General features: G+C 37.1%; 2 protein-coding genes across 2 annotated transcripts; both read left to right on the plus strand.

Annotated features, from left to right (window-relative positions):
• Positions 1–24,893: 24,893 nt before the first annotated feature.
• LOC127859614 (serine-rich adhesin for platelets-like) lies at positions 24,894–35,779 on the plus strand. Its single transcript, XM_052397116.1, has 8 exons — positions 24,894–30,018; positions 30,217–30,328; positions 31,079–31,202; positions 31,495–31,690; positions 31,976–32,208; positions 32,960–33,179; positions 35,268–35,667; positions 35,767–35,779. The coding sequence occupies exons 1-8, from the start codon at positions 25,170–25,172 to the stop codon at positions 35,777–35,779; spliced, it is 6,147 nt and encodes a 2,048-aa protein (XP_052253076.1). The 5' UTR covers positions 24,894–25,169.
• Positions 35,780–41,343: 5,564 nt separating this feature from the next.
• Positions 41,344–60,490, plus strand: LOC127859615 (fibrillin-2-like). The gene is made up of 25 exons (XM_052397117.1): positions 41,344–41,457; positions 42,117–42,242; positions 42,789–42,923; positions 43,304–43,429; positions 44,256–44,507; positions 44,640–44,753; positions 44,894–45,016; positions 45,346–45,471; positions 45,821–45,946; positions 47,833–48,087; positions 48,404–48,664; positions 49,648–49,764; positions 50,027–50,281; positions 50,506–50,790; positions 51,015–51,044; positions 51,321–51,433; positions 51,753–51,820; positions 52,621–52,775; positions 54,390–54,501; positions 54,985–55,131; positions 55,380–55,591; positions 57,392–57,465; positions 58,074–58,124; positions 58,620–58,642; positions 59,047–60,490. The coding sequence occupies exons 3-24, from the start codon at positions 42,803–42,805 to the stop codon at positions 58,632–58,634; spliced, it is 3,138 nt and encodes a 1,045-aa protein (XP_052253077.1). The 5' UTR covers positions 41,344–41,457; positions 42,117–42,242; positions 42,789–42,802; the 3' UTR covers positions 58,635–58,642; positions 59,047–60,490.
• The last annotated feature ends 8,214 nt before the right edge of the window (positions 60,491–68,704 follow it).

The raw sequence follows: 68,704 nt of genomic DNA on the forward strand, positions 1-68,704 counted from the left end.
TATACATAAATTAACTATTAAAATTTCCTGAAAGTATTTTTTCCGCATTAGTATATTATATCTAATTGACCCTCTGAAAGCAAAATAGTGAATTTCCCCTCTAAACCGGAATTTCCTCTCAGTACCGGGAGTGTCCGGGTTAGAGGGGTTCCACTGTATTTTATGTTTAAAGAAAGTATCATCTGGGCAAAAATCTATTTTTGGCGGAAAGTGTCGTCCCTGTATATCCTGTACGTTTTTTGTGTGTATATCCTGTTTTGTGCATATTCTGCTAAACTCTGCACATTTATTTGGGATTCTTTTTTATATATTTAAGTTTTAATAAGAACATCATTATTAAATAAAAAATAAATAAGTTCCAAAGGAACAGTGTGTTCAGTCCATGTTTTATATTAATTTAACACCTGTGCAAAAACGTAAACATAAACTAAGGTGATGTCGCTCTGCCATATTTATGTATTTTTGCATTATATTGTTTCACTCTTTTTTATATTGTCTTTATCTTTTTAAAACGGCAATACAAATTATTGTTTTCAAAATCCACAATATATCGCTGTTAGCGGACAATAAACAACGTCGATCTCGAAATTAACTTATATCAGACTGAATTTTATCGCATTGTTTATGCAGGTGTCATTGTATCATACGATTTCACATATGTAACAAAACTAAATAAATGTTCGCATGGGCATAACCGCATGTCTCGACTTAAACCAAAAGCCTACGAAATTCTAATCATTGCTGCGTTCGACTAGGAAGTTCTTATTCGGACCTCAGCGGTTCAGGTACCATCATTTAAAGTTTGCTACCAAGCACTCGAAGTTGATAACTTCTTCCTGCATCTTGCCATTCTAATGATCTTCATTGTGATGTCTGAACTGGTGGTGTTCGTGGTGCTCACCATGATCTTTGGCCTCGTCGTGCTGACCTCAATCCTATATGCCCCTGCCCCTTTAAAGTGTTTGTGTGTGAATGTATGCCACTGCTGGAGATTCAGTTGTGTTGGTCTATGAGAGTCTCTTGCAAGATCTTCTGACATAAAATGTTTAACAGGACGGTGGAGAACGCCCACTTATTTCCTGAAGAGGTCACGCATATGTGCACCGTGAAGTACTGCGCCGCTGGCGTTTTTTCATAGAGTTATTGGACGATTTGCACCAGACCTTCGTAGGTTTAGAATCCTCTGAGAGCATGCTTTGGGCCATAATGCCACACGCGGTCGAAAGCTGTATTAAAATCGATAAAATTGTGGAAGAGCTCAATTTGGTGTAGCACCTGTTTCTGATTGCTGACTCTGCAGTTGACGATGAATCCCACTGTGCTTCTCTAGCTTTGAATCCATTCTGTTCTTCCACCAGTCTTCTTTCAGTCGGATGATGATCAAATGTAGCGTTTCTTTGCTGAAGATACTGATTGTGCGGTTATTCTCGAGAAGCTTGAAGTTGCCCCTTTGTAGGTGATATAACCAGAGACTAGGTCCAACCTTTTGGCCATTTCTTTTCGTCCCAGGTCTTCTTGCATATTGTCATAATTGCTGCAGTCTTTGTCTCTCCTCAGTGCTTAATTAGCTCGGGAGCGTCGTTGTTCACAACCGGGGATTTTACAGCCTCAAGACTGAGCAATGTCTCCTTCAACCTTTCCTTTAGTATGGTCAGACCTTCGTCGTCGGCTTCTGGTCTGGGCTCGTTCATAAGGAGACTTGGGTCTGATTGAAGCAGGTAGTTATTTATGTCACTGCAATTGTCTTTTATCTGTTGAGGACTGTGTCACTCTCGGTTAAGATGTTCCCATTAGCGTCTGCTCAAACACTTGCCTAGTGCAGAACGAATCTTCGTGAGGGTCTTGAGAGTGCTATAGGCCTTCTATCTGCTGCCTGTGGTCATCACTTTTTCTTTTTGATACATCTTCTTTTCTTCATCACTTCCCTGTTCGCTGTCTGCGATACAGCAATGGAGTCGATGCATGCTATCGCATAATAATATAATTATTATAAAACACTAAAAACTATATTTCTTTCTAGAATGTTGTTTTCAATAGATTTAATTCGGAACTCGCGCGCTGTGGGTTTTTCCGATTTCTGAGCGCGCGCGGGAAGTACAAACATTGTCATTAATACAGTAATGCCCAGTAACGTCGATATCCGTAGTAGATAATACGTATTTAAACGACAGTAGTGTTTCTTTTATGAAATGTCAACATTCAAGTCTTTTGTTGTTATAACTATTACTATTATTATCAATAATTACACATAACAAATCTTTACACTGACATATGTAAAACGTTTAATACAGTATTAAAGTCTGCATACACCGTTCAGATGTACAGCCGCCTATACGATTGGGTCCAGTAGCTAACATCCTTAAAAGACATGAAAAACAGACTCTGTCAGCTGTTTGGTAATTAAGGAACCTATACAAACGGCTTGACATATGCAATATTTCTTCTGAAAAACATTATTGACGTTCTTGTGTTTTTTTCGGCAGACTGTAGAGTTCCGAATAACAACTATTAAAACAACAAATTATATTATAACAATTATAATACCAATGAAGATTATTGAGATTATGATGGCACTGGCAATAATAAAGATGATGGTGGTTATATAAAAGAATAATAAGCATTATCAGTACCATTATATATATATATAATGAAGATGAATATGCGGCTTTGGCTGTTTAAGATGATTCCAATGACAAAACTATTTAATTCTTGTTGATACAAAACACGGACACGTCACTCGCCAAATTTAAATCTGGTTAAAATATTCAATATGATTTAAAAAGAAAATTACAGATTAATATGATCCGTGAATAATCCCTCTGTCCGTTTTTTCGTTTTTAATTCGACGACATAAAATACGAATTTCAATAAATATTAGTTCATATTTCCAATTCAAAATAACCAACACTAAAACACGATATCTAAAAACCAAAGTGATGTCTTTAGAGTAATTTTGAATTTTCTAATTATAAAACAAAACACGAAACTCATTTCCTTATCAAGATTTCGTTTCAAACTTAACATTACGCAAAAATAAATGTTTAAAAAACTGAAAATAAAGGTGAAGCTCAATTTATCGTTTAATCTTTTATAAAAATTTACTGTCTTTGATGCTCGTTGATGAGTGGCATTTTTCAGAAAATGGTAGTGAAAATCAGTATAGAATTGTTCAAAATCATTATGTGTGAAAAGGTACTCGTGTGTTTTTATTACAATTATTTTTCATTTCGTGGAACTTAAAAGATCAACACAAGCGTGACGCTTTCATTCCCAGATAATGTTTAAACACAATCGCTAACAAACAACGTCATATAATAACGTAAGAATTGTTACAATACTGAGTCGAAAATGAATATTTACTGAAGGCAATCTATACAAACTAAACCATTTCACTGGCATTGGCAAATGTTTAACAACTCAAGAGTTTAAATATTTGCAAAAACATACATACAAACAACATACATCTTGATAATACAAAACTAGCTTGATCCAAAATATGCCCACAAAAGTTTTTTAACATACATTAACAATATTAAAACCTTAATGTTAAAATAACTTAAGCGGTTACGACTTAAGTCCGATGTAATAACAAAATAATCGAAGTAAGGAAACACTATTCCGATCGTCTCCGTACCCCTGTAATAAGGAAACACGATGTCGAAGGTTAAAGCTTTATGTCGGGGCTTGTTCTGGAATGACCGGTTGCCCTACTTAAATCGAGGGCTTTCGATTTTCTTCTTCCACTCGTCGGACACAAAGGATACGAGTTTTGAGTAAAGATTTATCAGTTAAGATTTTACACACGGTGACTGCGCATGAATGACGTGACGTCATTAATGACGAATGAATTGTGAATTCCGCCTTATTTCCGGATAGCTCCACCCATGCTTAAGTACTGTCCGGTAAGCGAAGGGGTTGGTTCCTGGCACATGTGTGTTTGATGGTGGCCATTATATCGGACAGGTTGGGCTCCATGTGCTAAATCGGTTGCTTTCCTACTTCACGAAAATAAAATAATTGAATTTCTACGTAAAAAAATAACACTGGAAAATGCAGCCACAATTAAAAAGTCATTCCAACTTACGCTCGTCTAGTAGATTGTATAGGAGTGCTGGAACACATTCAGGGCGACCACACCGATTATAACATAACTAAAACCAATTCTAACGTGTAACCAATCAATGTTACCTCAGATGAAAGCAAGCCAAATATTGATTGTCCCAGTAAGCATGTGAACTTCACATGATGTCTTATATGCCGTTGAACACCGGTTTTTGAGTACTGTTTAAATTGCTCACGCGTTTATTGGACCAAATAAAAATAACATAGAAACTCCAGGTTAAAATGGCTGACCTCAACTACGAAAATTGTACGACAGTTTAGTTTTATTTGCAACTCAGATTGTTTGTTTGCCAAAGATTCAATGTGTTTGCGAATGGCAAAAAATGTCAACCACAAACCATATAACTGTAGAACGAAACGTAAACATATTTGCACTGATTCTTAAGTGATTAATATTCGTCTTCCTGCTTTGTAAAGTTTTACTCAAATTACCTTTAAAAATGGCAGTCATACATCGAAACGAAAAAAACCTCGTTTGACATAACATAAATTTATTATGTTTTTAAATCTGGGTATAAGTTTGCGCTTTGCAACACTGCGTTATGCAGGCTACAATCTTAATTTGATATAGGAATTATTTAAAATAAACATAATTTTTTATTTCGTACGAAAGCAAGTCGATTTTACATCACCGCACTATGTAATTAAGAAGTTCATATGGTTTTAATTTTCATACCAAAAAGCATGAAACATGTCAATTTTAAATGATTACAACATTCATTTTAAGATATTTATTTTTAAAAATTCTTAACAACATTAAAATAATCATTGGATAACTAACTAACTTTACATATTGATATGCCCATGTATCGCTTTAATGATTCAGATGAATGTATCTTATATGGACCGTGCTCTGTGACCAAGGGGTTTAATGCATGTGCGTTAAGTGTCGTCCCACTTTCCGCTTTTATGATATTTTCTAGGGATGCAAGAGATTAACCGGTTAACCTACCGAAACGACCAGTTAACCGGTTATATTTTTCTGGAAAATGTTAACCTGGAAAAAATATTTGTTTATGTTTTTTTATGGAATAAATCGTACGATTTTACTTTTGCTCGTGACATACTGCCAACTTGCGCTGGCTACTAGTTAGAATAACACGCCGCACCATCGACGGTAATAAATAATGTTTCAACAATCAAATTAATAAAGCAATAAATCAATACCTTTGTGATAACAAAAAGGGGTAACGTTTTGATAACTGACACTATTGTTTTGTTTGACTCGCGAAAATTTAACTAGCGAACAGCGGGGAGTGGGGGCAATTAGCGAAGACATTACGTCTTACGTAATCAATTACTGACACGTTAAATGAACTCGCGATAAAAAAACAGTTTATGTTGATATTTTAACCAATATCCAACACTGATTGCTCGCGAAATTTCCGTGTTTATAAGTAACAATTTGATCAACAATTGCATTCGCAGTTAAAATTGTGTCGAGTTAAAGCGGATCTGCACGATTTTTATATGTGTTAAATTGTAATATAATGATACAAATATGTTACAATAACACAACATAGGCAAGACAAAGAATACAAAATATATTTATATGAGCCGCGCTCTCTGAAAAAAACACGGTTTAGAGTCTCTTCTTTGCAGAAATAAATTTAAGGCGGAAAGTGTCGTCCCTGACTAGCCAGTGAGGACTGCACTGGCTAGTCAGGGACGACACTTTATGCACATGCATTAAACCGTTTTTTTTGCAGAGAGCGCGGCTCATATAAATATATTTTGTATTCTTTTTAAATAAATTACGCAACCGAGGCGTACATTTAACATTAAATTATTTAAGCTTTCCTTGTTGTGCGTAACAAAACTCCAAACGGCGTTAATCCATTAAAAAAAAAGTTAATTAAGTTTAATATTTAAGTTAACTTAAGTTTATTAAGTTTAATTAGGTCAAAATAATTGAAAGACTTCGTTTAAAATTTAGACAATCTATGACAAACGCTAAATAAAGGTTTAACAATTCATTAAATGCATGTTTGGCGACATGAAACGTGTTGTTGTTATTCATTTATTAATAATTAAAATAAAGTTAAACTCGTTTAAACATTTGAATATAAAAAATACATCAGCATCCTTTAGTATTTTATGTCCTTAAGATTATGCATTCCTTATTTTTTTATTTTAAATTGTTAAATGTCAACACTATTAGAGTTGGTAATACACCAAGTAAAACAAATTTGGTAGGTTTGATACTACATTCTAATATTAATAACATACTCCAGTGTGGCAACGACGTCGATTAGCAAAATGCAATGTATGTATACCTTGTAGGTACACAAACAAAGGAGGTTATCAGCACGACAACAGTGTCGGATTCCAGTACATTAGCAACTACAAACACAATTACAACAACATTTGATTTCAATACAGTCACATCTTGTTACACATTTACGGCCACTTCTTCTGATACAATTACAGTAACATCTTCGGACACAATTACGGCCACATCTTATGACAGCGTTACACCCACATCTTCTGATGCCATTACAGTCACATCTTGTTACATAATAACGGTCACTTCTTCTGACAGCATTACACCCACATCTTCTGATACCATTACAGTCACATCTTCTGACACAATTACGGCGACATCTTCTGATACCATTACAGTCACATCTTCTGACACAATTACGGCCACATCTTCTGACAGCATTACACCAACATCTTCTGATACCATTACAGTCACATCTTCTGACACAATTACGGCCACATCTTCTGATACAATTACAGTTACATCTTCTGACACAATTACGGCCACATCATCTGACAGCATTACACCCACATCTTCTGATACCATTACAGTCACATCTTTTGACACAATTACGGCGACATCTTCTGATACCATTACAGTAACATCTTCTGACACAATTACGGCTACATCTTCTGACAGCATTACGCCCACTTCTTCTGATACCATTACTGTCACATCTTCTGACACAATTACGGCGACATCTTCTGATACCATTACAGTCACATCTTCTGACACAATTACGGCCACCTCTTCTGATACAATTACAGTCACATCATCTGACACAATTACGGCCACCTCTTCTGATACAATAACAGTCACATCATCTGACACAATTACGGCCACATCTTCTGATATCATTACAGTAACATCTTCTGACACAATTACGGCAACATCTTCTGACAGCATTACACCCACCTCTTCTGATACCATTACACTCACATCTTCTGACTCAATTACGGCGACATCTTCTGATACCATTACAGTCACATCTTCTGACACAATTACGGTCACATCTTCTGACAGCATTACACCCACATCTTCTGATACCATTACAGTCACATCTTCTGACACAATTACGGCCACATCTTCTGACAGCATTACACCCACCTCTTCTGATACCATTACAGTAACATCTTCTGACACAATTACGGCGACATCGTCTGATACCATTACAGTCACATCTTCTGACACAATTACGGCCACATCTTCAGACACAATTACAGTCACATCATCTGACACAATTACGGTCACATCTTCTGATACAATTACAGTAACATCTTCTGACACAATAACGGCCACATCTTCTAACAGCATTACACCCACATCTTCTGATACCAGTACAGTCACATCTTCTGACACAATTACGGCGACATCTTCTGATACCATTACAGTCACAACTTCTGACACAATAACGACCACCACTTCTGATACAATTACAGTCACATCTTCTGATACAATTACGGCCACATCTTCTGATACAATTACAGTAACATCTTCTGACACAATTACGGCCACATCTTCTGACAGCATTACACCCACATCTTCTGATACCATTACAGTCACATCTTCTGAAACAATTACGACGACATCTTCTGATACCATTACAGTCACATCTTCTGACACAATTACGGCGACATCTTCTGATACCATTACAGTCACATCTTCTGACACAATTACGGCCACATCTTCTGACAGCATTACACCCACATCTTCTGATACCATTACATTCACATCTTCTGACACAATAACGGCCACCTCTTCTGATACAATTACAGTCACAACTTCTGACACAATTACGGCCACATCTTCTGATACCGTTACAGTAACATCTTCTGACACAATTACGGCCACATCTTCTGACAGCATTACACCCACATCTTCTGATACCGTTACAGTAACATCTTCTGACACAATTACGGCAACATCGTCTGACAGCATTACACCCACATCTTCTGATACCATTACAGTCACATCTTCTGACACAATTACGGCCACCTCTTCTGATACAATTACAGTCACATCATCTGACAGCATTACACCCACATCTTCTGATACCATTACAGTCACATCTTCTGAAACAATTACGACGACATCTTCTGATACCATTACAGTCACATCTTCTGACACAATTACGGCGACATCTTCTGATACCATTACAGTCACATCTTCTGACACAATTACGGCCACATCTTCTGACAGCATTACACCCACATCTTCTGATACCATTACAGTCACATCTTCTGACACAATTACGGTGACCTCTTCTGATACCATTACAGTCTCATCTTATGACACAATTACGGCCACATCTTCTGATACAATTCCAGTAACATCTTCTGACACAATTACGGCCACATCTTCTGACAGCATTACACCCACATCTTCTGATACCATTACAGTCACATCTTCTGACTCTATTACGGCGACATCTTCTGATACCATTACAGTCACATCTTCTGACATAATTACGGCCACATCTTCTGACAGCATTACACCCACATCTTCTGATACCATTACAGTCACATCTTCTGACACAATTACGGCGACATCTTCTGATACCATTACAGTCACATCTTCTGACACAATTACGGCCATCTCTTTTGATACAATTACAGTCACATCATCTGACACAATTACGGCCACATCTTCTGATACCATTACATTCACATCTTCTGACAGCCTTACACCCACCTCTTCTGATACCATTACACTCACATCTTCTGACACAATTACGGCGACATCTTCTGATACCATTACAGTCACATCTTCTGACACAATTACGGCCACTTCTTCTGACAGCATTACACCCACATCTTCTGATACCAGTACAGTCATATCTTCTGACACAATTACGGCGACATCTTCTGATACCATTACAGTCACATCTTCTGACACAATTACGGCCACCTCTTCTGATACAATTACAGTCACATCATCTGATACAATTACGGCCACCTCTTCCGATACAGTTACAGTCACATCATCTGACACAAATACAGCCACATCTTCTGATACCATTACAGTAACATCTTCTGACACAATTACGGCCACATCTTCTGACAGCATTACACCCACCTCTTCTGATACCATTACACTCACATCTTCTGACACAATTACGGCGACATCTTCTGATACCATTACAGTTACATCTTCTGACACAATTACGGCCACATCTTCTGACAGCATTACACCGACATCTTCTGATACCATTACAGTCACATCTTCTGACACAATTACGGCGACATCTTCTAATACCATTACAGTAACATCTTCTGACACAATTACGGCTACATCTTCTGACAGCATTACACCCACCTCTTCTGATACCATTACACTCACATCTTCTGACACAATTACGGCGACATCTTCTTATACCATTACAGTCACATCTTCTGATACCAGTACAGTCATATCTTCGGACACAATTACGGCGACATCTTCTGATACCATTACAGTCATATCTTCGGACACAATAACGGCCACCTCTTCTGATACAATTACAGTCACATCATCTGACACAATTACGGCCACATCTTCTGATACAATTACAGTAACATCTTCTGACACAATTACGGCCACATCTTCTGACAGCATTACACCCACATCTTCTGATACCATTACGGTCACACCTTCTGACACAATTACGGCGACATCTTATGATACCATTACAGTCACATCTTCTGACACAATTACGGCCACATCTTCTGAGAGCATTACACCCACATCTTCTGATACCATTACAGTCACATCTTCTGAAACAATTACGGCGACATCTTCTGATACCATTACAGTCGCATCTTCTGAAACAATTACGGCCACCTCTTCTGAAACAATTACAGTCACATCATCTGACACAATTACGGCCACATCTTCTGATACAATTATAGTAGCATCTTCTGACACAATTACGGCCACATCTTCTGACAGCATTACACCCACATCTTCTGATACCATTACAGTCTCATCTTCTGACACAATTACGGCGACATCTTCTGATACCATTACAGTCATATCTTCTGACACAATTACGACCACATCTTCTGACAGCATTGCACCCACATCTTCTGATACCATTAACGTCACATCTTCTGACACAATTATGGCGACATCTTCTGATACCATTACAGTCACATCTTCTGACACAATTACGGCGACATTTTCTGATACCATTACAGTCACATCTTCTGACACAATTACGGCCACATCTTCTGACAGCATTACACCCACATCTTCTGATGCCATTACAGTCACATCCACTGAGACAAATACGGCGACATCTTCTGATACCATTACAGTCACATCTTCTGACACAATTACGGCCACATATTCTGACAGCATTACACCCACATCTTCTGATACCATTACAGTCACATCTTCTGACACGATTACGGCGACCTATTCTGATACCATTACAGTCACATCTTCTGACACAATTACGGCGACCTCTTCTGATACCATTACAGTAACATCTTCTGACACAATTACGGCCACATCTTCTGATACAATTACAGTAACATCTTCTGACACAATTACGGCCACATCTTCTGACAGCATTACACCCACATCTGCTGATACCATTACAGTCACATCTTCTGACACAATAACGGCCACCTCTTCTGATACAATTACAGTCACATCATCCGACACAATAACGGCGACATCTTCTGATACAATTACAGTAACATCTTCTGACACAAATACGGCCACAACTTCTGACAGCATTACACCCACATCTTCTGATACCATTACAGTCACATCTTCTGACACCATAACGGCCACCTTTTCTGATACAATTACAGTCACATCATCCGACACAATTACGGCCACATCTTCTGATACAATTACAGTAACATCTTCTGACACAATTACGGCCACATCTTCTGACAGCATTACACCCACATCTTCTGATACCATTACAGTCACACCTTCTGACACAATTACGGCGACATCTTCTGATACCATTACAGTCACATCTTCTGACACAATTATGGCGACATCTTCTGATACCATTACAGCAACATCTTCTGACACAATTACGGCCACATCTTCTGACAGCATTACACCCACATCATCTGATACCATTACAGTCACATCTTCTGACACAATTACGGCGACATCTTCTGATACCATTACAGTCACATCTTCTGACACAATTCCGGCCACATCTTCTGACAGCATTACACCCACACCTTCTGATACAATTACAGTCACATCTTCTGACACGATTACGGCGACATCTTCTGATACCATTACAGTCACATCTTCTGACACAATTACGGCCACCTCTTCTGATACAATTACAGTCACATCATCTGACACAATTACGGCCACATCTTCTGATACAATAACAGTTACATCTTCTGACACAATTACGGCCACATCTTCTGACAGCATTACACCGACATCTTCTGATACCATTACAGTCACATCTTCTGACACAATTACGGCGACATCTTCTGACACCATTACAGTAACATCTTCTGACACAATTACGGCTACATCTTCTGACAGCAATACACCCACCTCTTCTGATACCATTACACTCACATCTTTTGACACAATTACGGCGACATCTTCTGATACCATTACAGTCACATCTTCTGACACAATTCCGGCCACTTCTTCTGACAGCATTACACCCACCTCTTCTGATACCATTACAGTCACATCTTCTGACACAATTACGGCGACATCTTCTGATACCATTACAGTCACATCTTCTGACACAATTACGGCCATCTCTTCTGATACAATTACAGTCACATCATCCGACACAATTACGGCCACATCTTCTGATACCATTACAGTAACATCTTCTGACACAATTACGGCCACATCTTCTGACAGCATTACACCCACATCTTCTGATACCATTACAGTCACATCTTCTGACACAATTACGGCGACATCTACTGATACAATTACAGTCACATCTTCTGACACAATTACGGCGACATCTTCTGATACCATTACAGTCACATCTTCTGACACAATTACGGCCACATCTTCTTACAGCATTACACCCACATCTTCTGATACCATTACAGTCACATCTTCTGACACAATTACGGCGACCTCTTCTGATACCATTACAGTCACATCTTCTGACACAATTACGGCCACATCTTCTGATACAATTACATTAACATCTTCTGACACAATTACGGCCACATCTTCTGACAGCAATACACCCATATCTTCTGATACCACTTCAGTCACATCTTTTGACACGATTACGGCGACATCTTCTGATACCATTTCAGTCACATCTTCTGACACAATTACGGCCACATCTTCTGACAGCATTACACTCACATCTTCTGATACCATTACAGTCACATCTTCTGACACAATTACGGCGACATCTTCTGATACCATTACAGTCACATCTTCTGACACAATTCCGGCCACTTCTTCTGACAGCATTACACCCACCTCTTCTGATACCATTACAGTCACATCTTCTGACACAATTACGGCGACCTCTTCTGATACCATTACAGTCACATCTTCTGACACAATTACGGCCACATCTTCTGATACAATTACATTAACATCTTCTGACACAATTACGGCCACATCTTCTGACAGCAATACACCCATATCTTCTGATACCACTTCAGTCACATCTTATGACACGATTACGGCGACATCTTCTGATACCATTACAGTCACACCTTCTGACACAATTCCGGCCACATCTTCTGACAGCATGACACCCACACCTTCTGATACCATAACAGTCACATCTTTTGACACGATTACGGCGACTTCTTCAGATACCATTACAGTCACATCTTCTGACACAATTACGGCCACCTCTTCTGATACAATTACAGTCACATCATCTGACACAATTACGGCCACATCTTCTGATACAATTACAGTAACATCTTCTGACACAATTACGGCCACATCTTCTGACAGTATTACACCCACATCTTCTGATACCATTACAGTCACACCTTCTGACACAATTACGGCGACATCTTATGATACCATTACAGTCACATCTTCTGACACAATTACGGCCACATCTTCTGAGAGCATTACACCCACATCTTCTGATACCATTACAGTCACATCTTCTGAAACAATTACGGCGACATCTTCTGATACCATTACAGTCGCATCTTCTGAAACAATTACGGCCACCTCTTCTGAAACAATTACAGTCACATCATCTGACACAATTACGGCCACATCTTCTGATACAATTATAGTAGCATCTTCTGACACAATTACGGCCACATCTTCTGACAGCATTACACCCACATCTTCTGATACCATTACAGTCACATCTTCTGACACAATTACGGCCACATCTTCTGACAGCATTACACCCACCTCTTCTGATACCATTACAGTAACATCTTCTGACACAATTACGGCGACATCGTCTGATACCATTACAGTCACATCTTCTGACACAATTACGGCCACATCTTCAGACACAATTACAGTCACATCATCTGACACAATTACGGTCACATCTTCTGATACAATTACAGTAACATCTTCTGACACAATAACGGCCACATCTTCTAACAGCATTACACCCACATCTTCTGATACCAGTACAGTCACATCTTCTGACACAATTACGGCGACATCTTCTGATACCATTACAGTCACAACTTCTGACACAATAACGACCACCACTTCTGATACAATTACAGTCACATCTTCTGATACAATTACGGCGACATCTTCTGATACAATTACAGTAACATCTTCTGACACAATTACGGCCACATCTTCTGACAGCATTACACCCACATCTTCTGATACCATTACAGTCACATCTTCTGAAACAATTACGACGACATCTTCTGATACCATTACAGTCACATCTTCTGACACAATTACGGCGACATCTTCTGATACCATTACAGTCACATCTTCTGACACAATTACGGCCACATCTTCTGACAGCATTACACCCACATCTTCTGATACCATTACATTCACATCTTCTGACACAATAACGGCCACCTCTTCTGATACAATTACAGTCACAACTTCTGACACAATTACGGCCACATCTTCTGATACCGTTACAGTAACATCTTCTGACACAATTACGGCCACATCTTCTGACAGCATTACACCCACATCTTCTGATACCGTTACAGTAACATCTTCTGACACAATTACGGCAACATCGTCTGACAGCATTACACCCACATCTTCTGATACCATTACAGTCACATCTTCTGACACAATTACGGCCACCTCTTCTGATACAATTACAGTCACATCATCTGACAGCATTACACCCACATCTTCTGATACCATTACAGTCACATCTTCTGAAACAATTACGACGACATCTTCTGATACCATTACAGTCACATCTTCTGACACAATTACGGCGACATCTTCTGATACCATTACAGTCACATCTTCTGACACAATTACGGCCACATCTTCTGACAGCATTACACCCACATCTTCTGATACCATTACAGTCACATCTTCTGACACAATTACGGTGACCTCTTCTGATACCATTACAGTCTCATCTTATGACACAATTACGGCCACATCTTCTGATACAATTCCAGTAACATCTTCTGACACAATTACGGCCACATCTTCTGACAGCATTACACCCACATCTTCTGATACCATTACAGTCACATCTTCTGACTCTATTACGGCGACATCTTCTGATACCATTACAGTCACATCTTCTGACATAATTACGGCCACATCTTCTGACAGCATTACACCCACATCTTCTGATACCATTACAGTCACATCTTCTGACACAATTACGGCGACATCTTCTGATACCATTACAGTCACATCTTCTGACACAATTACGGCCATCTCTTTTGATACAATTACAGTCACATCATCTGACACAATTACGGCCACATCTTCTGATACCATTACATTCACATCTTCTGACAGCTTTACACCCACCTCTTCTGATACCATTACACTCACATCTTCTGACACAATTACGGCGACATCTTCTGATACCATTACAGTCACATCTTCTGACACAATTACGGCCACTTCTTCTGACAGCATTACACCCACATCTTCTGATACCAGTACAGTCATATCTTCTGACACAATTACGGCGACATCTTCTGATACCATTACAGTCACATCTTCTGACACAATTACGGCCACCTCTTCTGATACAATTACAGTCACATCATCTGATACAATTACGGCCACCTCTTCCGATACAGTTACAGTCACATCATCTGACACAAATACAGCCACATCTTCTGATACCATTACAGTAACATCTTCTGACACAATTACGGCCACATCTTCTGACAGCATTACACCCACCTCTTCTGATACCATTACACTCACATCTTCTGACACAATTACGGCGACATCTTCTGATACCATTACAGTTACATCTTCTGACACAATTACGGCCACATCTTCTGACAGCATTACACCGACATCTTCTGATACCATTACAGTCACATCTTCTGACACAATTACGGCGACATCTTCTGATACCATTACAGTAACATCTTCTGACACAATTACGGCTACATCTTCTGACAGCATTACACCCACCTCTTCTGATACCATTACACTCACATCTTCTGACACAATTACGGCGACATCTTCTGATACCATTACAGTCACATCTTCTGATACCAGTACAGTCATATCTTCGGACACAATTACGGCGACATCTTCTGATACCATTACAGTCATATCTTCGGACACAATAACGGCCACCTCTTCTGATACAATTACAGTCACATCATCTGACACAATTACGGCCACATCTTCTGATACAATTACAGTAACATCTTCTGACACAATTACGGCCACATCTTCTGACAGCATTACACCCACATCTTCTGATACCATTACGGTCACACCTTCTGACACAATTACGGCGACATCTTATGATACCATTACAGTCACATCTTCTGACACAATTACGGCCACATCTTCTGAGAGCATTACACCCACATCTTCTGATACCATTACAGTCACATCTTCTGAAACAATTACGGCGACATCTTCTGATACCATTACAGTCGCATCTTCTGAAACAATTACGGCCACCTCTTCTGAAACAATTACAGTCACATCATCTGACACAATTACGGCCACATCTTCTGATACAATTATAGTAGCATCTTCTGACACAATTACGGCCACATCTTCTGACAGCATTACACCCACATCTTCTGATACCATTACAGTCTCATCTTCTGACACAATTACGGCGACATCTTCTGATACCATTACAGTCATATCTTCTGACACAATTACGACCACATCTTCTGACAGCATTGCACCCACATCTTCTGATACCATTAACGTCACATCTTCTGACACAATTATGGCGACATCTTCTGATACCATTACAGTCACATCTTCTGACACAATTACGGCGACATTTTCTGATACCATTACAGTCACATCTTCTGACACAATTACGGCCACATCTTCTGACAGCATTACACCCACATCTTCTGATGCCATTACAGTCACATCCACTGAGACAAATACGGCGACATCTTCTGATACCATTACGGTCACATCTTCTGACACAATTACGGCCACATATTCTGACAGCATTACACCCACATCTTCTGATACCATTACAGTCACATCTTCTGACACGATTACGGCGACCTATTCTGATACCATTACAGTCACATCTTCTGACACAATTACGGCGACCTCTTCTGATACCATTACAGTAACATCTTCTGACACAATTACGGCCACCTCTTCTGATACAATGACAGTCACATCATCTGACACAATTACGGCCACATCTTCTGATACAATTACAGTAACATCTTCTGACACAATTACGGCCACATCTTCTGACAGCATTACACCCACATCTTCTGATACCATTACAGTCACATCTTCTGACACAATAACGGCCACCTCTTCTGATACAATTACAGTCACATCATCCGACACAATAACGGCGACATCTTCTGATACAATTACAGTAACATCTTCTGACACAAATACGGCCACAACTTCTGACAGCATTACACCCACATCTTCTGATACCATTACAGTCACATCTTCTGACACAATAACGGCCACCTCTTCTGATACAATTACAGTCACATCATCCGACACAATTACGGCCACATCTTCTGATACAATTACAGTAACATCTTCTGACACAATTACGGCCACATCTTCTGACAGCATTACACCCACATCTTCTGATACCATTACAGTCACACCTTCTGACACAATTACGGCGACATCTTCTGATACCATTACAGTCACATCTTCTGACACAATTATGGCGACATCTTCTGATACCATTACAGCAACATCTTCTGACACAATTACGGCCACATCTTCTGACAGCATTACACCCACATCATCTGATACCATTACAGTCACATCTTCTGACACAATTACGGCGACATCTTCTGATACTATTACAGTCACATCTTCTGACACAATTCCGGCCACATCTTCTGACAGCATTACACCCACACCTTCTGATACAATTACAGTCACATCTTCTGACACGATTACGGCGACATCTTCTGATACCATTACAGTCACATCTTCTGACACAATTACGGCCACCTCTTCTGATACAATTACAGTCACATCATCTGACACAATTACGGCCACATCTTCTGATACAATAACAGTTACATCTTCTGACACAATTACGGCCACATCTTCTGACAGCATTACACCGACATCTTCTGATACCATTACAGTCACATCTTCTGACACAATTACGGCGACATCTTCTGACACCATTACAGTAACATCTTCTGACACAATTACGGCTACATCTTCTGACAGCATTACACCCACCTCTTCTGATACCATTACACTCACATCTTTTGACACAATTACGGCGACATCTTCTGATACCATTACAGTCACATCTTCTGACACAATTCCGGCCACTTCTTCTGACAGCATTACACCCACCTCTTCTGATACCATTACAGTCACATCTTCTGACACAATTACGGCGACATCTTCTGATACCATTACAGTCACATCTTCTGACACAATTACGGCCATCTCTTCTGATACAATTACAGTCACATCATCCGACACAATTACGGCCACATCTTCTGATACCATTACAGTAACATCTTCTGACACAATTACGGCCACATCTTCTGACAGCATTACACCAACATCTTCTGATACCATTACAGTCACATCTTCTGACACAATTACGGCGACATCTACTGATACAATTACAGTCACATCTTCTGACACAATTACGGCGACATCTTCTGATACCATTACAGTCACATCTTCTGACACAATTACGGCCACATCTTCTTACAGCATTACACCCACATCTTCTGATACCATTACAGTCACATCTTCTGACACAATTACGGCGACCTCTTCTGATACCATTACAGTCACATCTTCTGACACAATTACGGCCACATCTTCTGATACAATTACATTAACATCTTCTGACACAATTACGGCCACATCTTCTGACAGCAATACACCCATATCTTCTGATACCACTTCAGTCACATCTTTTGACACAATTCCGGCCACTTCTTCTGACAGCATTATACCCACCTCTTCTGATACCATTACAGTCACATCTTCTGACACAATTACGGCGACCTCTTCTGATACCATTACAGTCAAATCTTCTGACACAATTACGGCCACATCTTCTGATACAATTACATTAACATCTTCTGACACAATTACGGCCACATCTTCTGACAGCAATACACCCATATCTTCTGATACCACTTCAGTCACATCTTATGACACGATTACGGCGACATCTTCTGATACCATTACAGTCACACCTTCTGACACAATTCCGGCCACATCTTCTGACAGCATGACACCCACACCTTCTGATACCATAACAGTCACATCTTCTGACACGATTACGGCGACTTCTTCAGATACCATTACAGTCACATCTTCTGACACAATTACGGCCACCTCTTCTGATACAATTACAGTCACATCATCTGACACAATTACGGCCACATCTTCTGATACAATTACAGTAACATCTTCTGACACAATTACGGCCACATCTTCTGACAGCATTACACCCACATCTTCTGATACCATTACAGTCACACCTTCTGACACAATTACGGCGACATCTTATGATACCATTACAGTCACATCTTCTGACACAATTACGGCCACATCTTCTGAGAGCATTACACCCACATCTTCTGATACCATTACAGTCACATCTTCTGAAACAATTACGGCGACATCTTCTGATACCATTACAGTCACATCTTCTGAAACAATTACGGCCACCTCTTCTGAAACAATTACAGTCACATCATCTGACACAATTACGGCCACATCTTCTGATACAATTATAGTAGCATCTTCTGACACAATTACGGCCACATCTTCTGACAGCATTACACCCACATCTTCTGATACCATTACAGTCACATCTTCTGACACAATTACGGCCACATCTTCTGACAGCATTACACCCACCTCTTCTGATACCATTACAGTAACATCTTCTGACACAATTACGGCGACATCGTCTGATACCATTACAGTCACATCTTTTGACACAATTACGGCCACATCTTCAGACACAATTACAGTCACATCATCTGACACAATTACGGTCACATCTTCCGATACAATTACAGTAAAATCTTCTGACACAATAACGGCCACATCTTCTAACAGCATTACACCCACATCTTCTGATACCAGTACAGTCACATCTTCTGACACAATTACGGCGACATCTTCTGATACCATTACAGTCACAACTTCTGACACAATAACGACCACCACTTCTGATACAATTACAGTCACATCTTCTGATACAATTACGGCCACATCTTCTGATACAATTACAGTAACATCTTCTGACACAATTACGGCCACATCTTCTGACAGCATTACACCCACATCTTCTGATACCATTACAGTCACATCTTCTGAAACAATTACGACGACATCTTCTGATACCATTACAGTCACATCTTCTGACACAATTACGGCGACATCTTCTGATACCATTACAGTCACATCTTCTGACACAATTACGGCCACATCTTCTGACAGCATTACACCCACATCTTCTGATACCATTACATTCACATCTTCTGACACAATAACGGCCACCTCTTCTGATACAATTACAGTCACAACTTCTGACACAATTACGGCCACATCTTCTGATACCGTTACAGTAACATCTTCTGACACAATTACGGCCACATCTTCTGACAGCATTACACCCACATCTTCTGATACCGTTACAGTAACATCTTCTGACACAATTACGGCAACATCGTCTGACAGCATTACACCCACATCTTCTGATACCATTACAGTCACATCTTCTGACACAATTACGGCCACCTCTTCTGATACAATTACAGTCACATCATCTGACAGCATTACACCCACATCTTCTGATACCATTACAGTCACATCTTCTGAATCAATTACGACGACATCTTCTGATACCATTACAGTCACATCTTCTGACACAATTACGGCGACATCTTCTGATACCATTACAGTCACATCTTCTGACACAATTACGGCCACATCTTCTGACAGCATTACACCCACATCTTCTGATACCATTACAGTCACATCTTCTGACACAATTACGGTGACCTCTTCTGATACCATTACAGTCTCATCTTATGACACAATTACGGCCACATCTTCTGATACAATTCCAGTAACATCTTCTGACACAATTACGGCCACATCTTCTGACAGCATTACACCCACATCTTCTGATACCATTACAGTCACATCTTCTGACTCTATTACGGCGACATCTTCTGATACCATTACAGTCACATCTTCTGACATAATTACGGCCACATCTTCTGACAGCATTACACCCACATCTTCTGATACCATTACAGTCACATCTTCTGACACAATTACGGCGACATCTTCTGATACCATTACAGTCACATCTTCTGACACAATTACGGCCATCTCTTTTGATACAATTACAGTCACATCATCTGACACAATTACGGCCACATCTTCTGATACCATTACATTCACATCTTCTGACAGCCTTACACCCACCTCTTCTGATACCATTACACTCACATCTTCTGACACAATTACGGCGACATCTTCTGATACCATTACAGTCACATCTTCTGACACAATTACGGCCACTTCTTCTGACAGCATTACACCCACATCTTCTGATACCAGTACAGTCATATCTTCTGACACAATTACGGCGACATCTTCTGATACTATTACAGTCACATCTTCTGACACAATTACGGCCACCTCTTCTGATACAATTACAGTCACATCATCTGATACAATTACGGCCACCTCTTCCGATACAGTTACAGTCACATCATCTGACACAAATACAGCCACATCTTCTGATACCATTACAGTAACATCTTCTGACACAATTACGGCCACATCTTCTGACAGCATTACACCCACCTCTTCTGATACCATTACAGTCACATCTTCTGACACAATTACGGCGACATCTTCTGATACCATTACAGTTACATCTTCTGACACAATTACGGCCACATCTTCTGACAGCATTACACCGACATCTTCTGATACCATTACAGTCACATCTTCTGACACAATTACGGCGACATCTTCTGATACCATTACAGTAACATCTTCTGACACAATTACGGCTACATCTTCTGACAGCATTACACCCACCTCTTCTGATACCATTACACTCACATCTTCTGACACAATTACGGCGACATCTTCTGATACCATTACAGTCACATCTTCTGATACCAGTACAGTCATATCTTCGGACACAATTACGGCGACATCTTCTGATACCATTACAGTCATATCTTCGGACACAATAACGGCCACCTCTTCTGATACAATTACAGTCACATCATCTGACACAATTACGGCCACATCTTCTGATACAATTACAGTAACATCTTCTGACACAATTACGGCCACATCTTCTGACAGCATTACACCCACATCTTCTGATACCATTACGGTCACACCTTCTGACACAATTACGGCGACATCTTATGATACCATTACAGTCATATCTTCTGACACAATTACGACCACATCTTCTGACAGCATTGCACCCACATCTTCTGATACCATTAACGTCACATCTTCTGACACAATTATGGCGACATCTTCTGATACCATTACAGTCACATCTTCTGACACAATTACGGCAACATTTTCTGATACCATTACAGTCACATCTTCTGACACAATTACGGCCACATCTTCTGACAGCATTACACCCACATCTTCTGATGCCATTACAGTCACATCCACTGAGACAAATACGGCGACATCTTCTGATACCATTACAGTCACATCGTCTGACACAATTACGGCCACATATTCTGACAGCATTACACCCACATCTTCTGATACCATTACAGTCACATCTTCTGACACGATTACGGCGACCTATTCTGATACCATTACAGTCACATCTTCTGACACAATTACGGCGACCTCTTCTGATACCATTACAGTAACATCTTCTGACACAATTACGGCCACCTCTTCTGATACAATGACAGTCACATCATCTGACACAATTACGGCCACATCTTCTGATACAATTACAGTAACATCTTCTGACACAATTACGGCCACATCTTCTGACAGCCTTACACCCACATCTTCTGATACCATTACAGTCACATCTTCTGACACAATAACGGCCACCTCTTCTGATACAATTACAGTCACATCATCCGACACAATAACGGCGACATCTTCTGATACAATTACAGTAACATCTTCTGACACAAATACGGCCACAACTTCTGACAGCATTACACCCACATCTTCTGATACCATTACAGTCACATCTTCTGACACAATAACGGCCACCTCTTCTGATACAATTACTGTCACATCATCCGACACAATTACGGCCACATCTTCTGATACAATTACAGTAACATCTTCTGACACAATTACGGCCACATCTTCTGACAGCATTACACCCACATCTTCTGATACCATTACAGTCACACCTTCTGACACAATTACGGCGACATCTTCTGATACCATTACAGTCACATCTTCTGACACAATTATGGCGACATCTTCTGATACCATTACAGCAACATCTTCTGACACAATTACGGCCACATCTTCTGACAGCATTACACCCACATCATCTGATACCATTACAGTCACATCTTCTGACACAATTACGGCGACATCTTCTGATACCATTACAGTCACATCTTCTGACACAATTCCGGCCACATCTTCTGACAGCATTACACCCACACCTTCTGATACAATTACAGTCACATCTTCTGACACGATTACGGCGACATCTTCTGATACCATTACAGTCACATCTTCTGACACAATTACGGCCACCTCTTCTGATACAATTACAGTCACATCATCTGACACAATTACGGCCACATCTTCTGATACAATAACAGTTACATCTTCTGACACAATTACGGCCACATCTTCTGACAGCATTACACCGACATCTTCTGATACCATTACAGTCACATCTTCTGACACAATTACGGCGACATCTTCTGACACCATTACAGTAACATCTTCTGACACAATTACGGCTACATCTTCTGACAGCATTACACCCACCTCTTCTGATACCATTACACTCACATCTTTTGACACAATTACGGCGACATCTTCTGATACCATTACAGTCACATCTTCTGACACAATTCCGGCCACTTCTTCTGACAGCATTACACCCACCTCTTCTGATACCATTACAGTCACATCTTCTGACACAATTACGGCGACATCTTCTGATACCATTACAGTCACATCTTCTGACACAATTACGGCCATCTCTTCTGATACAATTACAGTCACATCATCCGACACAATTACGGCCACATCTTCTGATACCATTACAGTAACATCTTCTGACACAATTACGGCCACATCTTCTGACAGCATTACACCAACATCTTCTGATACCATTACAGTCACATCTTCTGACACAATTACGGCGACATCTACTGATACAATTACAGTCACATCTTCTGACACAATTACGGCGACATCTTCTGATACCATTACAGTCACATCTTCTGACACAATTACGGCCACATCTTCTTACAGCATTACACCCACATCTTCTGATACCATTACAGTCACATCTTCTGACACAATTACGGCGACCTCTTCTGATACCATTACAGTCACATCTTCTGACACAATTACGGCCACATCTTCTGATACAATTACATTAACATCTTCTGACACAATTACGGCCACATCTTCTGACAGCAATACACCCATATCTTCTGATACCACTTCAGTCACATCTTTTGACACGATTACGGCGACATCTTCTGATACCATTACAGTCACATCTTCTGACACAATTACGGCCACATCTTCTGACAGCATTACATCCACATCTTCTGATACCATTACAGTCACATCTTCTGACACAATTACGGCGACATCTTCTGATACCATTACAGTCACATCTTCTGACACAATTCCGGCCACTTCTTCTGACAGCATTATACCCACCTCTTCTGATACCATTACAGTCACATCTTCTGACACAATTACGGCGACCTCTTCTGATACCATTACAGTCACATCTTCTGACACAATTACGGCCACATCTTCTGATACAATTACATTAACATCTTCTGACACAATTACGGCCACATCTTCTGACAGCAATACACCCATATCTTCTGATACCACTTCAGTCACATCTTATGACACGATTACGGCGACATCTTCTGATACCATTACAGTCACACCTTCTGACACAATTCCGGCCACATCTTCTGACAGCATGACACCCACACCTTCTGATACCATAACAGTCACATCTTCTGTCACGATTACGGCGACTTCTTCAGATACCATTACAGTCACATCTTCTGACACAATTACGGCCACCTCTTCTGATACAATTACAGTCACATCATCTGACACAATTACGGCCACATCTTCTGATACAATTACAGTAACATCTTCTGACACAATTACGGCCACATCTTCTGACAGCATTACACCCACATCTTCTGATACCATTACAGTCACACCTTCTGACACAATTACGGCGACATCTTATGATACCATTACAGTCACATCTTCTGACACAATTACGGCCACATCTTCTGAGAGCATTACACCCACATCTTCTGATACCATTACAGTCACATCTTCTGAAACAATTACGGCGACATCTTCTGATACCATTACAGTCGCATCTTCTGAAACAATTACGGCCACCTCTTCTGAAACAATTACAGTCACATCATCTGACACAATTACGGCCACATCTTCTGATACAATTATAGTAGCATCTTCTGACACAATTACGGCCACATCTTCTGACAGCATTACACCCACATCTTCTGATACCATTACAGTCACATCTTCTGACACAATTACGGCGACATCTTCTGATACCATTACAGTCACATCTTCTGACACAATTACGGCCACATCTTCTGATACAATTACAGTAACATCTTCTGACACAATTACGGCCACATCTTCTGACATCATTACACCCACATCTTCTGATACCATTACAGTCACATCTTCTGACACAATTACGGCGACATCTTTTGATACCATAACAACAACATCTTCTGACACAATTACGGCCACATCTTCTTACAGCATTACACCCACATCTTTTGATACCATTACAGTCACATCTTATGACACAATTACGGCGACATCTTCCGATACCATTACAGTCACATCTTCTGACACAATTCCGGCCACATCTTCTGACAGCATTACACCCACACCTTCTGACACAATTACGGCCACATCTTCTGATACAATTACAGTAACATCTTCTGACACAATTACGGCCACATCTTCTGACATCATTACACCCACATCTTCTGATACCATTACAGTCACATCTTCTAACACAATTACGGCGACATCTTTTGAAACCATTACAGCAACATCTTCTGACACAATTACGGCCACATCTTCTGACAGCATTACATCCACATCTTCTGATACCATTACAGTCACATCTTATGACACGATTACGGCGACATCTTCTGATACCATTACAGTCACACCTTCTGACACAATTCCGGCCACATCTTCTGACAGCATGACACCCACACCTTCTGATACCATTACAGTCACATCTTCTGACACGATTACGGCGACTTCTTCTGATACCATTACAGTCACATCTTCTGACACAATTACGGCCACCTCTTCTGATACAATTACAGTCACATCATCTGACACAATTACGGCCACATCTTCTGATACAATTACAGTAACATCTTCTGACACAATTACGGCCACATCTTCTAACAGCATTACACCCACATCTTCTGATACCATTACAGTCACACCTTCTGACACAATTACGGCGACATCTTATGATACCATTACAGTCACATCTTCTGACACAATTACGGCCACATCTTCTGAGAGCATTACACCCACATCTTCTGATACCATTACAGTCACATCTTCTGAAACAATTACGGCGACATCTTCTGATACCATTACAGTCGCATCTTCTGAAACAATTACGGCCACCTCTTCTGAAACAATTACAGTCACATCATCTGACACAATTACGGCCACATCTTCTGATACAATTATAGTAGCATCTTCTGACACAATTACGGCCACATCTTCTGACAGCATTACACCCACATCTTCTGATACCATTACAGTCACATCTTCTGACACAATTACGGCGACATCTTCTGATACCATTACAGTCATATCTTCTGACACAATTACGACCATATCTTCTGACAGCATTCCACCCACATCTTCTGATACCATTACAGTCACATCTTCTGACACAATTATGGCGACATCTTCTGATACCATTACAGTCACATCTTCTGACACAATTACGGCGACATTTTCTGATACCATTACAGTCACATCTTCTGACACAATTACGGCCACATCTTCTGACAGCATTACACCCACATCTTCTGATGCCATTACAGTCACATCCACTGAGACAAATACGGCGACATCTTCTGATACCATTACAGTCACATCTTCTGACACAATTACGGCCACATATTCTGACAGCATTACACCCACATCTTCTGATACCATTACAGTCACATCTTCTGACACGATTACGGCGACATCTTCTGATACCATTACAATCACATCTTCTGACACAATTACGGCGACCTCTTCTGATACCATTACAGTAACATCTTCTGACACAATTACGGCCACCTCTTCTGATACAATGACAGTCACATCATCTGACACAATTACGGCCACATCTTCTGATACAATTACAGTAACATCTTCTGACACAATTACGGCCACATCTTCTGACAGCATTACACCCACATCTTCTGATACCATTACAGTCACATCTTCTGACACAATAACGGCCACCTCTTCTGATACAATTACAGTCACATCATCCGACACAATTACGGCGACATCTTCTGATACAATTACAGTAACATCTTCTGACACAATTACGGCCACAACTTCTGACAGCATTACACCCACATCTTCTGATACCATTACAGTCACATCTTCTGACACAATAACGGCCACCTCTTCTGATACAATTACAGTCACATCATCCGACACAATTACGGCCACATCTTCTGATACAATTACAGTAACATCTTCTGACACAATTACGGCCACATCTTCTGACAGCATTACACCCACATCTTCTGATACCATTACAGTCACATCTTCTGACACAATTACGGCGACATCTTCTGATACCATTACAGTCACATCTTCTGACACAATTACGGCGACATCTTCTGATACCATTACAGCAACATCTTCTGACAAAATTACGGCCACATCTTCTGACAGCATTACACCCACATCATCTGATACCATTACAGTCACATCTTCTGACACAATTACGGCGACATCTTCTGACACAATTCCGGCCACATCTTCTGACAGCATTACACCCACACCTTCTGGTACAATTACAGTCACATCTTCTAACACGATTACGGCGACATCTTCTGATACCATTACAGTCACATCTTCTGACACAATTACGGCCACCTCTTCTGATACAATTACAGTCACATCATCTGACACAATTACGGCCACATCTTCTGATACAATAACAGTTACATCTTCTGACACAATTACGGCCACATCTTCTGACAGCATTACACCCAAATCTTCTGATACCATTACAGTCACATCATCTGACACAATTACGGCGACATCTTCTGATACCATTACAGTCACATCTTCTGACACAATTACGGCCACATCTTCTGACAGCATTACACCCACATCTTCTGATACCATTACAGTCACATCTTCTGACACAATTACGGCGACATCTTCTGACACAATTCCGGCCACATCTTCTGACAACATTACACCCACACCTTCTGGTACAATTACAGTCACATCTTCTGACTCGATTACGGCGACATCTTCTGATACCATTACAGTCACATCTTCTGACACATTTACGGCCACCTCTTCTGATACAATTACAGTCACATCATCTGACACAATTACGGCCACATCTTCTGATACAATAACAGTTACATCTTCTGACACAATTACGGCCACATCTTCTGACAGCATTACACCCACATCTTCTGATACCATTACAGTCACATCTTCTGACACAATTACGGCGACATCTTCTGATACCATTACAGTCACATCTTCTGACATAATTACGGCCACATCTTCTGACAGCATTACACCCACATCTTCTGATACCATTACAGTCACATCTTCTGACACAATTACGGCCACATCTTTTGATACCATTACAGTCACTTCTTCTGACACAATTACGGCCACATCTTCTGTCAGCATTACACCCACATCTTCTGATACCATTATAGTCACATCTTCTGACACAATTACGCCGACATCTTCTGATACCATTACAGTCACATCTTCTGACACAATTACGGCCACCTCATCTGATACAATTACAGTCACATCATCTGACACAATTACGGCCACATCTTCTGATACAATTACAGTAACATCTTCTGACACAATTACGGCAACATCTTCTGACATCATTACACCCACATCTTCGGATACCATTAAAGTGACATCTTCTGACACAATTACGGCCACATCTTCTGATACAATTACGGTCACATCTTCTGACTCAATTACGGCCACATCTTCTGATTTAATTACAGTCACATCTTCTGACACAATTACGGCCACATATTCTGACAGCATTACAATAACATCTTCTGATACCATTACAGTCACATCTTCTGACACAATAACGGCGACGTCTTCTGATACCATTACAGTCACATCTTCTGACACAATTACGGCCACATCTTCTGATACCATTACAGTCACATCTTCTGATTCCATTACAGTCACATCTTCTGACACAATAACGGTTACATCTACTGACAGCATTACACCCACATCTACTGACACCAGTACATTTATATTTACGTCATCCATTACACCAACATCTACTGAATCCATTACACTTATATCTGCTTCATCCCCAACACCAACATCTACTGCATCCACTACCCTAATATCTACTGCATCAACTTTACCAACATCTTTGGAATCCACTACACTTATTTCTACTTCATCAACTAGTCAAATACCTATTGCAAGTACAACACTTACACCTACGACGACTGCAACACCGGAGACTCAAGCACGTGGTATGCACCATTATGTTCAAATTTCATTTTTATCATTTTTATTTTCTTAGCCATTATTTTTTCTTGTTTATCTCTACTATATCACAATAGCTTCTTACTCTTGTGATTATATTTATGTTCGTTTTTCACTGATTACATCCTACATGTATGCTTGTGTTTGGTACTCGTAAGATGATTTGATATTTACCTCATATTCAGCTGTTTTTTTGGAGTATGGATTATCAACTGGGGACCAGGCCTCCCCCGCCGCTGACGATACGTGTATAGTGGTGATCAATCTGGGATATCGGGTACCATTCCGCGGTCTCGGGTACAGACGAATTTACGTAAGAGACTCTTTGTTGTTCAGCACTATGATTATCTATCATATGCACAAACGTTAATATCAAGATTAAGCGACTCGGCATCACCGCATTCGGTCATACCAATTATTATTGAATTCTTCCAGATATTTTAGGATACGTTACAAACTAGGTATGTTAATTTATTAATAATTGAATGGTAACAACTTTGTTATTTATTTATATCATTATTATCTTAAAATTTTTGCGAAGTATTATTGTGCTTCTAGATACTTATTTCACAATTTCTAAATGGTCCCGCGCTCACCTTTTATCGCATGTGTTATTGAAAAAAGGATTTAACAATAAGACAAAACAATATACGTTCCTAAAACAACACAATTCACAATTACCCACGTTAAACAACTTGTCCGTTTTTTTCATTGTCTTAATTAGGAGTTAAATTCTATCAAAACCCCATTTTAGATGATTAAATGACAAACATGAAATTGTAAAAAAAAGTATAAATAACATACATTCGAACTTATGTATAATTTACTGAATAACACCCTCCCCCAAATTACATTTATTTTATTTTAGATTTGCCCGAACGGCCTTATTTGCTTCAAGCAACCGTTTTCGGGTTATGTCCCACCAAGAAATAGTCGAGGTTACAGCGCAGACTTCAAGGGCGCCGTTTGCATCGCTCCTTATTTTGCAGATCTAATAGTGACACATAATCAGTTGTTTTACCAGTCGTATGACTTCTCAACTGTTAGTAATGCTAACGTGAACGCTAAGGTGAAGGGATTTGTTAACGAAAGCTATGGCGAGGCAAAGTTCGAGCCCATCTATGTGCTGAAGGCCACGTGGAATGCGGCAAAAAGATTTGGAGGAAATGATGTGAGAGGATTCTGAAGTTCATTTTGTACTTCCTTTGCGTTTAAGAAGTATCATCTATTATATTAAACAAATAACCATTTCATGACAAACACATGATCAAAATGAAATGCATTAAAAAACACACACACTTTCAAACACACATTAACACATTTCAAAATTAACTGCAGTAAGCATAGTAGTTCATTTTGTAAATAGAGGATGTTGTTAATACGTCACGATCACCATTTTCGTGTTCATTCATTTGGGGTGAAAATTGCATATGTTAAATTGTTCTTGTCATTTAATGTTTCAGATTGTTACGTTCCAAGTCATATTTACAAGCAACGGGACACATTCGTACTCGTTCAACTGGTACTATGACGGCGGAATGCTTGATTCGTTTGACTCACCATTTATTGGTTACATCGCTGACGGTTACTATGAGGGCCTTGACAACACAGAAGACGGCAGTTTCTTACGACGAGCTGATAAAAATCTAAAACTTAACAGTATGTTGCAAAGCTTATACATATGTATATTCTAAAATTCGTCCTTTAAACAATATAATGTCGTTTGGTTTTATTAATGGCCATGTAGATAATGATACTGGAATTATTTTTTGATTATGATGATTCAGGCGATTGTAAATATTGCGAGGACGGTGATGATTATAATCAAAAGTTGACAAACATGAGCATGCTCATGATATCCGAAGCGTTCAAGTATTTGAAAATATATGGCATTGAGATATATTTCAGGACTTTACAGAGGTGCTGTAAGTTTTGATCATACAGGAAATACAAATCTTTTCGCTAACGATCAACTTGAATGCAACATCTGGTACAAGAAAGAGAAATCCAAGGTATCCATTCATAGGAACATGGAATTCCGAATGCCTGTTTGTCCTTGCTTTTATGATTGGTTGCGATGGGACCGGAGCTTCAGTTTGTGGGACGCCACTTGGCACTCGACTAACGTCATCCACGTACCTATGGAACCCGCGCGACGGTTATGGCCATATGGAAAGGTACTTGTTATGGTCTACAAAATATGTTTTTATCATACTGTTATACTGTCAAACATCAAATACGTTTCTATTGAAATGTATACGAACGTATAAGGAGAGACTCTTAGAAATTTATTATCAAACATCTTAACAATTGCTAACATTTCAATCACACCAGCAGTTTGATTAAACTAAATGTGTTTTGTTTCTTGTTAAACGAAAGTACAATTTTATAAGGGATTAAGTGTCAGAGTTAATGACCAGCCGTATATGTCAAAGACCAACCGACGCCTGCCTTTTTCACGCATTTGGTGACAAGAATTGCTGCACATGTATATATGTTTATATTATAACATACCTGGGGCTTTAAGATAATTTTTTCGATAAGAAAGAGTTTTATGCGCCAAAAAAACCGACAATAACGAATTTTCAAGACTGTATTATTAAATTTGGTAAAAATATTTCAGAATTTCTCGTGCGAATTTTTTTATGTGTGCATCAAATTTGCAAGATAAAGTTCAGCTATTTAGACAAAAAGTTTCACCCGATCCCGTCATAATGTTTGACTTATGCATTAGTGACAAACTTTATATTGTATTTAAATACTTGCTACAAAGGTTTCACTTGATCTCGTGATGATGTTTTATTGTTCCATTTATGACGTGATACCTCATCCAACATGTGGTTAATATTTGACAAAATCTTGCGCCATTTGTTTCAAGCGTTCATTCCAGTTACTTTATATGATTTCAAGCTAATAAATACATTTCAGTCATGTGCCTATAGTGCATTCACCGGTTCCTTCATCGGATTTGGGTTAGAAGCTGGCACGTTTGCTTCTTTCAATCGGTTGATATCTTCCCGCAGCCATCAGTTGGAGGACCTGCACTTTAAAGATGTGTGTTGTGAGAGGACAGATCTTTGTGGTCTGTACTGGGAAGTCAGGCCTCTCGTTTCGCAATGTTACTCGTGGTTCCCGTTCTCTCTGCGAGGTACGTGCTAGTATCAATGGACTCTGAAATTCGATTCTATTGTGAATTAAGAAGATCGCTTTGTAGTTTTAATTGATTAAAAATCTAGGAAAGGCATGATTTAATGTAAATGTGTAAACCGGTAATGGCATTCGTATCGCATCACATTGTTTTGTAAAGTAACGACACTACGAAAGGTTTGTACGCGAACTTGCGATAATTGTATATAATAGTAAGAAGTAAAAATATATACCGGTTCTCATACATCTTTTACAATCAATTGATTCTTTGATGTACATATGTAAAATACGCATTTACATCTTGAGGTCCCGTTGCCGGACAAAGGGTTTGTTTGAAAAACGTTTTTTGTTTGCCTTTATATATATTTTAGACTATTTCACGTATTAAAGTACTGTCAATAAATAAAGTCAATGACTTAAAAAAAATAACAAAAACGTTATTACCCAAGTTAAAATGTTTCCTGTCTTTTAAGTTATAATAGAAAAGGTATTTTACACTCCTATGTTTAGCAGAGAAATTCTGTTCTTAATATATGTAATCATATTGTTTGTTGATTTATGAGTTTATATCGATTTATCCATTATTTTAATACATTTAACATACGTTGGAACAAGTGAACTTACATGGAAACTTTGTTATTCTGAATATCGATGCTTTGGTGCGCAAAAGGAGTGATTTGTCAATAGTTTATGATAGTCGTATATAAGGACGATATGTTTGAAAAGTTTATTCAACATTTACCATTCTTAACTGCAGTATTGTTATGGCATATACATTTGTGCAAATATGGGTGCCTTTGCAAGTGCAGCTGGAACTTTAAATGTGTGCGTCGAAACTAAAATAATTTCTTATTTCAAGTGAAAATATATCATTTGAAAAAAATAAGCTCTAAGTTTGTATTTTCTAACTGATGGTATTGTTAAATTGTTTTAAATTGCTACTGACAAGAGGTTTACAATTTTCTGGTGTTCTTGTTGGAGATAACAACATTCCTGTGCTTTTATTTTCTTAATTGTTGGTACACCTCATTTAGTATCATACATGCATAAGGAATTTAAGATGTATAAATATTAACCAAAACAAGTCATGCTTATGCGTATGATCATAAGAATTATATTTGTGATAAGTTTTATGAAAGACGATGGAAAACAAAGATAAAGGCTGGCACAATTTTGTTACATTTGGTTTAAATGAAGAATACAAATACAATTGGACATATGTAAATAAAGAACAGAACATGAACATATTGTGTCACAGTTCTGAAACCTTACCTTTTGAAATTGCTTGTAAACCGTTTATTAAAGGGGCCTTTTCACGTTTGGGTAAATTGACAAAATTGAAAAAAGTTGTTTCAGATTCGCAAATTTTCGTTTTAGTTATTTGTGAGGAAACAGTAATACTAAGCATTTACCATGCTCTAAAATAGTCATTATATGCATCTTTTGAAGATTTAAAAACCCGAAAATTATTAAGCGTTGCAACGCGAAATGAAATAATAATTTGTAGAGTTCTGTTGTTGTTTAATTTTGTGAAACTACGAGGATTGCTTATATAATGTATAAAATACATGAGGTATTGCATTCGGAAGAATGGCCGAGTGGTCTAAGTGGTAGAATTTTTACTCCAGGGGTCAGTGGTTCGAGCCCTGCTGAGGGTTACCTTTTTCTTTATTAAATTTAATTCTTGATTTTGTACTAGAGCTTTTTGTATCCAATGTTTACTTTTATCAATATAAAGCATTTAATGATAAACTTCAAAACAAGCCAAAATCTGTGAAAAGGCCCCTTTAACATAGTTAAATTAATCGGACGCGTCACTATATTGATTCAACAGAGCAAACATTTATATTAAATATTAATGATGTGCATGCTTTTAAAAGATCATTGCTGCTTATTTATACTGTTTCGGCGATATAACAATCCTGTTAAGTATTTAGCACAATTATTTAAGAGTAAATGGGTAACTAAACAATTTATTATATAAATGCTGACTCAATATGTCAGAACACACTGTTGTATTGTTCGTTTGATCTTACATCCAATCAATGCTTTTATTTTCTAACACCGTATCATTTGATGCGTTTTTAAGCCCGAGGAGTTGGTGATCCTCACTTTAACACGTTAGATGGCGCGAACTACACCTTCAACGGCCATGGCGAATACGTGTTGATGAAAATAATTGAACAAGGTTTAGCCCTCGAGATCCAGTGCCGAACACGGCGAGCAAAGAAAGTCACAGGCGATCTCTCTGACGCTACCGTGTTCTCCGGCTTTGCGATACAGGGCGATGGAGTCTGGTTGCAAGTGGAGCTGAACGAGGCTGGGGACAAGACACAGCTTTTCGTGGGCACGAGTAATACCTCGTGGGCGGACTATACGAATGACTACTACAAAAATGAAACTATGGTTATCAAATCGGACACGGGACTGACCGTGACAAGAAACATGTCTGAAAAAACGATTTGGGCTTTCTTCAGTGATTCAGGCTCGTATTTGATTTTTTTTATCATTTTCTGTTGCCGTGTTTTGCATTTTCTTTTTATCTCTAAAATATGGTTTGTAAAATTCATAAAAAAATTCTATTGTAGGTGTAACATTTAATGTCACAGAAAGAGACGGGCTTCTTCAAATGGCTATTGCGATGCCAAATACTTTGAAAAACAAAAACATCGTTGGGTTGCTGGGTAACTTCAATGATAATGATAAAGATGACTTCATACCACGAGGAGCGAGCACTTCCCTGTCCAGTCCTTCTGAACGGCAACTTTTCGAAAGCTTTGGCCAAACATGTAAGCTCGATTTTACCTGATCGCCTGTCGTTTATAGGCATATTTATTATGGCATTACTCTTATCTTAACGGCAATCATTTCATTGCAGGGATGACTACCGCACAAGAGTCAATTTTCAAGTATGCGGACGGCTATACCCACGCCAATTTTGTACAGGAGAACTTTACTCCGAAATTCCCGGAGGAAGCAAACGCTACATTGCGAGCGGAAGCAGAACAGAAATGCAATAAAAACCTTCAGTGTGTATTTGATTTTATCTTCACCGGAAATGAGCAACTTGCAAGGGAGACCGAAAGGACGGAAGAGCTTGCAGTACGGGCAAATGAGGCAGCAAGTACGTTTAATTGTAAAATGAAGATGATAATTTGGCGATATTTAACTAAACGTTATATTGAATTAAATTACTACTGAAATCAAATAGCATGCTGATTTCTAAATAAATGTGGTAAGGATATGGTTTATGTCCTAATTCAGTCGTGCGCAGGATTATTTTAAGTTTTGTGTGTGCTTCATTTGATGAACATACAACAAAAGCATTAAAAAAGTATACATTTATATCCTGCCAAGTAGCTATATGGGTGAGGATGCACAATTGTTCATGAAATATAGCATAAGAAATAGACCTCTTCTTTATACGCTATATCTTGAATTTATAGTTTCGGGTCAAACATTCAACAAAAAGCGCGAGTGGTAACATTGATGTTGCGTACAATGAAAATATACCTGAAATATGTTATGCGCTATTTATATTCTCCAGTTGCAAAAGATACAGGTGTATTTTAATCATTACAGGCAACCAAATTCCGAATATAACTGTTGTAACTGGAACACAGATGGTCGACAACAAGAATATTTTGATACTGAACGTCAACGAAACAAAGTCAATAACAGTAAAAGGAGAAGACGATGGAAGCACGTTGAATTACTCCGTACTCGGCAACTCCGGTGCTACGCTTGGCATAGAACTAGAGGACAAATCTAGAAACATCACGTTGAAAGTGACCGACACTTCTGCTAAGAGTCTCAGGTTAGTATTGAAAAGGTGCCAAAGGACAGTATTGATGTCCGCTGAATTATGCGTTTTAATCGGAAAACATTACATCGTCAGGTTGATTAGTTCTATTAGTATAATTGATTGGCTTGCTAATTTTGATTATTTATATTTGGTTGCGTTCCGCTATTGGGTTAAGTATGTGTAAACATATAAACACTTTGAAAATAGACCGTAAGTTGTTCGTATACTTGAAATATGAGTATACTGTTAACGCATGATTTTGTGAATATTTATGTATATTCAAATATTGCTAATGAGATATTTAACTGAATGGTTGGATGTAATGTTAACTTAAAATAATTAAGCAGTTAGGTTTCAGTTAAATAAATAATTGTATATCTACTATCAATGAAATGTTTGTTAACCAGGCGATTTATCTGTTGTAGTATCACTGTTACTGACAGCAAGAATGTGAGCGCTCCCATTCTGGACATTGTCATCGTGGTGTGTTCTCTGTGTAGCGGTCACGGCACGTGCAACACGAGCGTATTTAGAGAGGCCCAGGGCAATCCTAACCACAAATTAGCAACATGCCAATGCGAGCCGTACTGGACAGGTCAGAGGTCGTTTACATAAATGCGCAGAATAAGAAAATTAGTTTTAATTTGCTTACTTTTGATATATGTAACAATTCTATGTATTTTGTTGCTGTAGGGGATGATTGTGAAACTGACTTTGACGCATGCACAACTAACCCTTGTTCATTTGAACGCAACTGCACGGACACAAAAGCAGAGGCACACAAAGCTAATCCCTCCTTACCGGCATATACTTGCACTCCATGCCCTGCGGGCTTTGAAGACAAAACTGATAAGTGCGAGGGTACGTCTTTTACAACATCATTAGTTTGGTTCGTAATTGGTGTACACAATATTTATGTTAACTAATTAAATAATTATATATCCTACCAAGTCATTCCATTATATATCTAATTAATCATGAGTCGTCTCTAAAATATAATTAAGCCAAAAAAACAGAAAATAAGTTATGATTTTATAGTAATTTTTTTATACATAGGATTATAATAGTAGAAATATATAGCAATTTAACTCATTTTAAAACATCGGGACGAATGGTAGATAGCTTCGAAGATAGATATACATATTAATATTAAATTGTAGATATCAACGAATGTAATAACCAGCCTTGTGGTCTACATTCTTGCGTCAACACAGTTGGAAGTTTCTCGTGCGTTTGCAATGCTGGATACCGTTTGTCTTCAACCAATAATAGAATGTGCAACGGTATGGTCAGATTAATATCAACTGATAAAAACAATCTTAATTCAGGGTAGTAAATAGGACCATGCAAAATCTTAGTCTGGCATTTTATTTCATTAAATGATTTTAATTTGTTTGATTATTTTAAATCCAGTTGTGGATTGTAACTTTTTTGGCTATAACAAATTTCTTTTTTTTATAATTTAATGCTCTCAATTTAAATAATAGTTTATGTAAATGGTTTCTGTATTGATAACAAAGGTGGGTTATCTCGATTAAATAGTTTCAGTTTCAGTTTCAGTTTATTGGCAATCAGCAAAGCATATGCCTTTGGCAATTTACAAACACACAAAAAATTAGTAATTGTTATGTTTAAAAGGAAGCATTTCATTACGATTTATTGATATAGAGATAGATAAACTGAATAACCAGTGACTAAACATATGCATCTATAAAGAATATTATATTTTATGGCAAATGAAACATTCCATCCAACACTTACTTGGCTTTATAAACAATTGATAAAATGTTTAGGAATAAATTAAAATCACATGGTTAACTCTGAAATAATCTCACATTAAAAGCATGCACTGTTAGTAATTTAACTCACTCATGCATCACCAATTATCATCCACACTGAACCCTCTCACATTCTTGATTGGATTGGTCATTAAAAGATCAGTGTGTGTGTGTGAATTTCCTGTTACATTTGGAACTAGTTGTGCTTTATTCCATTTGCTGCCAAAGTGACAATATCTAATCGTATAAAAGGAAGATCCCTCACTGTTTATTATTAACTGACAATTTTAAATGACTTGTGAATACTTCACTTAAATTTAGTATTTATCTTAGTCAGTGCAAAATGTTTGTAGTATGGAATATTGAAATCGTGAATGTTATACTAATTCATCGAGCAATAGTCAGGAATACTTTTCAGGTAAAAACAAATATAACAATGTGATTATCAATTACAACGTATTTTTAAGCATGAATGCATACCTGTCCGTTTGAATTCAACGTCTTTGACATATAAAATTGTAGCTAGCACTAAGTCTTTTTGACAAGAAAACTTTATTTTCTTCGTATGCATAAGTTAAAAAAAAACATAAATTAAATATCAATAATATGAAACAAAGGCCAATCTTCATAAATGTTGCAGATATCAACGAGTGTGATGAGTCGACTAGCGGCTGTGAACATATCTGCAACAACACCCAGGGCAGCGTCACATGTGCCTGCTTCTCCGGATTCGTGTACAATTCAACATCAAAACAATGCAAGCAAGGTATGCCATGCAAACTATGAGCAGGGGACTGTTTAGCAACTTACGGCGTTGTGTGTAATGAACAAAAAACATGGAAGTCCTGTTACATAACCAGGAGATGAATTTATGTACGCTATTTTTCTTTTCAAGGCAAATGTCCAATAGCCTGTAAATACAAGACAACACATGCCTTACTCAATCATGAATAAAGCTGGGGTTATTCTTCCCCTTCCCCATAGGAATGGGCACACTTTGTGTGGCATTTTATTTTATTTTTTTATAGCAAATATTGACCAGCTATATCATCTATATGTTTTATTCTAAAAACTTTGGTTTATGTGTTTTTTCTTAAAGCATTTCGTAATGCGCGTGCAATTATTTCTTACATTCTACTAAAATGTTTTTATAAGCAGCTTCAGTGAGTCAATTGACAATTTCAATATCTCTGACGATAACTTCTGTTCATGTTCCAGATACGCCACCCAGCGTCTGTATAGGTAAATGTAACGGTACAGACGGATGTGTTGATGCGAACAACACAGCCAAGTGTTTCTGCAAAGCTGGTTACAAGCTGAACGGTAACAACACAAGTTGCGAAGGTACGAATGAGGTGGACATCATAATTTTTAAAGTGCCAAACATTACAAATACTGATAAATAATCAATTGTAATCAACAGAAAATCAAATTTAATTTCACTGCAGTCATATCATTCACAATTGATCTTGATGTCGATATTTGGCCGTGGAATATATGCTGATAGGTCTCGTTTTTTTATCAGCATCGATATCCATGTATCTAAAGCTTAATCTAACAGAGCTCTAATGTTTTATTGCAGATATTAACGAGTGCGATACAATTAAACCATGTTCCCAACAATGCAATAACAGTGATGGAAGTTACCAGTGCAGTTGTTACGATGGATACACACTTGGAGTTGACAAAACCACTTGTGAAGGTAAATAAGCTAATTTTGAATGAAGTTGCTTAGCTAAAATTAGTGTTCTTATTTTATTTTACTCGATACCACATGTTCAACATCACACACAAACACATTAATCTTATCATAGCTTTAAAAAAAATACATTTCTGTTGAAGCTTTGTTTTAATTTGATAGCGTTTATTCGCAAACGATATGTAATAAATAAATAATATATATATATATATATATATATATATATATATATATATATATATATATGAATTCACTGTTATATCTAGTTTGCCAATTCCCCAACTACGGCGCTGAGTGCTCTAAAATTTGTCAGTGCGGGGCTGGTTCCGATAGCTGCGACCCTGTACACGGATGCGTCTGTAAGACTGGCTGGTCGGGAACCGACTGTGACATCGACATAAACGAGTGCGACACGCCAAATAAATGCGTTCACTCAAATAAAGTGTGTACGAACACGGTCGGATCTTACACATGCACGTGTCGTGACGGGTTCGAAAATAGTACATGCGAAGGTTAGGAAATCGTACGTTCGTAACACGAAATGTGTTTTATCGATTATTGTTAGCTCTTATCTTCATTAAAGAGGAGTTTATTTATGTTCACAATGAACGTTTCATGACTGACCTATTTTAAGTGGCTCTTTTTAAATGATAATTAATGCACCACGTTTATTTTGGTATGTATGACAGGTCTGAGTTTTGTTCATTTGCAACATAAACGCAGTTAGATATTTAAAGTGATTATTATTTTTAAACATTCTTATATATTGTTTTTTTGTGTTATTTTAAACACAGTGATAAGTTAAACATATTTGTCATAGAATAAAAAAAATGCAGTTGACATAACCATCGGTGATAACATCTTTCAGACATCGACGAATGTCAGAGGCCAGCTCTGAACACGTGCAGTCAGAATTGTACCAACACGATTGGTGGTTTCATTTGCTCTTGTGCGGAAGGCTACATTTATAACGCGACCGACTCGACGCAGTGCGCAGGTAATGGGTATAGATGTTAAACAGAATATATGGCATACTAACTTAACCCATTTATGCCTAGCGTCTAGAAATAAAGGACTTGGAAAAAGCGTAGACCCAGATGAGACGCCGCATGATGCTTAATGTTTGCTTAAAGGAATTTTTATAAGCAATATATAAATATAGAAATACATATACCAGACATCTCTAATTTTGGAAATACATTGATCCAATTTAGAAGGATGGGAGAGTCCACTAGGTATTTATGGGTTAAGTTAATTGTCTGGCAACGATAAATTGATTTCATTGTTTTGTAAGCCTAAATGACTGGACTTTTTTTTTAAAGAAATGTCGACGAAACAGGTGCGAACATGTTTTCTGCATCTTCTAACACAAGTATCCGAACATTATATAATTGAGTTAGTGAGTAGCATAATTGCAAAGATGTGGTTACATGCTATGGAAACAATTCTTATCGGAAATGCCCACAAACAACGAAGATAATCGTTAATCGTGATTATCTTTGATTAAAAGTTTTGACATAAATGCTTTGTAAAGCATTACATCTGTTCCAGTTCGTTTATCATTCGAAATCCGATATGAAACTATACTTTGAGAATTAATTTTCTACTCAAGATTATGTTAACAATTTGATTAGATGAATCGACTAACATTTTTAGATATCGACGAGTGTGCAGCTGGCGTATCAGGGTGTACACATATTTGCTTCAACTACGCCGGTCGGTTCAGCTGCGACTGTTACTTTGGGTTCCAACTTCAGGACGACCGACAGACTTGCGTTTCAGGTACAGTTATAAAAAATAGAACTCAAATCACGTCTTACTTTTGTGCAGCTGAATCATGTGCACATGTGTTTGAATTTTCCATGACGCATCTGTACACAAACGACTCATACACCTGATTTTTGGTAATTAACCGATGCAATACACCGCATAACGCTAAATATAAAACAATATATGAGACGCGCTCTGTGAAAATGGGGTTTAATGCAATAGAGTAAAATGCGCAGGCTAATCAGAGACGACACTTTCCGCCTAAATTTGATTTTTCCTAAGAAGAGACTTTCTGTAAACGAAAAATACCATAAAAGCGCAAAGTGTCGTCCCTGATTAGCCTGTGCAGATTGAACAGGCTAACCTGGGACGAAACGTTACTTTCATGCAATAAACCCCTTTAATACAGAGCATTACCCATATAAATTAGTTACTGGGTGTGATCGTAAGGGTAAGGTCACTGCTATAAGTCAAAATACTGTAATGTTTGTTTGAAAAAATATAATGAAAGTTGACTTTTCAATTATTCTGAAGTCTTGTTCCAAATAAACTTTGCAGCAAATGACGTGTGCATGAAAGAGTTCCCAGACAACGGCTGCTCAAACATTTGTAGAGCGGACCTGCAAAACAAGACCTACAAGTGCCTATGTAACACCGGTTACAAGCTTGGTGCTGACAACAAAACGTGCATAGGTACGTATTGAGAGTACATTGATGATACAAATAAACGTTCGCTTGATCGTCGATGTTATATTTCTCGCGGACGCAACCATTTACGCATAATTTTGAAACTGAATGTTATGTAATTTTGAAATCTTTTGTTAGAGGGGTTAAACGCTTGAAATGTACCTTATTTTACAAACTTTGAAAGTGAATACTTTTTAACATAAATCAACAGACAAAGCAGCACCGTTGCATAATCAATATCAATTCGTTATACGGTTTAGGCGCTTGTGCATATTTGACATATTAAATACAGGAGTATTCAAACTTTAGAAACATACAGTTATATATGCCATTTTAATGTGTTCATACTGGTTACATTAACAAAAGCATGTGAATAAATGTTACAGATATAAACGAGTGTGAAGATTCGTTTTTGAACGAATGCTCACAGACGTGTGTAAATACACGTGGGGGTTATACGTGCGCGTGCAATACGGGCTTCAAACTAGCCAATGACCTACGCACTTGTGATGGTATGTATTCATGCATAAATTGTTTTCTTCCGTATAACTTATGTTTCAATCGGAATTGTTTAAAACGTTTACCTTTAGACACAATACACATATATTTGTATTAGTATTATTATAGTGAAATCAATTTTAATGTAAGTTATATATAATGATTTATACCACAAGTCATCCAATCAAGATTCACATAGTTTATTCCTTAGTCATCACATCACGTGTTATACTTACCTAATGGACCAAGTGCTTATAAATTGTCAACTCAATCCTTGACTGTTATCTAAAAATTGAATAGCATTGTCTGCATTTCAACCGTCGATGAACTGTCGTAAAATTACGCCGTCCACGTGTGTGCATACACCAGTCTTAATTTTGTAGAAAATGCATACACTGATGTTATACAGACCAAAGCTTTTTCAATTTTTTTTAAACATGAAATACCATATATGTACGCTGATATTTAATCCCTCTTATGGCCACACTGGTTTCAGGATATGTTTGAGATATGTCCAACGGTATATCATTGAACTGCGCAAAACTCAATTCTAGTTGCCTTAATGACGAATAAAAAGCAAAGTTGTTACAATGCCACAAAACATCGACCTCATTCGGCAATAATGAAAAGCAGTGCGATCTTTAATACTTGTGTTTTAATTTGCATACGAAGTTGATGCATCTGGAACTGAAAAACGGTCCCGTTACCGGATTATCTTGTCACAATAGAGCGATCACGTAGAAATGAAATCAGCTGTAATTATGTATCTTTATGTAAACTTCAAACGCTAGCCATAAGTTAAACATATAAGTCTCAAAAGACGGGAAATCTTCATTTCAGTCTGCGACCCTTTCCACTATGGCGACAACTGCACTACCTTGTGTGGCTGCGATGTGGGAGCCGAGAGGTGTGACAGCGTGAAAGGATGCGTGTGCAAGCAGGGCTGGATCGGCGCCAAGTGCAACATAGATGAAAATGAGTGCGCTGATCCAAACAGATGTCCGGGTAGTAACACAATGTGCACCAATCTACCCGGCTCTTACCAGTGTGGCTGCATGACGGGTTATACAAAAGAGGGTGCAGACTGCGTTGGTACGAGGATGTATCATATGTTTAAACATCGAATAGATGTTTACTTTCATAAATCTGTGTTTGCGTATAATTTGTTGAACAACGAAAATGTATTTTTAAAAATCACAAAGATTATTAATTGTGTCGTTATAGATATAGACGAATGCTTGGAGTCCAACAATTGTGAGCAGATTTGCACGAACACAGTGGGTAGCTACAAGTGCAGCTGTAATCCAGGTTACGTGCAAAATGACAAAGAGTGCACAGGTATCCATTATTACAATATATATTTCACATAATCTAAGTTTACTTTGGTAAAGTTTTACGCCTTTTTTAAGCAGCATGATTTGTTGGTCAAACATAAATTGAATACATTCTCAATCCCTGATATTTTTTTGCACTTACAGACATTGATGAGTGCACGAACGGACAGTCTGGTTGCGCCCAGGTGTGCACAAACACCGACGGGCGCTTCCGTTGCTCATGTAACGAGTTTTACCTGCTTGCCGACGACAAAAAGGCGTGTTTACGTGAGTATTGCCATTTGTTAGCGAACAAATTTAAATGAACAACAAACTTAATATGCCTATTCATAAATTTATTACGTGTATCTATAATTATTGTCACGTGATGCTAATAAGCATTGATTTGTTTCATAAATAGTAACGGTTCTTAGAGGCATGCTAATTAACAATGAATGTGGTAAATGGTTATTAAAGATAAAACTTGTTATAAACGTTCGATTTTGTTCATTACTATGCTATTACCATCAGGCGCTTGAAGACATTCAAATAATTTAGTGGTATTTACGGCGCGGCTGTTTGCATATTAATTTAACTTAGTATCGTTCTTTTAACAGCGCAAGAAAAGTGTTCTACCCCAAACCTATGCACAAACGGAGTTTGTGCGATGATAAATGCCACAGAAACATGCACGTGCAATGCAGGCTTTCAGTTCAAGGCAGGAAACATAACCGTGTGCGAAGGTATGAGAATATCTATGATATACTCTAACGCTCACTGTAATGGTCATTGAAAGTACATGGAGATGAGTATTTCAAGATCTTTGTTATAAATGAACGTTAATACATATATACATATGCATAGAATGAAGATTTAATATGTTGTTGACAAAAAATACTTCGTACTGTGTATATGTTCATTTTAAATTGTCTAAAATACGTATTTAAGACAATTTTAAGTGAATATGTAGACATGTAGGTAAGAATGGTAACAAACAAGAACCTCTTAAAGAATTTGTCAAAGTTATATATTTGGTTTATGTTTTTTAAATTGAGGGATAGTTTTATAAAATGTGCCATGACATTTTTGCAGATATTAAAGAATGTGCAAAGAATCCGAACCCCTGCTCGCAATCATGCTTCGAGACAGAGGGCAGCTATGAATGCGCGTGTAACCAGACAGGCTACCAGCTGGCTGAGGACAAGACAACTTGCATAAGTAAGCATTTCACCATCGCGATGATTTAGCTGCTGAACAGAATCGCCCCAAATAAAAGAAACATCCTTTTTTAGATAATGAGACGTGCTATGCGAAAAGGGGGTTTAATGCATGTGCGTAAATCAGAGACGACACTTCCCGCTTTTATGATATTTTTTGCTTCAAGAACGTCTCTTCTTAGCACAAATCAAGTTTAGGCAGAAAGTGTCGTCCCTAATTTGCCTGTGCAGACTGCAAAGGCCAATCTGGCCCCGTGTTCACAAAACTGTTTTTGCAATCGAAAATCGATGTAGCTTGTCATTGAAAATGGATTTCCATTGTAGTTGATAAGCAAAAATGAAAATCGATGTCAGTTAAAATCGATTTTCGATTGCAAAAATGTTTTGTGAACACGCGACCAGGACTACACTAAACGCACATGCATTAAACCCCCTTTTCACAGAGCACGGCCATTAATATATTGTTTACACTTTAATACAACTTAAATGACATCTTAAATTATATAACTTCCCATCAAATCAGAATTTTCTATCTATTACTTTAAGAACCCATCAAATATGTTGTGTGTTTCGGATCCAGCTAATTGCTATTACAGTTATAATATACGGTTTATTGTTTCTAGTATTATAGTATAAACATTTAAACTCCAGAATCATACCAACCACCGGAGACATTCTTATGAACATCCGCTTTTAAAGGCAACTGACCATTTTCTTATACCGTAAATCACAATACATCTTTAACAAACGAAACATATTATATAAGCTGTGGTCACCGCATTTGAACGTTGAATGCAAATAAACGAGGTACTAAAGCGATTGAAAAAAAAAGCATAACACAACTCACACTTAGCCTATTATGAATTACAAAACGCACAAGTGTAAACATTATTTAGACAATACTAGAGCCGATTATAGACTTCCGGCCCAGCTCTGCCGTGTGTTATCGTTTATATTACATATCATACTATTTTGGTCCTTCCCTAAAATTTATGCAGAACCATCTCAGCTTTCCGTACTTGTATTTTCATTGGAGTATATAAATATAATAAACAAAATTCGACGAACTTTTTTGTCTTGTTATTTTGTTTAACCAATGGACAATTTTGAGAGTTTTGGGAGGTGGGTAGCAGCTGGGGGGAGGGGGGGGGGGTGTTGTAGCTAATGCCGAGTGCCTGTGGATGTAATGACAACAATTCGGACGTGGATGGTTTTTATTTAACAGTTAAACTTTTTTTAGGCATCAAACGTTTCCAAAACGTATATGGGATTTTGTGTTTGACATGCATAATTGGGAGTTTCGATAGAAGTAAAATTATTGTAATCGCTTCGACATTCAATTTCGTAAATCGTGTTTTTGTTTACAGTGTTTAGCATTCGATGTAATCGTTTAACAAGTGTGACTTAAAATCAATAAAGGTAAACGGATGGAATAACAGAAAATAGAATTACAAATCTGTGTTATGTTATTATTATAAGAACCGGATTTAAGTTGTCATCGAGATACGTGTGTCTTTTAGAGGCATCAATTTAATGTACAGATGAGTTTCAGTTTCAATCGATATTTGTGTTTTCCAAATCGTGTGGTACGTCTCATTATAATTATGTTCGATGTTTTCGTTCAGTTGTGGCTTAATTTTATTGATCACCGTTAGCTAAGGCTGAATGTGGACGCAATTTTGTTCAGTTTAAGCCGCGCGATCCCATTCTTTTCCGATATGAAAAATCGGCGCGGCTCAGCGCGCTGATATAATTTATATTGGCGTCGCCAGATACGAATATCGGCCCGCTCGCGGCGGCATTTTGTTACTATTTATATTAACGATATGTGATATATTACGTGCTACCACTTTCAGTAAACTAATCGTTGTTTTTCCGACCACTTAGACTGCTCCGCTGGGAAATTCGGTCAAAACTGCACACAGACCTGCGTTTGCGTAGAAGCTAACACTGAGTCATGTGCACGTGATACTGGTACATGTACGTGTAAGGCAGGCTGGATAGGGACCAGGTGCGAAGATGACAAAAACGAGTGTAGCACAAACCCTTGTACCGCGAATTCCACGTGCCAAAACACGAATGGGTCATACGTTTGCGACTGCAATTCTGGCTACATTAAATCTGCAGACGGAACATGTCAAGGTAAACTTTAAGATATTAAGATAAAGAAACAAGAATATGTGGGATCGTGTTTCTTTAATAAACGATGCATTGTGCAGGCTACTCAAATGTATAAGATTCGTTAATAGTTAACATTTCCAATGTAATTACGTAGGTCAAGTATGTCGGAATGTGATTTTGTATTACCTTTGTTGACTTTTGAACCTTATTATTGTGTACTATACATATAGTTTTAATTTTACAAAATAAAAATAGCAAAGACACTACGAAGCTGAACTTAAATTTAGTTTTGAAGCGTCGGTTATATCTACATGTTTTACATGTTACCAATTTGCAGTTTGCCGGTCCTGGCAATATGGAGCCAGATGTGCGAGTGACTGTGAGTGTGACACTAACAACTCGCTTAGTTGCTCAAACACCAATGGCACATGTATGTGTAAAAACGGATGGCGAGGAGACAACTGCACCACGAACGTCAATGAATGCGAAGCTAATACAACCATTTGTAATGACTCTTTGAAGACTTGCAAGGATGAGCTGGGGTCTTATACATGCAACTGTCTTTATGGGTACACATTGCTAGACGGCGTATGTACAGGTAAGTTGTACACATAACTATTTTCACTCATATATTTTATTATGCTTGTTAATTAAGTTATTAGATGTGGGTTTTTTGGAGGTACGTTGTGTGATATTTCGGATTTGAATGAAAGAGATTAACACTTGTAGTACATGAACCGATATAATTCGCGTACCTTATATTTCAAATATGCGATTTCGGAACCTGGTCGCGTTGCTTAAATACAACCATTTATTATCATTCCAAAAAGATAGGTAGCTGTTAAACAGCTTTTTGTTTCCTAAAACAAATGCGTACCGACTGGTCAATCATGAATGAAATGCAATTGCAATCTGCAAAGTTTTTATACTCCCAGCCTCTACAGATACCTTGAGGAATATGGCGATTGTCTTGCGCGTTCGATATTTCGTCTATACGAGATTCACTTAAATTGACACAGTTCTTATACCATAAATGTTGCTCCAAAACAGCTTAGAAACTTGAATGGATTATGTCTTTGAACAGTATTATAATACCCAAAACACCTAACATCATTTTGACCTTAATAGTGACCTTGCGGCCTTATTTTTTTACCCAGATTTGGACTATTTCATGAAGTTCAAATGGGTCATTAACCCAAAAATGACGCGTTTCGTCTAACATCAATACTGCTTGCTACGAATCTTCGATATTTACATATATTTCATCTGCGGAAACTTAACACACCGACCTACCTGATTTCATTTGAACTTGGCATTGACATTCCTTTGAACTAAGACTTATTTAAATGGGCCAAGAAATCTATGCTGACAAGGCTTCCACCGGCATATGTGTTTATGGAACGATATGATGACCCGTTCAATGGAGGATAGATAAATAGCAAATATAATATGAACAAAGCACTTACTTTTTTTATATAATTTTCTATATATGCTTATAATAATTTGACTAAACTGATTTTAATAAATCAAACTTATTTGTAAATGCCATTATCAACGTTGTAGTTTGGTTTCAATTTGCAGATATAGACGAGTGTTTGGAAGGTACAGATAACTGCACTCAGATGTGTAACAATACGGTTGGGGGATTTGAATGTGGATGTAACCCTGGCTTCAGCGGCTCTGGAAATAATTGCGTTGGTATGTGTTATCATATTATACAATTAAACCATAGATTGTGATACTCATATATACGTTTGAAAGTTTGAATTGCATAATTGAGCCATGTGTGCGGTTAATTATCATTCTTAATAGTTTCGAGAATATTATTTAATTTATACTAAAATATATTTGAAAGATATTTAAATTGAATGACAAAACAATGTTTCGGGCGTATTAGAAGCTTCCGATTATATACTCTGTCAACAAAGCTTATAATAACATGTCCCATGTCTTGAATCAGCTTGTGCGGATGGCAAATGGGGTGTACAGTGTAACAGGAGTTGTGGATGCGTAGCGAGCAACACACAAATATGTGACAAGGCCACCGGTTGCACATGCAAGACTGGATGGCAGGGAACCACGTGTAGTGAAGATCGAGATGAATGCACAGAAGGGACTCACACCTGTCGGCAATATTCCACGTGTTTCAATAATAACGGATCATTCACCTGTCCATGCAGTTTCGGATATACTGATGTTTCCAATGTATGCACAGGTAAGCAGGCGGCATAATTATATGACATGCAAAATCCCCATCATAAATAAGGTTTGTATATGCTTCACGAACGTTTATATAAATAGGTAATTTAGTATTGTATCAAAAAGCAAATTCAATTTGATCGACCGTTGTATATTACATAGCTGAAAATATCTTTTAGTCTTTTAGTATTTAAAACATGGTTTACTTATTAATCAACATGAATGCATTTTTTATTTTAGCATGCAGTAACAATAAATATGGAGACGGTTGTAACACGCCGTGTAACTGCACAGCCACCAACACGCTAACACCAACGCAGTCATGCAATAACGTTAACGGGACGTGCATGTGCACATCCCAATGGCAAGGACCGACGTGTATCACTGATGTTGACGAATGCCAGCTCGGAACTCACAATTGTAACGCCAACCTCAAAAAGTTCTGTCACAATACTAACGGAGGGTTTGAATGCTCCTGTCTGACAGGCTTTAAGGAAGGAGCTAGCGGAGAATGCGTGGCGGAAGGTAGGGAACCTGTGAATTATTTTAATGATTTTTCAAAGATTATATTATGATACCGATAATAAATATGAGAGTGAAGAAGATGGTACTATATTTATTTTGAGTCTGTCTGTCTTGATACGCATTTGCCTTTGTCAAACTTGGGACTGTTTGGGTGTATTACTATACACAATTTTGTGATTACGTCACACGTATTTTTAAACTGGATTTTTTTGTTTTTGTTTTAGGCACCATGACCACAACATTACCCCAAAGTGGTAAGTATTCACCTGTTTTGCCTATAGCAACATTTAGTCCAGAACATGACAATTTATACATATTTCAATAACTCAATATAAATGTGAGACACAGCTATTTTATTTAAATATTTACTACACTACACGTATGCGTAAAATTACCGCTAATTGTATACACTGTACTTGCAGAATAGTTTTATTCGAAGCACACAATATTGTTGGAGACATTCCGACTCGCATTTTTGTCCTTTTGTCCATAAATATGAAAAGATAAAAACCGTTTTTCTACTTATGCAGAAAACGCTGTCGTAATTTCCGTCAGGATTAATATTGCCGAATCTAAAGTCAAAAATTTGAACTTTTCTGTGAAGGCGACGTTCGATGAGTGGGCAACCAAATTGTCTAAAATGGTAAGTGTAATGGTTTGATTGGTAAAGTTATAGTTTTGCATGTATATTTTGTTCTTAGGTACGATTCATTTTATGGTCAAAAAATAGATACGACGTTGTCCAAGGACTGCGGAATATTGATACTGGTTATGTGTAATTAGAAATAGGTTAAAACAGATTGTTTTAAAAAAGTTGCTACTAAGCATTATTCTCCAACTATTATTGTATTTGTAATCATGAGCGCTTCAAACCGTCTTATAAACCAGCCTTAAGTTGGCTTATTTTTCTGTTTTGTACGCACGTTATAACGCGCTTAATTCAGTTGCGCTTATTTTTTCAGATTTTTGCTTACTTTTGGAACCTTATGGGGAGCAAACTAAAGCAGGTGACAATTCACAGTATAAAAATGTAAGTTCCTTGTTATATTGAACATATACAATGATTTATAAAACGGAAAAACGTTTTGGACACAACTGTAATTGTATGTATTCTCCGCCTCTGTATTATTTTTCATTCGTAAATCGAAGTTTAGAATAAATGGCAGAACATGCGCTTTTTGGTTAAAGCAAAATGAATAAATAACATCAGCATATAAATTACTACAATACTACTCAAACAGAGGCAAAATATCGATTAATTTAGTCACAGAAATAACACAATATAAGTAAATAAAAATTGATTCTACTTTTTATCGACTTTATTGATGCATTACACATATCTTCTTTAATGTATTATCAGCGGTAGTTTGGATGTGAACGCATCACTTTGATCTACTGTATGTATGCATAACACATATTATCAATAATGTATAATCAGCGGTATCTTGGATGTGATCGCATCAATTTGATTTACTGCGTGTATACATTACGCATATTTTCTATAATGAAAAATCAGTGGTTGCTTGGATGTGAACGCATCCCTTTGATCTACTGCGTGAATGCATTACACGTATTTTTCTATAATGTAGTATCAGTGGTAGCTTGGATGTGAACGCATCCCTTTGATATACTGATGGCATGCATTACACTTATTTTTCTATAATGAAGTGTCAGTGGTTGCTTGGTGTGAACGCATCTCTTTGATCTACTGCGTGTATGCATTACACATATTTTTTATAGTGTAAAATCAGTGGTTGTTTGGATGTGAACGCACATCTTTGATCTGCTGCATGAATGCATTACACATATTGTTCTTTAATGTGTTATCAGTGGTAGCTTGGATGTGAACGCATCCCTTATAAAAGAAAAGAGCGAGGTGGCGTCACAAGTCTTCACACAAGCGTCACAAGACTTGATAAACGGTACACTGGCCTTGGACGGCGAGTCGTTACCGTCGAATCTCTACGCAATCAACGGGATACCCAGTAAGATTGCCTTCACATCCTACAAATTGTGGAATAATGTTATAATGTTTCAGAAGCGCCATTGTAAGCTCCCCTGAGCACGAAGTATTCAAGGTGAGCTATTGTAATCACCCTATATTCGGCTCTCTCGTCGTACTGTTTGCGGTGTGCGTCATCAACCTTAAGCTGGTTACCACTTCAGAAACACCAAATATGTTATCAAATATTGATGAAACTTCTCATGAAAATTAATCCGGAACAAATCTCAGCCCAGTTTAAATCGTGGTCATCTGCATCAAAAACTGGCTGACCAGGTCAAATCGCATACAACCCTTCTTGAGACCACATTTATGGATCAACCTTGATGAAACTTGGTAACAAAACTAGGTTAGACATTATCTAGACTGACTTTGAAGAACGTGGGATTACAAACATAGTTTCAAGCTCACCTCTTTAAATAACCATGATTCTTGTCTAATGTCCCAATTTACAACTCAATATTGAAGAACCTTTGCAATATTGATTGTCCTTACAATAATTATCTTGTTGTAATATGTGTTATCTGCTCCCAAAACCTAGGTCCACATTTCAGATCTTAGACAAAACACATATATAATTCAATCTCAATTATACCTGGGAAGAATTTTATCTTGACGATGTCTTGTGTGATTTTGAATCTGGGACACGTGCGTCGAACAATTCTATTTCAATAGGTCAAAATTGTATTATAACCTTGTTAGCGTTATAGGGGCTACATTTATAGCGCACTTATTACATTTATGAAATGTTTTCAACATGATAAACTTGATAATATCTAGGACGAGCTCGAATATGGTTTACTTGTACCCCAAGACTGGGTCACTTGATAAAAGTTTAGGAAAAAAACTTGTAGTCACTCAATAGACGACATGTACGACTCTACCGTGATTAAGCTTGGTTAGAATGTTTAACTTGACAATATAAAAACAGTATTCGAATCTTGGTCGCGTGTGATAAACTCTATTTTACTTGGTAAAATCTAAGAAAAAAAATGTTTATATTATAAATGTTTATCTTTACAATATCTAAGTCGTGTTCGGATATGGGTCACGTGCGTTCAACATCTAGGTCACTAGGTCAACTAAAAAATGAACAGTGCTTCCTCGTTGGATGTCACATTTGTGATCAATCTTGTTTAAACTTGTCCTTTCTGAGTCTTTGTCGGATTGTTTATCTTGATAATATCAAGGTCATGTATATAACTGGAGTGTTAGGGATCGAAACCATGTCACGCGGTCAAGATTTCGACAATTTGTGTACCTTAAAGTCACTTGATTTTTATATGTTCTTCTTATTGAAGCCAGTGTTTATAGTGAATCATACAAAGCGACACAAAATTCTGGAAGCATTCTTTTCGACTTGATAAGGTTACTAGCCATGCTGGTAATTAGGTAATCTTTTCGTGATATGCTTTCCTAGCTGACCTCCATTTTTTTCCTTTCGTCATGTACGAATAGAGTTTCATAGACAACGAGATCTTTGGCAGTAGGTGGTCTTTCTAAGATTTCTTCCAGAACGAGATAGCAAATCGTTTGTGAAATTTGTATTTGCTTCTTTTTGAAAACCTTGGGCAAACTACCATGTGTCCATTTTCAGTTGATACGAAAAAAACTGCGTATGAACAAACGTGTGCTATCTACCTGAGTGATCGTGGCCAGTGCGATAACAACTACGCATGCGTGGTGGTCGATGAAAGGCCTTCCTGCGAGTGAGTTGCATTATTTGCTGTTGAACAAACTGCAAACACCGCGCACGTTCAATTAAGTTGTGGATAATGCGTATTCACTTAACCCATTGTAAACCGTGAGTTGGTTAATTGAGCGAGTACAAAAAGTGAGAAAATTGTGTTAGTTCTATATGACATATTCGGTGCATATCTTGTGTATGCATGTCTTATGAAAATCTCTTTAACTGGAGAATGCCAGAACATCATGGCATCATCATATCAGCATATAAAGACATACACTATATCTATATGTATACCCAATTGTGTCAGATTCAATTTTCATTAAGTATTATCCATATAACAATAGTTTATTCTAACTTCTCGCTAAAGCTGATACCCAAAACATAACACTTCGGATGGCGTTACATAGTCACGTATTATGCCATGAATCAATCAAAATCAGTTATGTTTGGTAAAGTGAAGAGAACCTTAAGTCTAAGCATGTAATAATGTGTTCGCTTTAAGATCTGTCAAGAAGGATGACGATTTAGGACTGGTGCTTGGTCTTGGAATTGGCATTCCGCTGGGTCTGATCGCCTGTCTGGCTGCAGCCGTTATCATCATTTATGCATTAAGAAACCGACGCAGGAAGCAATCAACTGATAACGAAAGGTACACAAATGCAGTTCGACTATACATGCAAACAAAGTTAATACCAACTTTGCTGCAAGATTCGTGTTGTATTTCTTATTGCACAATCATTTATAAATAAACGCATAAAAAACGTCTAGCATGATTATATTTTATGAAAACATGAAATAGTCGATAATGCAAGTTTAAAAAAGACTTAAAGCAAAATTATATTGGCTATGAAAGCACAAATATATAAACCTTTGTTATATTCCTGATTTTCATTTAAGGGACTCGATCAACAATGGCTTCTTCACACGCGGAATACCGGTTAAAATAGATACATGGGGCCGACACGACCCTTCGTATAAGCAGCAAAGCCGCCAATGGGACTCCTCGTCCTCCTCCAACTTCTCTGACGACTACCGGTCGAGTCGACTTTATAAGGGCATTGAATATCCGGCATATAGGGGCATTGACTATCCGGCACAGGATCGATATGGTATGAGGCGAAAACGTTTGAGCTCTGTGAACGAAGTATCTAAACCCATGTTGAAATAATACTTCAATCACACGTTATATCGTAGCGTTTTACCGATGAGAGTATTCGGATTATACATGCGATTAAAACGATTTTTATTTTGTGTAAATTGACTGCTGAAGCAAGTCTTACCTTTCGGCAATGTCAGTGTTCATTTTAAATGGTTCGGTAGAGTTTATTTCAGCTGTTAATGAAGCTGCATTTATGAAAACATATCAAGATTAAATTTACTTTCTTTGAAAGATTTCCACCATGGTAAATGGCGCCTCAATTAACATTTAAATACAATAGGCAAAAAATATGAACCAATCATGTTCTTTTTATGTAAAACAATCCCTCATACATTGAACGAAGGACATTCAAAACAGGGCATTGTATTGCAAAACCGGGAAACTTTAAATACCCTTTACATTTAGACTAGAGTTCCTTTCCCCAAGGTTTATAAACCCAATGCAGACATGATATCAAAATATTTATACATATCATTAATGTATTAAATCAAATACCATTAAAACACGATTTAATTGTAGAGGGCTTAACTCTTGTTGCAATTAATGACCAGACACATGAAGAAACCAACGATTGACAAACTATTCAGATGAATAAAAACACACACTTTCGATATTTATTGTAACAAGTAGCGAAGGTATTCGCAGTATGCAGTTTGAAATACATTTAGTTTTGAAAAAAAAAGGTCAAATGTAAATTGCATTTAGCGAGATAGTAAGATTGTAAATTTCCGAAGATCGATATAGAATGTCAGTAACCAGTATATAACTTCCAGGCCATGGCATTTTGTTCTTACTTTAACAAACGTAGCTTTGCTTAGATACATTCGTAAATTAAACACGAGGACGTGAGGTAATTACTTGATACTACACTTGTTTAATGTTTTTCATTCAGGAAATATACAAGGATACCAAACCACATCTTCAAATATGAAAATATGGCATCATTTTTTAATTATTTTAATGTATCAGGGACGATATTTATTGTAAGGTAGCGAAATTGTTCGCAGTATGCAGTTTGAAATACATTTAGTTTTGAAAAAAGAAGGTAAAAGTAAATTACATTTAGCGAGATAGTAAGATTGTAAATTTCCGAAGATCGATATAGAATGTCAGTAACATGTATATAACTTCCAAGCCATGGCATTGTTGAGTTTATTTGTGTATGAACATTTGTTGTGTTGCTTTAATTCACCAGAATCTTTCTCGAACATTATCATATATTATCAACACAGGTACGAAGTTTCTCGTGTATGTCATTTTCATGTACATATTTTGGGCAAAAAGTGAAAGGCACTAAGAAATTGCAGCACTTACAAAACATTCGAATTGATGACTTTGCACGATGTTTGTTGTATATCCATATTCTTGATAATCATTGTCCTTTTAATTCAAATGCGTTTTAATGGAGGCAGTTACGGACTGTGTAATGAATTGTGTTTATTTACTTTTTTCTCTGCTGTGCAGTATATCCAAAACGACAAACGATATATGGTAACAAACTATCACGATATATGGTAACAAACTATCACTATATATGGTAACAAACTATCACGATATATGGTAACAAACTTTCACGATATATGGTAACAAACTATCACGATATATGGTAACAAACTATCACGATATATGGTACAAACTATCACGATATATGGTAACAAACTATCACGCTATCATGTATTTTGTTCTCTAGTTAAGAATTTTGGGATGTCGTACTTTACTTTTATTTTTCAAACGATTCGATTATTTCCAGTATACGATAATCAACAGCAGCCTTCAAACTTCTCGTGGGACTTCATATACAAATACATATCTCCGGACGATTCAGTAAGTAGCATAACGTGTCATAAAGTGTGTTTTTAACTTTTTATACTTCATTTTCCTTTAGTTTAATCCCATATACTTATCAAAATTTAAGTGTAATGTTTAGTTTAACGTGCGATAACGTTTATATGTTTTACTCGGCAATTTATATGTTGCTATGTGCGATTAGTTCATATCGTATGCAAGTTTCGTGGCAAAATAATTATTGTCGACTTCGCTCTGGATTCGATATTTACCACACCCATATTGCATTATAAATGCCTTTGATATTATTATAGTGTACATGTGAAGATATCTCGTAGTTGACACACACAAAATGATAATTGCAAAATGTCAGCCCGATATTTCGTTATGTATTATTTTATTATGTTTGACGTATACATTGCTAGTTGTATTGATATTCGAACACGAATTATGCATATGTCAGATTTCAAAGTGAAATACTTATTTCATAAACGGTATATTCATGTATATCTTATATCTTAAACTAATTGTTTATTATTGTATTGATTATGGTTAATATAATAATGTCATAATTTTGACCAGAAGTAACAATTGACACTATTTTTTTTATCTCTTTTAATTCTGTTTTTTTTTCCATTTGCTTTCAGTATCGCATTCAGCGACCAGTGACCGAAAGAAGGCCAAACCCTATATTCGAGGTACATGTTTGCATATTTAGTCTATTAATAAAGTATATACATCGGGTCTCTTTAGATTTCATGTTCCGCTTTCAGCAAAATAATTGTTATTGCTTAATAGTATACACGTATCTTGTCGCCTCTTTGTTGTCAAAGATTGTTTTGCGACAATTTTAATCCATTAGATTCTTTTTTAAAGCGAGTCGGTATTCGGCTATTTAAGCTAGTAGAGCGCATTTCGCATAACTTGAATGTATGTTTTGCGACGATTTCAATGTCATTCGAACCCCCATTACTGTCATAAGTATGTGTACATAAAAACTAATACTCAAAACTCTTACCCAATAACATGATAAAGATCTAATCAGGTTGGAAAAGCGTATTATTTACTCATGCTTTGGTATCGATGAATTTTCGATATCTGATATGGTTTGTTTATTGTTTGTTCGAGATGTTTCCTGTGATTTAATGTATGACTTACATGTTCTTACTCTCAAATTGTACTCGTGTTTCCAGGGCACAAACATGTGAATGGATATGTAAGTATCTACGAAACAGTTTATATGTTAATATCAATACGTTTTTCCGTCTCCTTCATCAATAATTCAACAAGTTAAATTGTAGACGTTTTCTATTTACGTTCAAGTTTTATACACACTTATATTCATTCGTTTTACCGTTATTTCTTTTAAAGCTGCCGATGAACCTGTTTGCAATTAATTAAGTTTTGATGCGAACTTATTATTAATTCGGTTGTTTTGCTTATCTAAACCACTGAACGATTTATTTTATAAGTCAAAATATATCATTCAACAGTAAAATTATTAAAAAGCAAAATAAATACGTATAGGCACAGTGATTTTTCTCGAGTACCTACTTTATAAATACAATTATGTAAACATTTGTTTAACGGAACAAAGTTGTTGACATGTGTTATTTCCAGAGTATAAACTTAGCCAGTCAACATATATGCTGTCATGCATAACGTCTTCAAAAGAGCAGTCATCTCATCCATTCTTCCTTAATATCACAGAACAGAACAGAATAGTTTATTTGACTTAAGCATATACAGCTCATCGTCGTTAACATACATATACAATAACAGCATGCGTTACAATTAAATACAAAATATACATCATTCGAAAGAAGATCGATTAAACAAAGAATGAAATACAACATGTTTAAGTGAGAATGTCACATGGAAGACGTTAATACTGGGTGACCACATAATTTAAAAAGTTGTTTAATGCTTGCAACAAGTATTACATTATTATACGCTTAGTGGCTTTATGAAAGATATATAATATATAGCAAGTTTCAAGATTGTTTGTTGAAAAAAAACGGCAAAACGCCACTGACCATTGATAAACAAGTAAACACAGTATAGTCAAAGTGTATCAATGAATTACAAATACAATCAAGTAAATAAAATATTCTACAATGAAACATGTTCACATATATAAGACATTTTCTCGCATTTCAAAGCCTTTTAAACAAAACATGGCTAATTTTCTTAACACATTTTGCTTTGAACTATTAAGTAATTCGATAAATATCGTTTTGCTAATGATTTACAACTGTAGTTCCGGTGATACAATGACCATTTAAATGACCGTTGTGTAATTTGTTAATAGTTATCTCAATAAAAAGCTCGTGTGACTTTATTGTATCTGTTGTGGATATGACTCCATTTGTGTACATATCTTTCTCTCACACGGTGCTCCAAATACGAAATAGTTGTTTCTTATCTTAGATATAATCGAAATGTAAATAAAGCATTAGCTTGTTTTGGGTTATGTACGGTTGCACATGCTTCGGGTCGCACATGATTAATTAGAATTGATATATTGATTATTTTTACTGAAGAAAACATTTGATTGTTGAAATGATAAACCATTGTTTGATATTGTATAATTTCGAGTTTCGATATACGTGTACAATATCACACCAAGTACATCGGAATGATGGTATTTCATAAGATTGCCTTACAAATGACGCGAATCTTGATGTTCTTTTCTATAATCGACACAAGTCGCAATTTTAGATTGTTTAAATAATTATTTTTGTGTGGTCGCGACTAAGGTCTTCTCCGTTGTTGCAAATGGGAAGAACATAGTTAATATATGTCGATAATTTGAAATTAACGAATATGAAAACATAAACCATATACATAATATCAATATTAAAGGTATATTTAATTGCTTTAAAAGATTGGCTTTATGGAACCGTAGAGTTGATATTCGATATTTTGTTTTACGAACATCTGTTTAAATGTGTTTTTCTTTCACCAGATTCTCTTGTATGAATATGACATATACATATATTAATATATGCTATTGAATATAATAAACAATCAGTTAAACATGTGTTTATTATAGAATTTTACCCATATTCATATTGTGTCAAGAATATACTTTATGTTTGTTTGATGTTGCATCAACCTGTAATCAAAGTTAAATTTAACTGTTACTATTATTTGTTTATATTGAATATAGGTTATATATATTTATATAGATTTGTTTTGATGTAATGCTTATTTATATTAATCATAATATACCTTACTTAATTTGACATAATATTATATTAATAAAAGTGGGCAACATACGTCATCTTAGATATTTTGTGTTGATATATTACGGAATAATATCCTTCCATGACATACTGTCATGTTCAAAACAAAACCTATTCCTGGAAGTCAACTATACTGGATATACTGAAATAAGGTTGTTCGTAATGCCTGCCTTTCGTCCTTATGTCCAGCTGGAAGTTGGATTTCATGGCCGTTGCACATTTGAAAACTGTCGGCTTAAAATGCCACAGGTAGGTTGATTTCGATTCGGAGGAGAGATTTAGTCGTTTATTTCATAAACTTGTTTGTACTCGGAATGTACTTAACACTTATATTTATAATTTTAAATAAGAGGTCGCAATACTACAATGAATCGTGTATCCGTCTTGCAACCGAGATGTTCCCGCTATATCACCACTTGGAGAGTGTTTTCCAGACAAGGAACCGAGCGCGTATTCTTCCTTGCTATTGCTCTAAAATTAAAATAAAGTTTAAAAATACAGATATATTACAAACGTTGAACTAACTCAATCCAGTTGGTTTGTTTCTCTTACATCAAAGGTATTCACCAGATCCGATGTAAACAAATGTCTAAAAGAAAGATTTAAATATTACTGTAAACTAATTAAACACCTTAATGTATTTATAAAGCAGAATATTCAAATGGGCAAAGAAAAAATCAGACACATGTATTCTTTCCGATTGTATCAATAACAATTGCTGTAAAAAACGAATTAAAGCTAAAGGAAGGGAACATATATCTCCCCTGAGCATAAAATTATCGTTAACGCAGAGGCGAAAAAGCAAACAGTCTACTGAATCAGACACTGATAGCTCGGGTAGTGGTTAGGCTGATTTAGACATACAACGAGGAATTACTTTAACTCTCTTGTTTGAGCCCCTCATGTTCAATACATCTAATACCGACCTCGACATTACGGTGATTAGAGCCTTTACAGACAACACGAGTTCACCTGAAATAGGCCATTACTGTACACTAAAGGCATTCCCTGAGTCTTAAGTCAGTTTTACCATCCCGCCTTCTCTGCAGTCAACCCCTGCCCAAGGACACGGTCATTCAGCTTCAATTATAGCAGACGTTTATATACAGATACTAGCTCAACACTCCGTTTGTCAAGAAATGAAACTCAGTCTATGCTGAAGTGGCAGAACATGAAGCTCCACTACAGAATTTACTTTCAGTGATGAAGAACACTTTTTCACGAATAATTCTAAGTTTGCTTATCTTGAATCAAAACTTAAATATAAATCAATACAGAAGACTGCTTAGTTTTTTTTATAAGCAATATAAATGAGAAACCAACGGAGTAAACTGATGAGATCATTTTTACGATCGCCAAAGACAGTGGTTCCTCAGTCAAAATCAACGACATATATAGGTCTCACATGATTGTTCAAACAAACATAGCTATTGTACAACGTAGGGACATACTTTTACTGTTTCAAAGTACAAAGTTATTGATCGCCAGTGAAATCTTTCGGCATGAAACCTTATTAAAATTGATTTTTTAGTGTTGTATTAACTTATTTCGCGTAGTTCTTTAAATTAACTACGACGATTGCTACGTTATTTAACTATGTAGAAAAAAAAGCAAACAACTTATTAGCCTCGGTTACACATCAAAACATTATTACGTTATTAAAGTTGATAACAATAGGTATAACAATAATGTCATCATATACCACAATTTTAGTTTTACCATCCATACTTATCAACCATGAAGCCACATTAGTACTATAGGTAACGTAAACACGTTTTTTACATGAAACAAAATATTCTGAAGTTACATTTACAAAAATAAAATGCAACATGTATACATTATCTGACTTGTACATAATAAACAATTCGTAATTAATAAGATTTGTTTATTGTAAATTGTTTGAATAGTGCGCCACATGTTTTAAAACTGCAATATAACTGTTCAGACATAATCGCTGTACACGGTATTAAAAGCTTATAGCTGTTGTATGATAATGTTATAGATGAGTCATTTCTATGCATCGCAAACGACATTGGCAGGTGTTCATGACTGTAAACGGTTATCCAGTTTACGCTTTAAACTTAAATAAGGCTACGAGTACTAAGGCATTGGTCCCAGTACAAAGTTACAATAGTAAAGCAAACGCATAAGATGCTGTGCACGTTTAGTGTCATTCAACAAATGTCAAGACTACTAAACTTTTCATGAACGTAGGAGCAATCATCCGAAAGACACGCAATAATATCATAGAATACGAACTAGTTACGAAAGAAGGTTCGATAATGCATCATCAAAGGGTAGAAATGTATAGACTGTGTCGATCAATGACGATCACGCTCAAGACAACTGTGTATTCATAGTTAATTTTCTGACATAAGTTGTAATAAATAAACTCGACTTTGCCATCAATTGATATGGGCTATCTTCAGAATGGAACCATGTTTTCTTACATTCTGGACACCTTCAAATTAATCAAAATGTCAAAGAGACAGGTAACTACCATAGACGCTCGATGTCAATGACAATGTTTTTTATTTATTTATTTATTTGTTTTATAGTTACCCATTGTTTATTATAATGCATACACATACTAAATTAATAAAAATCTTCCGACAAAACGTCTTCTTAAAAAAAGATAGTTCGACTATGTACATAGATATTGACATGGTGAATCACTCGCCATTTTCTAAAGCAACGGAAGTGCGTCATTATGCATAATTAAATCGCTGTCACCCCGCTCGCTTATTGAAATGCGCGCGCAGGCCGGGAACCTCGCTCTATATACACAATAACAGCAACTAAACACAATAGGCGCCAGATTTGATTTTTGACGTGCTGATTTTTTTTGTTGAAATCACCATGGCAGACGAAATCAAGTTAAACAATTGGTAAGGAATGATTCATGTGTACGCAATTTTCAATATCTTTTGTTTATTGTCTTATTAATTAAGTGAAACAATAGTAACAAAGATTTATCACATCGTCTGTGGATGTTTCTGTTGAAACTGAAAGTAGATAGAGAAAGAGCGAGGTTCCCGGCCTGTGCGCGCATTTCAATAAGCGAGCGGGGTAACAGCGATTTAATTAGGCATAATGACGCACTTCCGTTGCTTTAGAAATGGCGATTTACCTTGTCAATATCTATGTACATAGTCGAACTATCTTTGTTTTAAGAAGACGTTTTGTCGGAAGATTTTTATTAATTTAGTATGTGTATGCATTATAATAAACAACGGGTAACTAAAAAACAAATAAATAAATAAACATTGTCATTGACATCGAGCGCATATGTTAACTACGAATATCATATATTCAGCATCGTTTTATAATTGCTTATTATGTCCCCGAAAAAACGGGGTATATCGCTTTATACCGGTTAGCCTTACAGTTGGTCTTATAGTCGGCAGAGAAAGTTGGTCAGTAGGCTATTCATGTTCAAGCATTATGTACAGAACGCTTTTACCATTCAAAATGGTATTTTGTATGATGATTCTTCTGAGAAACGAATAGCGCCTATAAATTTTCAGATTTAACAAATCAATTGTTTTATTATCGACATCACTGTTTGTAGAAGAAATAATTATACCTGGTTATCAAGCATCTTTTTTTCATTCCAATTGGGACTGTACTTCATAGGTCAATACAGGATTAAAATAAATACACACGCACATTCGTATTTATGATCACATTCAAGTGGTGCATTCGTTTTGCAAGCAACTTTATCAGCTTATAAGAGGAGTGGGTGCTTGAAAATCGCATATAATAATATCAGAAAACTCTTGTTGGGCTCTTTGGGAAACATGAACATGAGCACGATGCGTAAACATGTTAATACGATAACGCTTAACACAATGAATGGTCACGAACACGTGACGAATCTAGAGCGAATACAACTATCAGCGTGCTTACGTACGTTATATAGTGCGGAAAAAACTTTTGGAGAATCTGAAACCTGTTAAGTGTGCATGAAATTACAACGCTTAATATGATCATGATGATGAATGTTCAATTTCACATAACGAATTGAGGATGCACTTGATTATATCATCGTATTAGGGGATCATGTATAAACCTATAGATCGCGAAACCTATTGTTTAGGACCTTTGTGCCCTGAAACATGGGTACTGTCCGGTCAGAGTCGACAAAAAACCTGAAAATAACTGCAATCGCTTACTCGGATGAATGATCGCATGATCGCGCTGTATGTAGAGGGTACGTTACAATTCTGGCTTGGTAACGGCTTGTGTATTCTGAAGGCACGTGGTAGTTTATTAGTCAGGATCACGCTTGAGACTTTTTAACAGCTTACAATAACTACTCCAATGCGTTTAAATGATAATAAAAAGCTATATTGTATAAATTGTGCCGTATTAAAGACACATTTATCAGCATTGCACCTTTACTGAACTGCACAAGCACGTAGTATTCTTAACACCCTAAAAACTATCGTTTGCAATTTTTAGACATAAAAAAAATATGTGCTTTGAAAGTTAAAACAAACGCTTAATTCAATGCATGATCGCGTGCAGCTGACGAATTTAGACGATACGTGACTATATTATCCGGGTTTATGGGTGTGTAGTCTTCAAGCAAGTATTTGTCCATGGTCCTGGAAGCCTCTTGTTTTGGACTGTATGTCACCGTACGTTAAAACGCTTAAATAAATCCTAAATTTGGTTAATGACCACGTGCCCGAGCCGAGTTAAGACGAATTAAAAGAATTAATGTACCATACAGGCACGCGTTATTCCATAGTCTTTCCACGATCCTGTTTTGGACTTTCGTTTAATAAAACATGGTCGCTGCCTCGCTGGGATTACTTTGTAATCAAAGTGCTGCTTGTAAGTTGCATGAATAGTCACGTGAACGTGGCGAATTATGACGATAAATGGTCACGTGATGGCTTTTGCCTTTTTCAGCTTGCTAAGTGTTTATTTGCTAAAAATGCACCTGTTAGTCCATAAGACAGTAAGGCTCTTATTTAAAACTGTTCATTCATTGATCGCTGTTCGGCATGTAGCAATAAAAAGTGATATTCGCGTTTCCACTCGTAAGAAAAATTCAGTCAATGATACTTTTAAAATTCTTATTTGGGACTAAATCACACTATAACAAGGTGATTGAACGTTAAACAAGGTAACAAAATAGCTAAACTTGTTGAATAGACATGTTTTAAGTGACTAACTTAGACAGCAAGTGACGCTATCATAGTGTTGGTTGTTTTCGATTTCTCTACAAGCAAATGCTATTCCAAAGTCCTCGTAATCTCTTGTTTGGAACCTTAGAATAATGACATGAGCACTTAACGTTGAAGTTCATGGAAAACATTCAAAAAGGTATTAGGGCTAAATCTTATTTACCAAATACAAGGTCTAAATCTTATGAATGAATACGCTTACGTGTTGTATTAAGACAGCACGTTACTATACCAGCTTGGTAGGGGATTTTGAACAAAAACATTTTAGTAAAAAATCCGATAACTTTTGAACATAAAAAATGGTTAACGTATGTAAACAAAGTTAATGCAAGAACGCAGAAATCGATCAATTGTCTGGTGTTCAATATGCATTTAGACGACCCCTTATTGTATTCGCTCTGAAGCTGTTGTGTACATTTAAAACACTTAATAGTTCATAGTCCCGGAATGTTCTTGCTATTATTAGTCATACATGCAGTTAAGTATATATGTATGCTTGTTTCTTACAAGGTTAACGAATTTAAACCGTTAAAACGTTGGATGTTGCCGATGTTTTTTGTTAAGTGGTCTTAAACCACCAATTTGTTTCGTCTCTGAAAGTAATATTTTTCATTAAAACAAGTTCTTTTGCACCCATCAACGGCTTAAAGTCTTAAAATTGTTCAAACACATATAAAATAATATTCATAACACTTTAAAATTCAATTGTCCATCGCTCGATAACGCGACACTTTAAATTGCCAATAAAACCGCGAAGGGTGCTATTACTCTGCTGTATATACATATTAATACGCTTAATTTTTAAACCAGATTTACACAATGGAAGCTGTTAATGGTTTTGCATCGCATTTAAGTATATTTTGTGTATTATGATTAAATTAAATATTGCTTTCATAAGGATGTTGCTATAAGATTTCGTGGTGTTGCACATTTTAAAAGAAGTACATGAACAATTGTTGTAGAAAGAACAAAAACAAATGAATAAAATTTTGATAAAATTTTTGCCAAATTTGCCGAACATAAAAATCATAACATGGTACATTAGACATTTACTTCATAAGGTTATTTTGATTTCGTTCAATAATATGCAATTGGTTCAGGGGAGTTTTGTTACACGTAATTAAGACTTCAAACATTATCCGTATGGTAACTAAATTGTACATGTATGTTTGCGTTTATCATCAACCGACAGCTTCAACTCGATTCATTTTTTAATCATATAGTTTTAACTATGCTATCTCGACTATCCTCTTTCTTCTTTCTACGGACTGATTTAAGGTATGAATCAGTTTTGCTTTTAGATCACCTGATTGCTCAGGTGAGCTTTTGTTATCGGTCTTTTGTCTGTCGTCTGTCCGTCCACATTTGTTCGTAATCACTATAGAGGCCACATTTCTTGTCCGATCTTCATGAAACTTGGTCAGAAGCTTTTTCCCAAATGATACTTCGGTCGAGTTTGAAAATGGGTCATGCCGGGTCAAAAACTAGGTCACTAGGTCAAAAAAAGAAAAACCTTGTAAACACTGTAGAAGTCACATGTCATGCCCAATCTTAATGTTACTTTGTCAAAATGTTTGTCTAAATGATATGTTGGTTAGGTTTGAAAGTGGTTCCGGTCCGTTAAAAAACATGGCTGCCAGTGGGCGGGGCAGTTTTTCTTATTTGGCTATAGAGAAATTTAGTGGACACTCTAGGAGTCACAATGATATTTGGTCAGAACATTTGTTTTCTAGATACGAGAGTAGAGTTCGAAAATGGTTCCGGTCCGTTGAAAAACATGGCTTCCAGGGGGGGGGGACATGTCCTTATATTTTTATAGTAAAAAAAGTTTGTGAGCACTCTAGAAGTCACATTTCTTGCCCAATCATCATGAAACTTGGTGAAAACATTTGTTGTATTTATGTCTCAGATGAGTTCGAAAATGGTCCGATCGGTCTAAAAACATGGCCGCCAGGGGGTGGGGCAGTTTTCCTTATAAGACTATAGAGAAGCCTTGTGAACACTCTCATTTTTATGCCCCCGAAGAAGGGCATATAGTGATCGCACTGTCCGTCTGTTTGTCTGTCTGTCTGTCTGTCAGTCTGTCCGTCACACTTTTGCGTTTAGGTTTCGAATAAATGCTCATAACTTCTATGTCTACGTAACCTTCATTTTTGGTATGCATGTGTATATGGACAAGGACTTTCCATGAGCACACATTTTGACGCCTTTGGCCTTGACCTTGAACTTAGGGTCCGCGTATAGAAATAAAACATAACATAGATTAAAGGTTTCGAAAAAGCGTTTTTCGGGGGCATATGTCTTCCGATGGAGACAGCTCTTGTTTGCCTAATCATCGTAAAACTTAGTCAAGACGTTGGTTTTATTGATATCTCGGACAAGTTGGAAAATGGCTCCGATCGGTTAAAAAAATCAACAACACTTTTTAGCTAACCTGGTTGCTCAGATGAGGTTTTAGGATTTGTCTTTTCCGTCGTCCGTCCGTCCACTTTTGGTTTGTAAACACTCTAGCATTCACAATTCTCAAGCATACTGTATCTAAGTTGCTGAGAAGCTATATGGCCGCAAGATCTCAGTCAAGTTTGATTATGAGCAAAAACGCATAATAAATGCCAGAATTATTGCCCTTATATTGTCATTTTTTTGATATTATACAAAAACCTTGTTAACACTCTAGAGGTCATAATTTTGTTTCAGATTTTATGAAACTTGGTCATAATATTTATTTCTGTAGGCAAAGTTTGATGTTTGGTCATGATGGGTCAAAATATAGGTAACCAGGTCAAATATTACAAAAACCTCGTTAACACTCCATACGCCAGATTTGTGGTT

The sequence above is a fragment of the Dreissena polymorpha genome, chromosome 15 (assembly GCF_020536995.1).
Source record: "Dreissena polymorpha isolate Duluth1 chromosome 15, UMN_Dpol_1.0, whole genome shotgun sequence".
NCBI classification, from domain to species: Eukaryota; Metazoa; Mollusca; class Bivalvia; order Myida; family Dreissenidae; genus Dreissena; species Dreissena polymorpha.

Excerpts from the sequence above, each read along its gene's own strand:
- LOC127859614 (XM_052397116.1), top strand. The coding sequence starts at position 25,170 with ATGACACCCACACCTTCTGATACCATAACAGTCACATCTTCTGTCACG. Across the intron at positions 31,203-31,494 it reads AAAGATTTGGAGGAAATGAT|ATTGTTACGTTCCAAGTCAT; the intron begins GTGAGAGGATTC and ends TTAATGTTTCAG. Across the intron at positions 32,209-32,959 it reads GGTTATGGCCATATGGAAAG|TCATGTGCCTATAGTGCATT; the intron begins GTACTTGTTATG and ends AATACATTTCAG.
- LOC127859615 (XM_052397117.1), top strand. The coding sequence starts at position 42,803 with ATGAAAGAGTTCCCAGACAACGGCTGCTCAAACATTTGTAGAGCGGAC. Across the intron at positions 44,508-44,639 it reads AGAGGGTGCAGACTGCGTTG|ATATAGACGAATGCTTGGAG; the intron begins GTACGAGGATGT and ends GTGTCGTTATAG. Across the intron at positions 51,045-51,320 it reads CACAACATTACCCCAAAGTG|AAAACGCTGTCGTAATTTCC; the intron begins GTAAGTATTCAC and ends CTACTTATGCAG.